This window comes from Labrus mixtus, chromosome 8 (genome assembly GCF_963584025.1).
Source record: "Labrus mixtus chromosome 8, fLabMix1.1, whole genome shotgun sequence".
Classification (NCBI taxonomy): Eukaryota; Metazoa; Chordata; class Actinopteri; order Labriformes; family Labridae; genus Labrus; species Labrus mixtus.
Window position 1 is genome coordinate 12920532 of NC_083619.1, and position 64353 is coordinate 12984884.

The following is a 64353-nucleotide window of genomic DNA, read 5'->3' on the forward strand; positions in this document are numbered from 1 at the left end:
AAGTGTCCTAACTTTCTGGAGCTGATCTCACATGTCCCTACTCATTGATGTCAGCACAGATAACTGGCTTGATGATGTCACATGGTAGGCCTTATTCCTGCCAGGCTGAGTAACACACTGTCACAGTCTGGCTCCTCTCATGTGTGTTTGTATATGTATAGATGTAGAGTGCATCTGTGGAAGTCACCCTTGTTTCTGGTTGATTTATTATGTCAGACATGCCATAGGCCAGAGCTGTATATCCCTGTGTGTGTGTGTGTGTTTGTGTGTGTGTGTGTGTGTGTGTGTGTGTGTGTGTGTGTGTGTGTGTGTGTGTGCTTGTGTGTGTAGTGCATGTAGAGCTTTATATAGCCACCGTTATCCAGGAAGAAGGAATGCCCTGCATGCCAGTGACCATATTTGAACAGTGTGTCTGCACACACTGACATTAAATCGTAACTAACACACCACACCACACTACAACACTCAACTCCCCTTCATCTTCACCTTGTGTGTATGTGTGTGTGTGTGTGTGTGTGTGGGTGTGTGTGTGTGTGTGTGTGTGTGTATTGGGTTGTAGTTACACTTGATCACCACTATCAGGCAATATAATACCTCCTCTACTAATGACGGGGGGCCTCAACTTTTTTTGTCTGACGCACAGGGAGTCAGACTTGTTCTCTCTCTCTCTCTCTCTCTCTCTCTCTCTCTCTCTCTCTCTCTCTCTCTCTCTCTTTCCAGCACTTTCTGGTTTCTTCTCTCTGACAACAATCTGTTCTGCTGACTGACAACATCCACTTCGACCGGGTTGAGGAAAACTCCTCTGCCCCTGATTATTTCTTCTCTTTCTTTCGCTCTGAGTGGATCTGTATAACTTTTTTTTTGTGGGAAGAGTCGGTGGGTTAAGCCAGCAACCTTTTGGGCTGCTGTAAGAGTCTTTGCGTGCGTGTGTGTGTGTGTGTGTGTGTGAATGTGCACGTTAGTCAGTATGCCATGTCGTCTCCTGGCTCGTCGTTTGTGCAGATAAAGCATGAGGACCTACTCTTCTATGAGAACTGTGGAGGAGGAAGCTTTGGGAGCGTCTACAGAGCCCTGTGGATTTCCCAAGACAAGGAGGTGGCTGTGAAGAAGCTTCTCAAGATTGACAAGGAGGTAAGGAGGACATACACACAAGCACACAATGACACACACACACACACACACACACACACACACACACACACACAGCAATCATAGATGTCTTCAGCAGAGACTCATTGTTTTAATATTCAAAGTACTGTATGTAGAGGTCAGGGCCTTTTCTGTACTACCCTAAACTTCAACATGAATCAGTTTCCTCTCATTTTCTCAATTCTCTTCGGACTCAGTCCCCAACTCCCTCCCTGCCTCCCCCTCCTCCCCTGTTGTCTGCTGTTGAACATGTGTTTATATTAAACATACCTCTCCTTGTCCCCCTCCTCCTCCCTCTCTTTGTGGATGGAGCAGATATATTTATGCCAGCACTCCCCTGTTCCTCCCATTGTGCTTCAGGGCGAGGTGTGTGGTCATTCAGGGCTTTAAGGACTTCAGATCAGGGCATGATACTAATACTGAGCAGGCAGGAAACAGTTTGAAGTTAAGGTGACCTGTCGGTGAGACGAATGTCATTGTTGTGGAAAAAGAGTTAAAAAATCTAATAGGGAGTGAGAACAGTATTTCTCTTACTGTCCCAATCACACACATGCAGGGTGGGCAGACATACATTAAAGAGTGTGTGTGCAGTTTATATGTAAATGCAAATTGATCATTGGCTATGAAAGAATTGCAGCTAAAATATTAACATTATATAAACTCAACTCAAAACTTTGCACACACAACATTCAGAAATAGAGGAAGACTTAATTTACTGAAGTTAAAATAGGAACACCAAACTATGAAAACTAAAGTTAATCTCGAACTTAACCTCAAAATGTGATCAATTAGTAAGTGCCCGTGCATAATTGCCTGATAGTGTTTTTTAGTACTGTAAAATGTACAGCATGTTATTACCTGTGTTTACAAAGAAAGTGACTTATGTTTCCCTATTATGGCTTCAACAATATGTGTAATATTTGTGATCTTCAAACAGTCAAATGTATCACTTGCAGAAATGTTTTGCTGTGGAAAAATGAAACTAAAGACTGTCTCTGCAGTGTGCTTTAAATCACTTTGTCTGACACGTTACCCACGGCAACACTTTCAGATTTATAAAATAACTCAAGCTGAGAGTCTGTTGTGGTTTTGTAGGTCATATAGAGGCATTTAGTATTAATGTGTCTGCTTTAGAACCAGCTTAAATCTTCTCATAGGAGCTCTAAATAACAGTATTTCATACCTGTGTAAATGCACGTCTTTTATAAATGTGTCTTTCAACCAAACTATGTGCCAATGTGCTCACTTAAAACTGATGTCTGTACACTCTGATAACTTTAACTAAATGAAGAGACGTAGCGTTGGAATCAATAGTATAAATTGCTATGATTATCTTATCTTCTTTTTTTGTAGAAATACTTCATTGTCAAATTGCACTTTTTCTTGTGTGATTTCATATTACGGATGGTCAGTTGTTTTTGTTGCCTGGCAACACTAACATTTTCCACACATAGAGAGGGTATGACCTGTATGTCAGCTCTGATTAATGGCATGTTTGTCACTGCGGTGTAGAAGTCTTTATTCTGAAAGTCAACCTGAGGTATGAAAGAGGGTCAGACTGTAGTTCAGTGAAAAACCGTCAAAATTTAAAAAAAAGTGGATAACAAGTCAAAGCTCCACATTTTGAAGTTTACATTTGATTAGTAACAATTGACACTACATTTTATACAAAGTTTTGTTTTCTTGCTGATATTGTATATCTGAAAAACAAAAGAGGATGCTAATACATTTTTCTGTTTCACTTTTTCTCTCCTCTTCATGTGCAGGCCGAGATTCTTAGTGTCCTGAGTCATAAGAACATCATTCAGTTTTATGGAGCCATGCTGGAATCTCCCAACTATGGCATTGTCACAGGTCAGACACCAGGAGTGTGTGTGTGTGTGTGTGTGTGTGTGTGTGTGTGAGCGGGCGAGTGCTTGTGTGTGAGATTCAAGTATCCTTTCAGAAGTCCTCCCATGAACATAAATCCTGGACATGTGGTTCATATCTGATCCCTTACTTCTAGAGTTATATTTTCAATGTCCTCTACAAATTCAGATGTTTATCGCTGTCTTTTTAGCTGCAGCCTCATAACTGCATTAGGTGAAGGTCGGGTGAAGGTTAAAGGTGAGGTATGCAAGATCGGCGCAGATTGTTCTCATAACACAGTGTGTATATTTGTTTTATTAGTGTGTATTTGATCCTGGATGTGCCACTTAAGGACGTGTTAGCACATGCTCAGGTGTTTGTGTGTTTTGAAGGATTGGTGTACACTCTGAGAGCTGGTTCTTGCTGTGTTTCCTGGCAGGACATTTGAAACTGAGACCAGTATGTTTGTATGTGGTTGTAATCCTGGATGGGATCATATGGTTAGGATAAAGTACGACACACCACGCTAGACTTGTCCGGCAACCATTACTGCTGCACTTTGGTCCGATGATAACTAAAAATAAAAAGTACAGTAGGAAAAATAAGTGTTTTAGGGTATGAATGTCTGTCAAAGTTAAACAACTTTTCATCCATTTAAAGGGTCAGATTTGTTAGTTTTGTACCCACCAGACACACAAAGGAGTCCTTTGTTTGGATATAATCCTCTGTGTCTTTCTTGTCTCTTGGAAATGTCAGTTTTAGCAGGGAAAAATGAAAAGTTCAAAGGTCAGGGATAATCTGGATTAGTCGGTCAGTGTGTGTGTGTGAAGGTTGTTGGTGTTTCCGCTGTGTGCAGGTCTGTGTGATAGGAGGGGCTAAACTGTTGAACTGAGAGGTCTCTGTCTTATATTTATGTTTATAATATATGTGAAGGAAGTGTGCTTTAGCTGCACCAAAAATGGATATTAGCTCTTCAACATCCTTTGTTTAAGGGTGGTCAATCCCAAAATATGTTTCCAGTGTGATAGATTTAATGTAACCAAATGACCAAACTGTATGGACGTTTTCATCAACAATTCTGTTCAAACTGACTTTTCTGCCTCACTGACGATTACTTCTTTGTATGTTTGTGTGTTGTTACAGAATATGCTAGTGGGGGGTCTCTGTATGAGTACCTCTCAAGTGAGCAGAGTGAGGAGATGGACATGGAGCAGATCATGATGTGGGCCATACAGATAGCTAAAGGTAAAGCTGACAAAATAATGACGGTAAAAATGATCTCAGAGGATTCACTAATCTGCAGGCGATGTGCATCATCTGTATGGTACGTTAATGTTATTAGTTAGAGGAGAGAGGAGCTGAGTCAGAAATAGTAAATAAATACTATTCATTTGGGTGTTACCAAACATATACTTCATTCCACCATCAGTGTCCCTGCTGGGCCTTCCCTAGTCAAAGCAGTCTGAGTGAACACGCCTCTGCTGAGTCGTTCCCCACTCTCCTCATCTTTTACCAGAATTAAGTGTTTACACAGCAATTTTCATCATCCTTTACCTAACGCCAACATGATATTACCATATTACCATTTTTAAGGTCAATGTTACAGTTAACACTTATTACCAATGAACTAATAGTCAACTATTTTCAACATGAGGAATGGAAATTGCAAGTTTCATCACAATTGGAAAACTATAATGATTGTTTGGACAAAAATGCAGTATTAACTTCTAGCACAAAGACTGCTAGGAAGCCATTTCTATTCAAGAATTTGTGATCAGTTTGAGAGGATTACGGGAAAGAAGGCTCATTTAATCTATTTTATAATATTAAAAAAGAACTTAAATTTGATGTGATTTTTTTTTTTATCAAACTCCTCAAGACAGAAATCTTTTTAGGGGTTAGCCAGGTTTGTTTTGTTTACTGAATATTTTCTCTTACAACAGCATAGCGTACATTCGGCCATAAACTGTGTGTGATGATCAATCTTTATTTTGAAATCCAAAATTTGAATGGATTTAAGACAGGGTAGTTAAATAGCCTCTTTCTCAGCAGCCTGCATATTTCTACATGCTGCAAGAGGTGTATCTTAGAAATAATGATATTGATGAATTAACTATTAATATAAATTATAATATTCATTTGACCTGTAGAAACATTGGTTCAGTGGGTTCTAGTTGCACCTGTATCCTGTGGCTTTCGTTTTACCTCAAACAGATTTTTACTTAAACTATAGTGCACTAAAATCTCACAAATCCTGAATGGAAATATCAACCAAACCAATTAGAATAAAATCATTTGTTTTTACCAGTTATAAATGCCTCTCTTCATCTCCCCACAGGGATGCATTACCTCCATGCAGAAGCTCCAGTCAAAGTAATTCATAGAGACCTCAAGTCACGGAACGGTAACACACCAAATACATTTTGATTTGTTCATCAAGTGTCCATCTTCTAGCCAACATTATATTGTATCACTGTCTTATCTTACATCTGTTAATCTGCTCTTTCGCACTCTTGCAGTGGTGATGACAGCAGACAAAGTGCTGAAGGTTTGTGGCTTTTCTTCAGGCACGGAGATTCACATACAAGCATTTTTTTTTTAATTCAGTTCAATCAGTTTGGTAATTATGTGCTGTCTTCTTGGTTCGCCCTGTTGGAATTTCAGATTTGTGACTTTGGGGCGTCAAAGTTCCTGTCGCACACGACCCATATGACAGTGGTTGGCACTTTTCCCTGGATGGCTCCTGAGGTTATTCAGAGTCTACCTGTCTCGGAGACCTGTGACACCTACTCCTATGGCGTGGTGAGCTGGCACTGCCTGACATACAGTATATCTGCAATGAAACACACATATAGGAATAAGTACTAAAAATGGTCAGGTACTGATAGCTGGAATTAAATGTTGCTCAGATTTGTATTTTTCTTTGTCTTGGTCTTTTAATCTATATAAGACAATTTTTAAATTAAAAAAACAAGATATCAGTAAAGTACTGTTTAGTAAAAGTATCTGCAAATGTATCAACAGTATACATTGAACTATGGACTACACTACTGTGTGTGATGTTTAGATGTGACTTATTATGTGATATAAAGTGTGCGCAGTGACTACCAAATTATCAAACAACATCTGTTCTGTTGGTAGGTGCTGTGGGAGATGCTGACTCAGGAGGTTCCTTTCAAAGGATTTGAAGGGCTGCAGGTTGCATGGCTGGTGGTAGAAAAACAAGAGGTAACCCCATCCTCTAACACACCCACACACACACACACACACACACGCACACACCTTTGTGAACACCACTGTCAGCATGTAGATGTACTAGAGGGCTGCAGGTTGCATGGCTGTCGGTGGAAAAACAAGAGGTAACCCCCTCCTCAAACATACGCACACACACCTTTGTGAACACCACCGTCAGCATGTAGACGTACCAGAGTCTGAGACGGCTGGAGGAACAATGTGATGCTCTCATGGTTTCCACTGCGAGCTGGTGAGGCTGAGGCTGGGTATTTTTAGGCCTGATGTCAGTTCTCTGCTCTTGTAAGGCCTGGATCCACTGCAGTGGAGCTCGGCCAGACCCCCCCCCCCCCCCCGGCTAAAGCCTTTACGAGAGAAAGAGAGAGAGAGAGAGAGAGAGAGCGATGAGAAAAAAGAAAAGATTAAAAGGGACAGTTGATTCAGGAGGTTTATGGGAGTTGGGGGGAGTGACTGTTGGACTGTATGTGTTTCAGTTATTGACGTGTTTGAATCCCCTGCAGCAGCCTCACATAAAAGCACACAGGCACATACAAGGACCAACAAACAATTCTGGGAATATGATTCCTGCGTAGCTCTTGGCTTATTTCCAAATACTCTCCCTAAATAACTCCCTCTCTCTCTCTTTCCCAGTCTCCCTCTGATTTTCCCCTCCATTGCTATACCTTGCTTCCTGACCCTCTTCCTTGCCCTCCCTCAACTCAGAGTTGGTGATATTTTAGGATTAATCCCCAGAGAACACTGTTTCCATGTGGTGCACTGCACTATGTGGGGGTATCTGGGCTCATTCAGACCTTTGAAGATGCCAGGGGATCTATAATGCAGGGACATTGTCTTGGTGGATTTACATTAACTGCAGTTTAATTGTTGAAGAAAAAAAGTGGCCTCACATATTGTAGCTTTCTTTGTTTTAAAGACCCTGATTTTTTTTTTCTGTTAAAGACTTCTCTTATCTTCACTGTGCCTTTGTTTTTATCTTCTTGGTAATGAGTCGTAGTCAGCGAGGCGACAGCCATGGGGCCGCTTGCTTGTCCTTCAAGGCTTGTCAAACCGAACTAATGAAGCCTCAACAGTCCTAATGAAGCACAGTCACTCAAGCAGCTTTTGAAGAAGATGAACTTTTGCCATGCAATTAGTTTCCATTATGGTGAATAGAAATAACTTGAGTGATTCCTTAACTTTCTCTTTTGATCCATAAATACAAGTAATATGCTACTTTGATTGAAGAACAAACACATTTGAGTGTATTTAGCCTATTAGCAGTAGCAGACAAACAAGCTAAACTAAGATGTTGCAAACGGTCAACAGTGTACGTGCTAAACATCAGCATTAAAGCACTGTTGTTGTGTTCAAAATCTTGATTGTAACCGTAAACATTTGTTTTTACCACAGTACACAGTGCAGCCTCCATCACAACGTGTTCAATTTGCATGCAGCATGCAAAAACATTGGGACATAATGAAAGTCACAACATTAGGCCATCAACTTTTTCCCTCCTGTTCTTACAGTACATCACAGCCAGCAGCACAAGGTGTACATATTGTTGAAGAAATAGTTGCCTTGGATACGATATTAAAAAGCTCTGCAGTTGATGTGACTTACGTTTCTTTTTGCTGAAAAAATGCAAACTCTCTTGAGTACTGTTAAATGTTAAAGGTTGTTGTTGTGCATCTTGTTTGCATACTCGATTGACATGCACCTGGACTTCAATCTTTATCTGGTGTTCTAAATAGTTTTGTCTAGTTTATAATTTGATTGCTTTGGTCTTACTGTATCTATACATTTCCAAGATTGTTTGGAGGACATGTTTTTCAAAATTGTATCAGAAGATGTTTCTAATGAGATTAAAGGCTTCTGCTTCTTTTGTTTGCATGTGTTTGTGTGTGTGTGTGTGTGTGTGTGTGTGTGTGTGTGTGTGGTTATCTAGAGGCTGACCATCCCCACTAGCTGTCCAGCAAGTTTTGCAGAGCTGATGAGGAGATGCTGGCAAGCAGACCCAAAGGTAAGCTTAACGAAAAACAGATGCAGTTGTTAATGTCCTCAAAAAATGGTCTCTTGTACTTTCAAAGACTTAACAATAAGTGTGTGCTGGTTGTTCTTCCCTGTGTGCATGCGTACACATACAGGAGCGTCCACAGTTCAAACAGGTGCTGGTAACCCTGGAGACTATGGCCAACGACAGCCGTCTACCGGACCAGTGTAACTCTTTCCTACATAACAAGGACCAGTGGAGGTACACACACACACACACACACACAAACACACACAAACACACACAGACACATACACGCAATGTTTTATTTTTTTTGACAAATGCATTCAGTGGCTTACAGCACTACAAATAAAACTCAGTATGCATGTACAAAATTCAACATAGCTATGCACGTGCCAGCATGCACACACACATGCATACAAACACAGCTCTGTGGAGTCTAAAGCTCGGGAGAGAAGTTGAATGTGTGACCCTGTGCTCTACTTCAGTCTATAATAAGCTCTCTGGAAACAGTCCATGGAAGAGATTCCTGCACTCCTCCTCTTTGCCCTCGCCCCACAGCAGGGAGGCGACAGAGGGGATGGGGGAAGAGTGGAAGAGAGAAAGAGGAGAAAACCAGCTTGAGCTGAAGACGAAAAGTTCAGGGATGACCAGAATTGTATTGAACGAATATGAAATCTAAAGCACCGAAAAATGAGAGAACAAAAAGGTTTGTGGGAAGCCAAAGCGGACAGATGATGCGAGAGAGGGAAAGAGAGAGCAGAGGAGAGAAGGTGTGACATTCTGTGCATATTTAACATGAGTACGAGGCAATCAATTCAGAGTTTTTGGTATGGGTGGAAAACTTGGGCAAGGGGAGGTGGTGTGTGTGTGTGTGTTGAAGGAACACAGATGGAGGTATAGCTGTGCGTCAAATCTGTCTATATTTAGTTGCCTTGAGTGTTGATTGTGTTGTGAAACCAGGTTCTTAGGTAGTCACTTACTCTAACAGTGCCCTCTTGTGGTAACAAACAGTTCTTCAGCTCAATATTTACATCTTTGAAAATCTTCTGCAGGAACAGCTTAGTATCTAAACATTTGATGTCATGTTTTTATAAAAACACTTATTAAAAATGTGCATTTTAATTTGCCAATGTAATCAGAACTGCAGACTTTTAGAAGAAGTCAAAAAATTGAAGTTACAATTAAAAACATTGATCCACTTCCAGTTTGTTGTAAATCTAACCATGATTTGTGTTTGTGTGTATTCCATGAAGGTGTTATGATTATGTGAACTCAAAAGCAGAATACTGACATATGTGAACATGTTCTTAAGGCAGTTATTTTCTCACTGTGCGATGTCGGAAACATCAAAAATAATTCTTGTCACTGAATCTATAAAAGAAAAAATATTGAACAGCATTGAAGAGTGGTTGACTTACCTGCAAGAACACATGCTTTGCTTCTTTCCTGTTATACAAAATATATTTCATGTGTTATTTGATTATATATAATTCAGGTAAAACTTGCACGTTTGTTGCAGCTGCAGAGCTTTGATGGCAAAAAAAAAACTGCCAGCCCAAACTGATAAAGACATCAAACTTCAGTAATAAGTCAAATGTATCCTTCAGTGCACACTGGAGCAAAAGCAAGATGGTGTTAGTCGTGATACTGGACCGTCTATTTAACTAGTAAAGTAACCTTGAAACTATGCACCAACTTCATGCACAGTTAAACAGATATTCTGTCTGTGTCTGCACATCCAAGGTGTGAAATTGAGTCGACTCTGGAGCGCCTTCGAAAGCTGGAGAGGGAACTTTACTCCAAAGAGAAGGAGCTGGAGGAGAGGGAGAGGAGGCTCAGACTGTGGGAGGAGAGGCTGATGGAGAGGTCCAACATGAGTCCCAGTCCAACATCCCTACTCATGGAGCGCTCAAACATCTCACCAGTAAGTTGCATGGGAGTAAAGGTTAATCTGTTTCGGCCTCTTTGTGATCCCCTCTCATTCCCCTCTCCCTCCTGTCTCGAACATTTTCAGTTCTTCACACCGATGTCTATCGGTTCTTCCGGCTCGTTCTTCCGCTCACACTCTCAGGACTCCAACAGCGCCGGGCTCAGCAGCGCCGGGCTCAGCAGTGCTGGCGTCAGCTGTCTCCTCCGCACCCTCAGCAACGGAGACACGGAAAGAGGGAGCAGCGCAGCGCTGGAGAAGGGGATGGGCTCACTCGACAGCGGGAGGCTGCACGCCATGATCCGAGGTTTGCAGGGCAGGTTCGGAGATGAGGATGAGGAGGAGGAGGAGGAGGAAGAGGAAGGGACCCTGGAGGAGAAAAGATGGGGGCAGAGGGAAAGGGATGACAGTGGAGGAAGGGTGCAGGTAACACTCAGGAGCTTCCCAGGCGGTGTAGTGGAGAGGGAGGAAAGGACGTGGGGGGACGGGGACAGGGAGAGAGGAGGGATGCAGAGGAGCAGGGTGACCACCATAGTCCGAGGATACTCAGGTGGGTTTGGAGAGGGGGAGGGGGAGAGGGAGAAAGAGGGAGGGTGGGAGATAGAAAAACTTGGGGATAGGCTGGAGGAGAGAGGGATTGAGGGAGGAATAGAAGGAGGGAGGCTCCCAACTATGTTCAAGGGTCTCCACGGGAGTTTGGGGGGCTTGGGGGACATGCTGTCCTTAGATATGAATGACATGGGGGACATGGAGAGGATAGGTGACATAGACATGGACATGGGTGACCTGGGAGTCATGAAGGTAGTGGGTCAAGGTGTCAGGAGTGAGGCTGGGGTCAGGGGTCGCAGGACTGACATGGGAGTCATGGTCCAGGGAGTAAGAGGTGACCTCAGCGAGGCCGTCAGCCAAAAGATTAGAGGTGAGGTGGGAGTCCTCGGGCACTCAGGGGTGCAGGTGAGCATGCGAGCTTCGTCCAATCAGAACTCTGTGAAGAGCTGCAGCGTGCGGCACGGAACCAAGATCAACATGTCCTCTGCAGCCAGGGACATGATGGAGCTCGACTGGTCTGATAGTGACTAGAAAACAAAAAAGAGAAATGCACACAGAAAAACACACAGAGGCCAAACTAGACAGATTTTGTTTCAGTTTGTTAACACATACAGTATCTGAGCTGCAGTATGTGCATTAGAATCTTTGAGAGAGTTGAAAAAGAGCTGGTATACACACTTTTTTTGGTATTTTTTTTATTGAATGGATGAATATTATACCCATGTGTACTGTGAAGTAGGAAGGAGAACGATACGAAATTTGCCTTGTCATTTTGTCAGAATGACTTCACCTGTGTAATTTAACGTGCTGTTAAAACTGCTGCATAACACACTGTACAAGTGATACAAAAATAACACACTTGAATGCCGCTCTAATGAGGCAGCACGGTCTGATATTTTTTTCCCTGCTTATAAAGTATCTCTTAGTTTATAGCTTTGATTTGTTCAGAACAAGCTCAGTTCTAACTGTGATCTAGTGTGTGAATGTTTGGCATTTCTTTCTGTATATTTTATCATTTTTCAATAAAAAGATTAGAAATTTTCTTTTCATTCCTGCTCTTCTTCTCTGCTAGAGTTAGCCCTATCATCCAGGACATTTATGTATACATTTGAGTCTATGTTAACTTTTATAAATCAAACATGGACGACAAGTTTTAACACAGTGTACAAACCTACTTTGTCTCATAAAAACCTAATTCCTGCTAATTATCAAATCATAACCTCACATTCCTAAAGTCCCCATCAAACACTGAGCAGCAGGGCGACTCCTGCCAGCACCCACTTGGCTGGCCTCTCCCTGGTTTTGAGGCTAAAAGTCCATACATATGTAGGTCCTCTGATCTTAGTCTTGTAGAGGGGACACTCGTAGATATTCCTGGTCTCCTGGCGGTCATTGGGCACAGCTCGGACTGAGATGACAGGCATGGCCGGGGTCAGTTCCTTCAGACGGGCCTCAGTAATCACACCAGACTGAGTGTCCCACCGTGCACCTGCAGCAAACAGAAATGTAGAGAAGAGGAAAACATGGTATATCTTTTTTTTTTTTTTAAAAGAAAAGACATTTACCATTAAAAAAAATATGTATGACACCATTTCATTCACAGAGGGAGAAGTTAGCTATTACTCAAAATTCCTAAAGATTAGTTGCAGAAAATGTTCTTTCAACCTTCCATGTAAAGTCCATAAACGTATGCCCCTTCCCTGGCAGGCTGGTTGAACTCTTCCTTAAACTTCTTGGAAACATCCACGGTCAGGTTCACCTTATCAAGGGGCCACTCGTTCTTCCGTGCCAGAGACTGCATCACTGCTGGAAGGCCAAGACAAACAAACAAACAAATAAGACACAGAGGACAAATGAGATAAAAACAACAGATGGCACACGTGCAAAAAAGATGAGAAGATTTTTTTTATTTTTTTTTTAATGATGCCTGGGTTTGACGCTTGTATGTGAGAGAGTAAAGAACGTTTGATACCTGTGAGGAAGGACTGAGGGTTGAAAAGTCCGGACAGCCAGACGACACTGGGCAGAGAGAGGTCCTGAGTCCAGCTGTCCAGCTCTTTACAACGCTGCAGCACATCATTATACCTGACACAAACACACATACGTGTACTTAGATCATGTTTTGGACATTATATAGATTTGAATTCATTTCCTGGAGAATCCATCCCCTACCCTCAACCAATCACTCCAAATATTTAGTTTCTCAACTGGGGACTTGGATTTTGTCCCCTATTGGACAAAAAATCCCTAAAAAAACAATTCTTAAGTCTGAAATGTGTACCACAAATTAGGCTTAGTCACACCAACAAAGAGAGGAGAAGATCTGAAGATAATGTCAGAGTTCTGTCTGCACACTGTAACAATGGCACATGTATTTCTGAGAGCTTCACTAATAAGCAGTATAACATATAGTGTCATAAAAAGATTTAAATCTATAGTTGATAAAACAAAGCAAACGGCAAACATAATAACTAAAATTGTCCTTTTTCTTTTCAAAAACTCAATACCTGTTTACATTTAGACGCACTAACAAACATGTCACACACACAAACACACCATATTGACAGGCTGTAGGTGGAGGGGTAGGCCAGTTTGGTCCAGGTATCAGGGACGTTGTCAAAGAACAAAGCAGTCTGCAGCTTCTCCATCTCAGAGGAGATGGCCAGTTCACCCTGTGACGGACATATTAAACTCTTACTTCACAATGACTACAAACAGCTATGGTGCTTTATCTGGCAAATTAACATCAAAGAATTATTTGTACATTTGAGAGTCTAGTATAACTACTTTTAAAAACAGCTGCTCTACACTTTTTAAACTGCAGCATATGCCACCTGATCAGATAAAATAAATCTGCAGGATGGATTAATGTGGTGCTTCAAAAGACTCCCGTGTGGCAAAACAGGAAGAGGGCTTTTTATTCTTTAAGTGCACACATAGCTAATGGTAAGGATAATGGGAGTACTGGGAGATGTCTTTATTTGATTAGCACTAATACTAACACCACCACTGCTTTGGGACAAAAAAAGCAAATAATCCCTTCAACTCTGGCCTCACACTTTAGTCAGCAGTGAGACCAGGGTATAAGAACGATTTAGATGTTGTTGAAATGTATAGGGTTGCACAAACACGAACAAATTGGTTCTACCTTGAGTCCTAGGTCCAGCTCTTTGAGTGAGCGGCGTATCTCGGAGATGAGCATGTTCATGCGTTCACACTCCTGAAAGCAGACCAGGATGTACGGCGAGCGTTCAGCTGTCTTGGAGGTGATGTCAGACATGTTGTACTCTTCTGGAAGCTTCTCAATCACCTCATCTAAAATAGTTTTCACCTGAAGGAGTGCATATCATTAAAAAGTAGGTATGAAGAAGAACATTTCCTATAGTTCCCATATTTAGTTTTGTAGTTCTCTAAATGTTGTATCTCAAGAGATTGAATTCAGAGATGAAACTTTTAAAGACCCCTCTGTCAAAAATGGTCACATGTTGTGTCTCTACAACATGACAACCCTGATTCCATAAAAAAACAAACAAAAAAAACCAAACATCCTGTTGTGTAGCTACCTTCTCCTCCAGGGTCTGTGAGGCTCCCTCCCCCATCACAGCATCTGGAGACTGCAACTCCAGCAGAGTGTGGAAAAGGCTATCCGACGTTACTGTCAAGAACTCAATTTCTGCATTGGGGTGTAACCCATAATGCACTGGGCTCTCATGGGGCAGCATCTCATCTATGAAATCATGGTAACCCTGGAGACGTAGGGAGAGAAAATGATGACTGTTCCATCCATTAATTCCTGTCATCTTCTCATTAGACTTGCATTTAAATTCATAAATCTCTTGAAGGTTTCAAAGCCACACGTAAATGATATGGACTACCCTGATTATTAAGAATTCAACATCAGCAAGGTAAGACATTGAATGTTACAAATTCACACAATATCTATCTCTCTTGTTACCTGGTAGTCCAGGTTGGAGGGGACGAAAAATCCTGGAGTCAAAGCAAGCTTTCGGTCAAACTGGGCAACAAAACAACATAAAGGAGAAGTTTTAGCTCTCTTATACAGAACAAAAACATGAAATTACTCCAACTCAAGCAGCCAACATTTCAAACTCTTTAATTTTTATTTGCAATCTTTGGCCCATTACAAGCCACTCTGCTGCTAACTAGAACCGATTCTCATCCCCAAGTGTCCAAAGTCTACTCCAAAACCCCCCCCCACCAAAAGCTTACTGACACTGCCAAAGTGTTTGTGCCAAGATTAAACTTTATTAGGGATCCCTTCATAGCTACACTAAATTACCTCCAAATGTATTCCCTCTCTCGTTCTTGGATAAATAAACAAACCTGGTTTGGCTGCATGTATTCCTCCAGATAAGTTCTGCAGAGCCGCCTGTCCCAGTCATCAGTGATGTGTCCTCCATACATGATCTCACCAAACAGATACCTCAGGTCCTCCCATGGCACCTTCATCAACATAATCAAAATCACTGCAAGTACAATCATCATAATCATCCCCTTCATGAATCACCCTGTGGCAAACACACACATGCTCCTCCCTCCCAGTCCCCAATGCAGCATGTCATTCAAACACAACATCAACAACACACACTCCACCTGTGCGTTGGCCTCCAGGTAGTTGTAGAGGACATTAACTGATATAGTCAGGTCTCCAGTGTTGAAGGGATACTTTCTGTTCCAGCCCTGCGGTCCAAACTTCCTCCGCTCAGCTACACAGGCGTGAAAGTAACACAGAGAGAAGAGGATGGTCTTAAACTCCTGCTCACGGCTGCACTGGTCCAGGATGTCCTGCAAAGATACAAATGAATTAATAAAAGAAAAAAAAACACACCATTTACACAAAGCAGACATTAGACACCCACCTGGTCAAAGTTATCCAGAGCTGCATGCAAATTAGCATGCATGCCTGTAGGAGGTTCATTGGTGATCTTGATTGCGTTTTCCAGAATGCCCTGAGGGAAATCACCACATCAGTAATGTAATACTGTATGAGTGCAGGAAAGATACCCAGGAGGCTTTGTTGTCTATAATTGATGCCTTAAGATGCCCTGACTGCATGTGCGTGTACCTGTGGGATAATGTGTTCCTGGGGTGTTGGTGCTGGCTCAGCGCTCATAAACACTCTGTAGTCGGGATGGCTGCCTTCAGAGCAGCGCTCGAGCAGCTTCTCAAGTGAACCCAGCCAGCGAGCAACCAGGTGGATGTTCTACAGGGACGGGAATGAAAACAAGCAATACAAATATAGTTTAGCATAGAAGGTGACAGTGGGAACTCTCAAGTATTGCAAGTAGAGAATTATCAAAATTTCCAAGAACACTTGAAATCATATTTGTTTTCTATAAACTAAATAAATAAAAAACACCTACATTTAAATCAAATTTGAAGTACTCTTAACTGTATTTGAGCAAAATGAGACAGGTAATCATTCAGTGTAATATTTATAATCTTTGATACATTTCTTCTACTTCTATTAACCCCAATATTCAGAGAAAACACCATCTTCTTATCAGACCTGCAGTATAACCCAGTGACCCTCCTTGGAAGCCTTTTCCATGGCAACCTCAGCCACAGCCTCCTGGCCCTGGCCCAAGGACACGTTGTGAAGCTTCCCAAGGTCGATGGTGAATCCCAGCTTCCTTCCTGAGAACATGAAGATTTAATTAGAAGTCATACTCCCACTGAAGTGTGTCATTAATTGACCAATTAATATGGTTAGAAGGAAGTTTTCGTATTTTTAAACCCTTTTCTTTGTATTATCTACAACGTGATCATTCTATTGTCATAACACGACAAAGAATGTGAAGTAATGACACTTTTTTCTAACAGCCCAAATGGGACACTTCTTCACAAAAAAGGAATGATGGCATAAACAATTCAAACCTATAAATATCTAGTAAATATACAAGCAGTAAAAAGCTTTGAGTGTGTATCTGTCTGTGTTTAATTACCCAGTGATTCCACATCCTTCAGAGGGTCCACTCCAGGGGAGAGGATGAAGAACACAGGAGAGGCTGGCCCACTTTCTCTAAAGGACTTCGCAAATTCAGTCTTTCGACCCTCTGTGTACTTCACCCCGAGCTTCTCCTCCACAAAGTTCCTACATTGATAATAACTTTCTTTGACAACGAGGCAAAACAAATCTTGCAAAACACACAAAAACAAGCAAGTCAAGAAACTCAGTGTGCCCAAAAGGGATCCACACAACATGGCCGGACACAAGACAGAGGGGACAAAATATGTAAGAAATGTCGAAACACAGGAAAGATGAAACAGGTTTGAAAATTAAGGTCAAATAAATAAATAAAGAAACCGGAAAAAGCATAATAGCAAAAAAAACAATAAAATAAATAAAGAGAAAGCTAAATACAGTAATAAAAGTAAGTAAAACGCTACAGTATGCCATAAAAAGTGTCTAAAGCCCCGTTTTCACCAAGCGGCCGGGTTCAGTTTGGTACGGTACCCATTTATTGTTTTGATCAAAATAAGGGATCCGTACCGTCCTACTTTTTTGGTACCCTTCTGTTGTGGTGCCAAGGATACAGATCCAACCCTAAAGGGTCCCCCTGTGTTTACTGTGTCCCTTTCTTCTTCTTCTTCTTCTTCGTTGAACTTAATTAATAGCGGGCTTCACTGTGTTGGGCTGCTATGATGTCACATAATTACATAACTGACAGCCTGACGCAGCTGGCTTACACTCCGCTTACCAAATAAGGGCACGGTTGGCTGTGGAAACGCTAGCAAGATCAGGGTTTACTGTCTCGAACTGAACCAAACTCTACTGAACCAAACCGGACCGCTTGGTGGAAACGGGGCTTAAGAAAATGATAGAAAATGAGACCGTCCAAATATTTTTAAGAGAGAAGGAGGAAAACAGGATCATCTCATATCTGTATATAAAAACACAAGAGGTAACTCCTAACCTGAGAGCATAGGTCATGCGGTCTGGTCTTAGGGCTCTCATCATGATTAGTTTCTGTAGGGAGCTTTTCCCTTTCCACTCCTGAGGAAACTTCTCCTTCTCTGGACACTCTGACTCCACCATCTTCTTCCAGCGTTTAGGAGAGCCTTCAATGTCCCGATCCAGACCTCGAAACTCATCAGTGAAACTCATCACCTGAGCTCAGCCAATGGTGTTTGACAATATAATTAATTGTGGTTGGCCAATAAAAGCAAATATTTTATGGATTTTTGTGTGAGAAATCACCTTGATGGCACTCCATGCCGTGCTTGAAAGAAAGTCGAGCTGGCTGACGTAGGTGTGGTCGATGTTGAAACGTAACAGGAAGTCCAGCTCTCTCACATCTATCTCCTTACTCAACAGGAGTAACTGAAAGAGGAAGAGCACAGTCAGAGAAGAAATGCTGCGTCTCTTTAACACTCACACAGACTCATACACACCTGGAAGGCCAGCTGTGCGGTGAAGGTGAGCTTGTCTCTCTCAAACAGTCCCCTGCTGATGTAGTTAAAGGTGGAGTAGGTAACGCAGTCTATGAGTGTGTTGACTCTGCTCTTGACATCCTCACAGGCCTCTGCCATCGCCACTGCCTTGTGGAAAACCACGTTAAAGGCCTGACAACAAGAGCGAGATGTTAGGCTAACACAGAAAACATGATGATACACAAAGTGAAAGCACATTGTTTTTCTTTTTTTTTTTTTATAGCTCTTTTCATATTTAGAGAAACTTTAAAACAGAGACACTTTTTTCTATTTCACCTTGAGGCTGAACTGGTACATGGGGTTGATCTTGTTGAGATCGTTCATGATAAAGTAAAGCAAAGAAGCTCTGACAGCAACAGGACGATAGTGCTCTCTGGCTTCGTTTATCTTCACCTCGTTAACTTTAGCTTCCAGGACCTGTGAGGGAGGGATGAAGGAAGAAGACAGACGACGGAAAAATGTAAAGGTCAGGGCAAAGGAGGAAGTACAGGGTTGTTTTTAAATCAGGCTTCAAAGACAATGTGAACACATTTGTAACCTTCATCTCAATCTCAGCAGCTGTGTGTTTGGTGGTCTCAAGCTTCTCCACCAGCACGTTGTCACCCAGGAAGTTACTCTCTGCAGCAGACAGCCTGGTCAGCAGCTCGTCCTCCAGAAGTTTCAGCTCAATCTTGAACATGTTCTGCTGTGTGGTCAGTTCACTCTGCAGGGAGAGAATACAAAGAGTGTGTATCAATTACAATATGATACGACACACATTAAGCTGCTTTTTGGGAATGACTCTCTTCACAGCTGTGATTCTTTATATTTACCTGAAATCTTATTTAATGAAGAAATCGTTTTTGCACCTATCATCAACAGTTTCTTGGTACAGCATGTTTAATATAGGGATGTATTCAGGTGTATAAGTGCAGAAGCATTCGTTTTTAAGACAAGTGGCCCACCACAAATTTGCCATACTTGCACTTATTTCAGCCCACCTTGAGGTGTTCGAGGTCAGGTCGCTCCTGATTCACCACCTGGGCCAGCAGCTGGTCCTCCAGACCATCCCTGGTCACAGTGAAATTGATGAGGGTGGTCTGTGCTTGAATCTCTGGCTTGTAGTGAGGGTTGGCCAATTTAGTGTGGAGAATCAGTCTAAAGCCTGGGTGGAAGAAACACTCCTTGTCCCCGACCTTTATACAACTGTGAGAGAGCGGTGCAGAGGGAGGAAGGTCAAAGGAATAGGAACAAAAGGTTGTTTAGTATGTACACAAATGTGTGTCTGTTGTGTTACCTGCCCTTCTTGATGGTGTATCGTCCCAGCAGAGGATCGATAACAGGGTCAATGGTCTCCTCAAGATTCTCTATGAGGACAGTGTCCCCTGCCACTACGGCCTGTTCTATCACGTCTACATACCTGGAACAACACTGAATATTAATTAATGAAATACAAATCATGAAAGTTTAATAAAATACATACAATTGCCAGTTCTCCCAAATAGTGAACATGTAACACTGTTAAAGAAATGAGAGTAGAAGCGTGTGGTAGCATGTGTGTGCTATGTAATATAAATGCTACTTAAAATCTTCACAGTAAAACCGTAAAATCTTCCCGACAACGGGATCAAATATGTATGTTTTCGGTTGGTACATTCACACAGACTGAATCAGATTCATTATTTAAGGTGCAGAGCAGTCTGAGGATTAGAAACTGGCACTGGGAAACACTCACCCTTTCTGCTCAAGACTGACGACCTTGAGGCTGCTGCCACAGCGACTCTTGATCCACTTGATCCCTTGTAGCTGTGGGTCAATGAGAAGAGGCCAGCGCTCACCTGTTGTTAATCACACAGGAAACAGGAGCAGATTCGAGAAACAAAACTGGCAGTGCACTATTTGAATGCCTGTAGAAAAGGGCCAATCATCTCTTCAATGATGAGATGGAGTATATGTAACAACAATACACACAGTTGATGAGGATGGTCGCGTTCTGAGTCGACATTTTGTCTCCTGGTAAACCTTCATTGTTCCACTGGGCCACCATGGCATCATCAGTCAGCATCGACACTGGATCTAAACCTTCTGTCATGGGAATGGAAACCTGATATGAAGGAGAGATTATGTTACTGAAATGAACAATTACGACAAAATGTTATCATGCAAAGAGAACAAAATCTGCTGTTTTAAAGACAGGCAGCTGTGGAAAAGATAAGTGGTTCATGTGGAGAATGATTCACACTTTCACATAAAATATAAAGATAGCCTAATATATAAGAAGATATATTTTCATGTTCATTCAATTAAATTCTGCAGAAACTATTAAAAAGTGAATAAGACTGAAGACCTTCTGGCTGCGCAGGAAGGGCATCCAGAGGTTTTCCAGCAGCTCTCTCCTGTATTTCTTGGAGAAGGAGCCAGAGTAGGAGATGAAAGCTGCTGTTAAGAGGACGTCCCCACTGAGAGTCTCCTCATGTTCATGGTACTGAGCCACTGAGTGGGCCCAGCGCACATTCTCACTCTGAAACATTCACATTTATACAAACAGTGAGACCCTGGAGTGGAATCAATACTGTACAGTAGGTTATTTATAAAGAGTTGACATACTGCTCTAATACAACATCTCTGGAAACAGAGTAAGGAAAACTTATTTCCCATTGACCACTGCTGCACCCACCTCCAGTCCTTTGACCAGCCGATTGGCAAGTTCTATAGTCTTGTTGGTGCGGTTGACCTCTTCCTGAAAGCGTAGTTTCTCTGATGTGGCCGTCTCAAACGCTGATGTCAAAGTTTCCAGGCTACTGTCCAACTCCTGAAAGAAACCGGGGGGGGGGGGGGGGTCTCAAAATATGATGACTTAGAAAATATCTATATTTTAACTTTATGTCAAAGCCATTAATGATCAGAGCCTAAACGTAATAAAACAAAAATAGTGAGGTGACACCACTTATTAAACTCCACTTAAAGAAGGCCTTCTTTATGGGCTTAACTTAACTTTTTGTTTGTAAAGGGACCATGTACAATATTAAACATAAATGTTGCCATTTGATGCATTGCACCAGAGTTAGCCTTGGGCTTATTTACATCTGTAGTCCCTCGGCAGGTCACAATTAAAACATATAACATAGTAATACAAACATAAACTATAAAAAACATAGCAGATTATCCCAGAGCAGAACATCGCACGCACACACACACACGCACACACACACAATTAGAGACTTCAAGGAGCAATTTGAATGACGAGAATGTTCTGCAGGAGAAGAGGTAGTGGATTATCAGCCGACCTTTAAATGTACTCATCATGATGATAAAGAGAAAGTGAAACAGTCACCTTCCCTTGGTAACGAGCAAAGTGTTATGATGAAGTCTTGTTTTTTCCATAAACATATTTACATTTAAAGCAAGATTCAAATAAAAAAAAGGAGAAAAATGAATCCAAACAAACTCACAGTAAGTTTCTTCCTGATGGCCTCTAGTTTCTCAGCAGCCTCAGCCAGATCAGCGTTGGCTTGAGACAGACACATCCGCTTCATCTCTACTTCACAGAAGACCTGTAGAAGAAACACACAAATGCATGCAAGCACACACACACAGCAGTTTGACCCAAAGATATGCTAACAAAAAGAAGAAATGCACAGACTGTCTTTTTAAAATAAAAAGAAGAAAATAACATGGTACTTACAAAAATCTATCCAGGGCAGCACAAATGTTGTGGAAACAGAGAATAACCTATCAAACGATACAGCCACAGTGTAGTACACTGAAAAACATCAAAGCTGTTTAAAATCAGTGATATTTAATTAGTATGACAGCTTATGTACGAGTGCGTACCTCATGGAAGCGGATGATGTTGATTACCCAGGAACAGAGCCCGGCAGCAGCAGAGGATTTCTGTCGTACAAACTCAGGGTTGAACTCTGGGTCACTGAGGTACTCGTCCCTCACACACTTCACTGTGGCCTCGGGGATGTGTTCTTTGTCAAAGTTCACCAGAGCCTGGAGGAAGTCATCCACCTGGATGTGCAGAAGTGTGTGTAGATCAAATCAAAAGATGTCACTGGTTGATCTCCATTGTAATATATTTGCAAACCTTTTGGGTTCTAAATCACACATTAGGTGGGAATTGAGGTTCGAAATAAATTACACGAAGCTGTAAACTAAACTGGAAACTCTCTGATGGAACACAGTGTTTGCCAAAGTCTCTATTTCAGTTTAAGATATACAGTATCATTTATTTGACTGTGAGAAAGCCTATGGCTTAGATAACAAATGATCTAAAACAAGAAGCAAAGATAAGAACACTGAACAAAAAACTAAAAAGTAATGACACAGGCTTATTGTACTAAAGGATATTATAAAGAGTGTCAACACACTGTTACCGTTTTTGGCAGTTTTGGAAGCCCAGATAACGCACAATAATAAATTGTCAATATGTCATTGTGAGTGTGACAAATTGTTATTTCTCCACATAAGGGGATTTATGGGTAATGGACTTTCTGGCTTTGTGGTCGACAGCTATTAATCCACGGAACAGTACAACACGTCATTGTAATTTAGCACCTTGCTCATAACCATCTTGGAAGCCTTCCAGCTGCGATCTTTGGGGATTCTTCCTTGGGGAGACAGTAGCACCAGAACAGCTGCTGAGACGTTGGTGACGATAGCTGTAGGGTTGGGGAACGTCCTGAGTTCTGTCAGGTTTAACTGGATGAACACACACACACAGATACAAACACACACACACACACACACACACACACACACACACACACACACACAGCATATTTATTTGGGGGGCTGGGATGAAGCAAATCTTGTAAGACAGTTGTGTTGAATATTTGCAGTGCTAGCACATATAAAACAAATTGAAAAATTACATTTAATGATGTTAATGGGATTTATGTCTCTATTTATGTGTACTATGTTTTTACTCTGTTGAGTGTGTTGAGGGCTGTATTTGCTGCCTGCAGAGCAGGTTCAGCCTTGGCAAGGTCTTCCTCTGTTTCCCGCTGCTGTTTGGTCACTTCAGCTTGGATTGCTGCCACCTGAAGAAACAAACAAGAACAAAAACAATGTATGCATTCTATTTAGTGCGTTGAATAGATGCTGCAAGTCTTTCTCGTTGAAAAAATCAAAAAAGACACGCACATCCCTCAGTGGGTGCTGGATCCAAAAAACACAAATAGACAAGGAAAGCAAAAACAAGACCCGCACAGCAAGAAGATCCCGTTTGAAGGATTCATTATGTGACGTTTCGAACCAACATGCTCTTCCTCAGACTACTTGCGAGTCTTTCTCGTGCCATCACTCCATCATAAACACATTGTGTGCTTGTGCAGGTCCTCTTATGCAGCAGTCTTACCTTTTGCTCCTCTGCATCTGCCACAGCTCTCTCTTGGTTAAGCTTGTCCGTCTGTTGTCCAATTTTTGCTAAGAGAGCCTCTATGTCTGTGTTCCTCTGCCACAACTCCACCTCCTGCACAGCTAGCTTAGCTTTCAAATCTTCTACCTGAGTAAGACAGAAGTAACTAGCTGAGCTACATAATCAGTCACACAAGATACATTGTTAACGTTCCTAAGCATTTAGTGTTTCTTGTCTGACCTGCGAGGCGGTTGACTTAAGTTTCAGCAGGCCGTTCTCTAACCGTTCCATCTTCTGAGTCAGCTCTGTGCGTTTTTTCCCCAGCAGGTTGCCATACAGCTTCATGAACTCCAGGAAACTCTTCGGTGTGGTGTAGTTAAAGTGTTTCTCATTCTGTTGATACTTGACACTCACCTGCACAGTGATTATGAACAGAAACACGAGATGGGATGTCAGAGAGGGTATCAAGTTTTTTTTTTTATAACGGTGCTCTTTGATAACTCACCTCATTGACACTGGTGTGGGCGTATGAGATGAACTCACTGATGGATGCTCGCACTTTTGGCTGCATAGGGTAAACATGAACAGGGATTTAGAGAATTCTTTAGTTGGAATTTTATTTCTGCAATGCAACTATGAATGTTTGTTTTTTCATTCTGATGGTATCATTGGCATACTACTTTCATATGCAGTTTCTATATTTTAAACTCACAGAGTGCATAGTTAATATGTGATAAAGTGAATATAAATGGTATTTGAACATGCTGTCACCTCCAGTCCAGGTATCTTCTCTATGAAAGTACAGCTGACAGACTTCAGGGCGAGCTGAGGCCAGGGGTGGAACCAGTCTATGGCCGTACAATTCACCAGCGCCGGAAATTTCCTAGCTCGTGTCCTCAATGTGAATCCGACTGGAGAGAAACACAGGACGACCTGGAGGACAAATAGGGAGGTGGCAGACATATTTTGAAATCAGTGGTATAGAGAAGGGTTTTGATAATGTAGGTATTATGCTTTGCTATAAAATGGTATCATACATGGCTTAAAATTCCATTCTAAATGGTTCAGACCTTGAGCTGTCGTCTTATCCTCTCAATAAAGAAGCTCCAGCAGTTGTCTCTGCTATCTATGAGTCCTAAACCTCTCAGCTCCATCCGGATAGATGTCACAATCATATCCACTTCTTCATCACTAAACAGGTCCGGAATATCCCCTGATTGATTTTTAAAAAAAGAAGATGTGCTCAAAAACCACACCTCGGATTTCATATAGAAATATTCACTCTGGAGGCTGTTTTTCGGAATGCACTAAAAGCCTTTGACCATTAATTCATGCACAAAGATCTTTGGTATTCCCTGGAAGAAAATATGCTTATATTGTACATTTGATAACTGTAGCTTTTAAAACAGACATCTCCACTCATCAAAAGAAAAGACACTCATGCTTTGTCTGCGTAGCCAAACCTGAAGCCAACATGTCATTGATGAGCACCAGAAATCGTTCATCAGGAATCTGAGCGTCTGTATGAAGAAACACCGTTCCAATGTTCTTCACCCCAACCTTGATATACAGCGCTGCTATATCACTCTGGATATGAGGAGATGCAGAAAAGGGTCAAAGAATACATACAGTAAATATGGCGAGGTAATTCTGCTTCATCTGGTAGGAATCTGCATCAAACGGTGTCATGACATTTTTTTTATCTGTTCTGCATTTGCTGTTAAAGCATTTTTACCTTGAGGTCATTGATGCCATAGCCTTTACGCAGAGTGATCTGGAAAACTTCCAGCATGCTGAGGAAGGCAGCCAGCCGGCACAGACTCTGCTTCCCGCTGCCACCCACTCCCACCAGCAAGGCATTACCATAGGGGGCCTCTAGGATACGACTGATACGACACCTGAAACCGAATACCAGAATGAACAATGTGCGTTTGGTCCGAGGCTACATATGTGCTCATCTGTGTAAATCTCTGCTTGTGCATGTTAGCAGATGGTTGACGTTACACTGCATGTGTCTCTGTTTGTGTTTCTTACACATGCTGGATAGCTTCTTCAAACAAGACCAGGTCCATGACAGCATGCAGCTCATTATAATGCTCCAGAGCATCTGCCAGCGTCTTCTGGAGTTTCTCCCAGTCTGACGCCTGACAAGACGGAAATATAATAAACTTTTAGTCTCTTTCACAGTATGATTATGACCATTATTGTTCAATAACAACGGGGTAACCAACCAGATATGTAATAGAATTAAGTTCTGATCAAAGCCTGAGGCCATTAACTTTCACTTCAAACCTCATATACAACTAAAAAGTCATTAGTCGAACTAATGACAGTTCATCCATCCTCATTTATTTGCTGACAGATTAGACATGACAGCTGAGTTTGTGCCATAAGGTCTTTGAATATAGGATATACAGATAATCCACATAATAAATTGGTTTAAGTCAAAAACAATTAAATTCATTATTTTTTATTATCAAATTTAATAAAGAATAAATGGATTCTTGAAAGGAGCAACACTGAGCTCAGATCAGAATAGCTCTGACCATAATGTGTGTATACAAATGACTCAAACCTGGTGATAGCGAGGCTCTCCAACTCCCTGGGCAAAGTGACAGTACACCAAAGGCTGGTGGATGAAGATGGACTCGTCTATTCCCTGAAGGAAATTGGCAGAAACACAGATATGAAAAGCTGGAAAATACTAAACATGCCACAGTTAAGATGAAAGGTTATGGCTAGAAATAGGCCAGTTATAACTTATTTCAGTAATACAGTATGATTAATAGCCTGCAAAAATTGCCCCCCATTTGCCACAAGGGGATGCTGTGCTGGTTGAAGTAGGATGTGTGGCGGAAAACAGTCACATTACTAAGGTTTTAAAGACAAACATATTACCTTATATCTGTTCTTTCTCACCTCAAAATATCTCTTTCCAGTATCCAGAAGGATTTTGTTGAAGAGCTCCACGTCTTTTTCCTCCATCAGTTTGTCCGAGTAAACCCTGGAGCTCTCATGCAGCCACAGGTGGACCAGGTCCACGGGGTATCGGATACTCTCTGGCAGGGTGAACAAAATACCCTACACACCAAAATATGCAGAATAACAACACCATGACTTAGTTGCACAGCCTTTGTATGGAAATACTTTTCTTTGGCTACATGTCCATAGGTGGGTGGGTGAGTTGATAGATTAGCTTTGTTTAGACTGCATAGAAATGCAATGCAAGGCTGCAGAGCTGCAATCAGTGTCATTGAAGAATTATTTTTTTATCCCTCTGGAAATTTTGTATGATGGACCCATACCTGTGAATTTCATTTAAGGAAACATCTTTCATCATACAACATGAATGTGTGTCCGTTACCTGGAAAATGTTAGAGAGGTCTCGCAAGTTGAAGATGTAGTGGAAGCGTATCGCCGTAGGGAGGAAGTTCTGACTGATTTTTTTGTGCAAACAGATAGCTGCCTGGATAAGCAGAACAAAAAGATGAATAGCTGAAATTGTTTCATGGAGACTGGATCAAACAGGTGGGCAATATTAATGTTAGACCGGCTACCAAATAAAAAGACTAATATTGTTTAGAACAAACCGTATAAAAAAAAGCTGCTTTAATACTGTGGGTGTACCTGTATCAGAGTTCCTACTGAGCGGGAAACCCCGTAGCTGAATCCTCCCTGAAGGAAGTGGGCTGACAGGATGCTGGAAAAGATGGTGGCCAGTGCATCTGCACTAGGGAAGTGTACTGAAAACACTGAGAAATGCCTCTGAAAAAAGTGAAGAAGGATGTGAGAATACATTTGTATTAAGTATCTGTGGAATTAGTGCTGGCAAAAAAATGCTCTCTAAATGTTACTACTAATACATTGTTTGAACATCCTATTTGGTTTTATCTTCTTCTGAAAGTCTCACTTCAAAAAAGCAATCGCTTCTAATATTCATGTTTTAACAGCTGATTCAATCATTTTTGTGTTAATTTAGACCTTGATAATTATTTTGTAAAAATGCTAAAACATTAATTAACTAATTAATTGAAGAATCAAGAGGAATGGTTATACTAGTTATATATGTGTGTGTGTGTGTGTGTGTGTGTGTGTGTGTGTGTGTGTGTGTGTTCACTTAAGTCAATACCTGCAGTCTGGGGTTGATAGAGAAGCTCCCAGCTGTTGGGTTCATACAGGTGATGTATTGGCAGTTGTGTATTTCCTTCAGCACCAGTCGTTGTCTGTCATACCTACAAATACATACAGGTGTTGTGTAGCTGTATCATGCATGTATGCAACATTGAACAAGTGTGTTTATAGCGTCTCACTCTTACCAATGGTTGTAGTCGAGGTGCTGTCGTATGAGTGTGTGCGGCTGGACGGTCCCATAAACGTCTACCTCAGGCATGTTGAGGTCATCTATGAAGTAAATGAGTCTCTTAGCTGTAGGAGGAGCAAATTTACGACCAGCTTTCTTCTCCAGGGGTTTCTCCAGGACACCTGAGGGCCGCACATTGCATATTAAGACAGCTATTGTAAATGACAGGAAAAAATGTGCCCACAGCAAATGACTTTTAATTCAATCCATGTATAAATAACTTAAGAATGGCTGTCAGCTATCAGTTACAAAATGTATTCCAAGAGAAGATGTGGGAATTACAAAAATCACATGAATGAGTGTCAAAGTAAAAGCGCTGTCATATAAATTCAATGTATTTAAGCAATATTAGAGGAAAAATAAAACTTGGTAATATAATTTGATGTCTGTCTGACAGTCATCTTATTTGTACTTATTTCTCTATTCACACAATGTATTCAGCAATATATGAAGAGATTTGACAAAGCAAGGGCATCTGAAGAAAGGGGAACAGTCTCTCACATTAAACACACCAGTATTTTCAGACATAATTAACATACTGTATATGTGTACCAGGAGATGAAGTTAAATCAACTTGGTAAATATTTATATGTAGATTTACACAAAATGTTCATCTTATTAGCCAAGATTAAAAAATGGGAAGTTTTGCAATCGTGAACATTTTATCTTGATACAAGATTTTACATTTCATCCCAATTTGGATTTATTTTTCCTATTGGTTATGAATAATGTTGACACTGTCCTATAACTTTCAGAATCTGATGTGTTGGTTTTGTAACCTCAGCATGGTTAACAAAAACAACGACTGAGAAATACAGTTAAAGTCCACCCTGGAAGATCCTCAGCATCCTCTGCATGCAGACTTTAGACTTCTGCCAACAGGGAGGAGGTTCACTTCTCGTGTTAGGAGGGCCAAATCAAACAGATATGTGAGGTCCAATCAGAAGTTGGGATCTAAATAAGCTGTAGGCACTGTTGCCAGTAAATTTATACTATGGACTGTTTGTCTTTGTGTCTCTTATCTCACTCATGTCCATCATGATGATATCCATGGTAGTTATGTTTTATACGTATGTATTTATGTCTTTGTGCCGTTTTTATGATGTATACTGTCTGTATGGACCTGTGTTGCAAACCAAATTGCCCCTCAAGGACAACAAAGATTTTCCAATCCAATCCAAAACAACTGTCAACCATTGCTTCTTTAACCTGAAAACCCCTCACTTTACAAGGAAAGTGAGTTGAATTGATTTTTATTGAAGTTAAGCATTTACAATTCCTGTGGTTCTTACGCTGCAGCATGGCTGATGTGGTGTAGTAGTTGAAAGGGACTTTAGCCACCATGTAGTCCTCCTTCAGCTTAGCTACTTTATCTGACACCAGGATGGTCTTGCCCACTCCCGCGTTGCCCACTAACATGATTGGCTTGCCTCTCTGGAGCAGCAGGTCGATAAAGTAGGTCAGACAAATGGTTTCTGGAGTGTGAACCAACACAGTCTGAAACACACATGACATGACCAGACTGAAAGGGGCATGTCCAAAATGTAGTCAATAATGACCGTTAACATATACTGCAGCTAGTCTGTTCTCAGCACGCACATATCAATTGTACACACTTGTAATGGCACATCAGGCTCCAGCTCAAATGGCACCATTTTCTCGCTCCAGGGAGTAAACTTTTTTGTTTCAGAGTCAATGAAATAATCAAAGACAGTGCCCTGGGAAGGAAACTTCACCGCTCTCATCTCCTTCGACCACCAGCGGCTGAATTCAGCACGGTAATCATTTAGCTGCGAAAAACAGAAATGTAATTATGTGAACTTATAATCTGCCTTGTGTGAGTATCTACAATGTGAAACACTGAAAACAAGAAGATAGCTCATTGAGCAAACGTTGAGCCACCACACACATGATCCTGAAAGAGAGCTCCTCCGAACGCCCAAACACAGGCGAAGACAAAGTAGATCTCATAAAGTTCTCTGGGAGAGTCAGGGGGAGTGTTTTCCTCAGTCAGCAGGCAGTCCAACAAGGAACACAGTGTCTGATTGGCCAAATGACATAAATGTAACATGTGATTGGACAGTACATATTAACCTATTCTACTGTTTGACAATTTGCACATCAGAGATTTTCACAATCTGGTTAAAAACACTTTAAAGAGAGTATGTAAAGGTTTGTCACTCATTGCTGTGTGTTCTCACCTGCACCATACTGTTTTCTGGTATGGGGGTGATGGTCTTCAGGTTGCAGCGGACTTGTTCCAGGCAGTAGGGCACATACTTATCAAACAGAATGGTGAGGTTGGCTCGCTCCGATTGGGCCTGTCGAGTGTCTATCCAGCTCGTCACATACCTGGAAAATACAGTCAAGACAAAAGTTCTTACTTAAATACAATATGAATTCTTTAATGTTATATGTTCAACTGTGCGTGTCATACGAGCTCCAGCCAAGGTCCTGAGGGTTGACATAGAGTATGCCTGCTCTGGATACTGTAGCTGGAGTTGCAGCCTTCAGGTGAGAGATTTCAAAGAGCAGACGCATGGAGGAGGACAAGCTGATCCTCTCATTACTGGCAAGAGTCAGAACCTGCACAGGGAAAAAGGAAAAATTGCATCGAGTTGTATCAAATGAATTCCAGAATCGAAAAAATGGAAACACAGAACAATAATAAGAGAACAGAGATTTCCTCTGACCTTATTGTCATCCATAACTGTGTTGAGTGACTCAATCCACATAGGGTCAATATCCCCATCTAGAACAATCCATTTGGGTCCATCATGGCCAACTGAAGTCAGCTCTCTCATGGTAGAGGAGAAGAGTCCTAAGTAAAGTGTAAAACAGAGACTGGTTGATAATATTTTTTTATATCGATAGTCCTGTCCATCCCTGAAAACTTTCCACTTACTGCTGCCTAATGTTCTCATTTTAGAAACTCATTAAATGGAACCAAAATCAGTTTTATTTTAACGTCAAAACTCCTTAAGTCAAGAGCTTATTCCTAGCTAAAAAAAGTACTTTGACAAATTAGAATTAATTCGGAGAAGAGGCTCTGGAATTTGTCGTTATCTTGAAACCAAAATAATTCAGTTTGACAGTGAGTGGAAATCAGTAAAAAATGCTTGTTCCCTTGACTCTCATTTAAAGCTTATTCAATTTCTCGTACAATTCTCCATCCCCTCACCGTCTTTCCACTCTCTGGTCGCAGGGTGCAGGTATCCAAACAGTTCATCTGTTGTAACAGCTTTAGGGTTGATATCATTCCATACAGGCTTCATCTTCATGTTGGCATAGGTTCTGTGGAGAGTCTTCAAGATCTGATGATTAAACAATACAAATATATGACACTTTGTGCACCTACACATTTAATAAAAATCCATTATTAAAGTGTCAACCCAGGATTGTTTGTTTTATTGGAAAGCTTAAGATTCATGTCAAAGACAAACAACAATAGATTTGCAAAAGATTTTAAAAATATGTGTTTCTGTTATTTTTATGGGGTACATCATAGGATTAAAGTAGTGGATTTTAACCTGACTCTTTCCAGTTCCTGGTCCACCTACTACAAACACAGAGTGCCTGACAGCCAGCAGCTCCTCCAGCTGCGTCACCTGTAGACACACGGTACCTTCATTACACTCTGTTTCTAATTCTTATATTCTCTTACAATGTCACATATTTCTAAGAGATCACAGAACTAGTACATTCATGTATTCTTTCATTTTCCTAAGGAGAGAACATACTCTGCATACCCCTTTCAAACCACAGCAATTAAGAATTATTATCTTCAAGTATAAAAAAAACCTTTAAACCCATTTTATCTTGTTTGGAAAAAAAAAGGAAGAGCACTTTCATTTAAAAAATATTGTTACACGAGGAACCTTTAGAATGAAGTTCTCCTCAGGCTGCAGCCGCAGTTCACTGACTGACTGTCGAACAGCGCTTTCCAGCTCAGGGTCTCTCTTCCTGGGCACATCCAGCTGAGGAAACAGGTCACTGATCAGCCCGAGGAATATTGGCACGTCACTCGTGACTATCTTTGGCAGATTGAAGTCCCTCAGGGCCCGCATCAGCACCTGGGCAGGAAATTACAGTGGGAAGTTGTAATGCTCATGCAGTAATAAAGTCAGGCTTGTGGAAACAACAGATTGAACATATTTTCCACATATTTATTAAAACCGTATCTGCCAATGACATGATTGATGCGTACCTGTTCCTCAGGTCTGCTCCGTTCCTCTCTCTTCAGGGATCCAGCCACAACAAGGACTGATTTAATAGCCCTTAACCCCCAATCATAATGATCCTGACAGATAAAAGGGATTTACAAACAGAGACATAAACAAAGAATATGACACATTTTTCATAGTTCTGTCAATACAGAAGAGAACAGTGAAATAGCAGCTAAACAGTATGTTAATAGTTCAATCACAATGTTCAGTAATGAAGGAAACATGTTACTGCAAGAAGGATGTATTCTGCATGTTTTTTGTTTTTTTTATAAGGTTTTTTTGTTGTTAACTATGTGCAACCAATGTAATCCTGAAATGAAAGGGGAGAGGTGACTCGTTTCTTTTTCATAAATCAGCCATAAGGCCAGCATGTGATGATTGAGTAAGTCACCTGTCAAAGTACTGGACCAACATGCAATATTTTGCATTTGCATTTGCGAATGCAAGTGTTTATAACTATGGGTGTTGCATTGTTAAAAACACAGTATTTATATGACTGTTAGGAGGTTTGCAGACAGATCTTGCCTTCATTAATTTTACATTTATATTAAGCTTTCTTACATTACATGTTCAACCATAGACAACACAAGGAGTAGTAACAGTCCTGTTGATTCATTTACCTGTTTGGACAGCAGCTCCTTACAAAGAGTGTAGAGGCTAATGAACTTGCGCGCCAGCAGACGAGCATCTATGAAACCTTCTGCCACCAACATGATCTCACAGATTAGCTCAAAGTCTGGAATCACCATGGCACAGGGCCTGAAGAGTTAAGACACCAAGATATTTATGAATCACCCTTCATATTTTTAAAAGCTTGCACTTAAGAGTCTCCTCTCGCTTTCCTTGTCTTTATCGAACCTGAATAGAGCTTTGAGGTTCTCTGGGAGCTCGGCCCTGCCAGCATAGCCTGGGTTCAGAGTGATGAAGATCCCAACTGTTTGCTTCAGCTCGATCTCCTCTCCCAGGAAATGGAACCTACATGCACACAATTACAGAAAACTAAAAATAAGTCCATAGAAAAATGTCAGACCATATTAGCAGACTAATTAATAGATAATATGGGTAGTTTATTGTGTGTGTCATTATTATTTATTATTTCAACATGAACCTTTGCTTCTTGTTGCGCACAGCATCCTGAATAGTCTTGACCTGTACAGCTACAACAGACAGCACTTCCACTGAGATCCTGTTGAACTCGTCGAAGCAGCCCCACACCCCAGTCTGAGCCAGACCCTTATAGATGTTTCCTATAGACTGTAGACACAGAGAGCAATTGAATGGTAGAGTGAATATAAATAAGATTATCGATGCTCTTGATGGGACATATGTGTCCTCCGTTCTACCTTGTAGTCCATCTGTTCTGAGCAGTTGAACACATACACCATGATGCCCAGGGAGCGGCCAAGGTCTTTGGTGGTCTCTGTTTTACCCGTGCCAGCTGGACCCGAGGGGGCTCCACTCATAGTCAGATGGAGAGACTGGGTCAGGGTGATGTAGCACCTAACTCAAGAAGAATTGATATGTATGAGATATTGTACATGTTTACTTATACATCACAAAACAATCTCTCTTCTAAAAAAACAAAAAAAGTCAAAAACAATAGTATGAACTGTGTAGCATATTGCGCTACATGAATGTGTACCTGTCTGTGAGTGGCGTGATGACCAGTCTGTTAGTGTTGCCCAGGTATTCATAGCTGAACTGGAACTGGGCGTCACAGATGTTGACATAGCAGTGGCTGGTTTCGTCGTCCCAGCGATGGCGTAGCTGGGACAGCCACGCAAACGCCTGGCCTGTTGTCACCTAAGAGACGCATACAGTGACATCAACAGGAGGCTCTTCTGGCTTGTTAAATGCCTCATTAGACGAACGTATGTATCACCTCAGCATTACCTTCTGACTTATGAGATTAGCGACCACATCCCGAGCATGGACATCGATGGTGCAGATGGTCATAATTTTCTGTCTGTCTCCAGGAGTTAAATCTCCAAGCAGCATGTGGATGAGTGAATTCAGCTGTGTGATCTAGAGAAGAAGAATATAGCAAAAGATAAGTGAAGAAATCTAGCAGAGTGTTCATCCACATCCAAACCCTAATCTTTTCCTGGTATAGAAGCACTACCTGCTTTTTGTTGTAGTCTTTGAGGGCTGTCTCAAATCCCTCCTCCACTCTCTCAAAAGCAATGCCCACATCTGTGGCCCACCACACCTGACTACCAGTCAGCCCAACCTATGAATGAAAAGAAAGCAGATTATGTGTGTACTTATTAAATTTAAGCAGTACATTTACAGACTGTGCACCTTCAGACCTGTGCAGGATAGTCAAACAGCCACTGGTCTCTCGGTTTGTCCTCATAAGCAGCTACTGCCTCCTGGATCTCTTTTTGAACTGTGCAGCGCATGGTGCTCTCCAAAGCACTCAACCAACACTCTGCCTGAAAAAAAAGAGTCAAAATTAAAAGAGTCAATTAATTTAAAGAAAATAATCTTATAATATATAATATTTGGGACTTATTTAGATGATAACATGTGGCAGTTGTATACACAAACAAGTATATACATCTGGTAGGCTTTAAAAAAATCTGAGAATGTAATTTGAAAAATTATGCAATTAAAGAATACAGCTTTCAAGTCTCATTTAACTTATATTTGCTAACACAGAAATCCAAATTGGGTTTTCATATCACCTGTCCTTCACAGACGCATGGCTCAGAGAATGGAACATATTCCCCCTCTCTGCTGTACATCCCTATAGCGATCGTCTCCCCATCCTCCTCCCCTCCTCCATCTCTGTCCGAGTCCCTGAAGCGAAGATCTGCTATGTTGTCAAACAGCTTCAGCAGGTGTCTGGTCACCTGGGAATCACAGGTTAACAGATGTGTGTTCAATTTCTATTTTAAAGGTTGTATTGAAAAGAATCAATGTGATGTCTCTCATCCTTATTTTTAATGTAATTGTTCTGCTCTGTAACACTAAGACAGGTTTTGAAGACAATATTGAAACAATACCTTTTTCATATATTCCCTCTAGGAAAATGTAATTACATTTTTTTTTTTATCCGTCACCTGTTTGGGCTGTGTTCCCTTGGAGACAATCTCCAGCAGGTCTGACGCAGAGACAAAGTAGAATCTGGGGAATGTGAGTCTCTTCGTCTCCAGGTATTCTGCCAAAGCCTTCTCGCACACAGACAGCCTCTTCTGCAAGGTCTCCAGGTTCTCCAGGAAACCAGGCTGGTTGGTCACCTCTACCACATTATTGTTCTGCACCACCTGAGTCATCAAGCTCTGGGTGAGAGAAGAAAAAAACATATTATGAAAATATTAGTAAACACAACATAAATACAGGGTGAGATGGATGAACTGTATGCAGGCTTGTGCTCTTGTGTATTGTATATTACCTGGAAGTCAGTGTGTATTCCCTGGAAGCGCTCAGCATCGTTGGCCAGCTGGCAGCGGATGTCCTGACTGTTTGTGAAGATGCTGTTGAGGTGAGCCCAGGTCCTCTGTACAGACATCCAGGAGGAGATGACCAGATCAGCCACCATCAGCTTCCTCTGCCAGCCGCTCACCTCCGCCTGGAAATACTCGACGTACTTACTCATGAGGATGTTCTGCAGCTGAAGCTGAGGGAGGATGGATAAATTAAAGAAAGAGCTTAGCATGATTGACAGATGATATTTTAGAAACCTTTTTAATTCAGGTTGACTGATATATTTAATACCTTTTATGTTCCTGTGCAATATTTTTGGGCAATTACTTTTTTGATGCCAGCACTAAACATAGGCAGACTAAATAAATGAAAATCTAAACTCAATCCTGATGTTATACACCATCATTGCACTTCCAAAAATGACACATAGAAACCAGATATCTCGTCTTTATAGAACTATCAGTGCATTTGTCACTCTTACTTGGTTGTCCTCAAGTGTTTCTATCAGGTTCTCATCTGCTTTGAGGAGCGGGGTCCCTGTACTTGTGTGAGTCTCATATGACAAAGACATTACACTCCATGTCTGGGTTATTTCTGCCAAAACCTGTGACAGTGGAGCAAATATTGAATTGAGGAGGAGGAAAAATATAAAGATTGAGCAGCAGGATGACTAAAAAACTTCAAATGATTTAACTAAGAATAGTATGTATGTTATTTCTGCAGTTTAATTATCGTATATTATTGCTAATGTATTTTTTTAAAGAAGTTCAAATGACAGAATAAAGAAATTGTCAGGGAAAAAGGTGGGGATATTTTCTACTCAAAAAAGATACTTTTCTCATTTCAAAACATCATATGTTTATAATCCTTAGGTGCAGATAACCATGAGATAAACTATTACTGGCAGGTCTATGATTCTCACTTTCTCTATGGCCATTTCTTTCACAGCTTTGTCCACAATGTTTTTGACCTCCTCCTCGACACGGTGAAGCTGTAATTCCAGCAGGTCCCCCAGGGTGGTGCCTTCTCCCATCACAAACCTGACCTGAGGACCAAAAGGAATAAACCAGAACCATGAGTCTGATCAGATTTCAGATCAGGATGATTGGGTTCAGTGAACTGTGCTGGTCATTTCAGGCCTGGACATGAGCTGGCAGGATTGTTGCGTGAAGGCAGAGCACATGAAGACAGGATTAAAGAACTAAACTTAATATAGAGGCTCAAATCAAATACAGTGCAGAACATGATGACTGATGAAACATTATTAACCCAGACAGAATGAGACAATGTGAAGTAGAGGCTGAGATAATCTCATACCCGGGTGGTGTTCATAAGCTGTTGCCAGTGTCTCTCTCTGACAGCAGAGTTCTGCAGCTCGTTGACAGCTCTCAGAGAGGTCAACAGGTTCTTCACAGTGGACTCCAGGCCCGTGTAGACATCCCACACCCTCACCTCCTTATCCAGCATCTTCATCTCCTTTAACACGCAACAAAGACAGTCATACATAATGAGATAAATTAAGTCAAGAAAAAAAAAATAGTATTTGAACATGTAAGCTTGTCATACTTTGGCAAATCGTCTGAGCTCCATGTCCATCTGCTCAACATTGATCTCTTTCCAAGGAGTCTTGGTCCAATCCTCAATACTGGTCTGGCAAAAGAAGAGAATATAAACTTTTAATTTGTGATTCTATAATTAATGACTGTTTTCTACTACTATATAAATCTTTAATTTTAGGTGAAAAATACATAGTAACATGGTTGCCTGCAGTATGTATGCAGGTCCTTCTGCCCAGAGCTAATGGTTTATTAAGGAGGCTCAAACATAGCTGATAATTGAAAATGCCCGTGTTTGTTTTCTGCACAGCTACATAAAGAATAAAAGGGTTATGTATCTTCAATGGTCTTATAGTTTGATTAACGATTCTATTCTGTATCCCCATGCATCACGATGGGTTGCATCCTCAATTTTCTATTTTGCTACACATGGCTACTACATCAATGAAGACAAGCAGTCATTTAAGAATGAACCACCTTTTAATTATTTAGAAAGTGCTAATAAATCAATGTCAACGTAAATGTCTTTACATAGTAAACAGTACTCAATAATCTATTATGTTCTGTCACTGCATCGATGCAGAATCGTCCGCCTCGCGTTTCATTTCTACACCTCCAGAGCATACCTTCACAAAGATGACCATGTCCCAGACTGCTTTGACCAGTATGATGTCAGAGCGACACTGGCGCAGTTGCTTGTACTCCGGGAAGCTGACCTCGAACAGATCAGCTGTGTCCTGCAGTTTTTTCATTTCTGCCTCCATCACTGCTACTGCTCGATTAGTCTGGAGACAGAAACATTTTGAAGTGGCTTAAAATTAAAATTTTTGTTTTATAGATACTATTTTATCAAATACTGGAGGGTAGCACTCTTCAACAAATGAAAGTACTTTTGTCTCCCACTGCACACCTTATCAGTCAGCTTATACGGCTCCTCCACATTGATCTTAAAGATTGGTTCAGTGCGAAAATGTTCTCTGAACTCGTGCTGCTTCACCTAAAAATGTAAATAAACAAACACATTTAGGATACCATGAAGCGACAGTTATAATGCATGTCTGCCTGTTGTCAACTGAACACACTGTGGTGTCAGTCATAAATAATGCAGGAACGAAACAGAGAAGGTTTATCAGTCACATATTGAGCTCTTTGTATGGGGTCCCCTCACTGACATCCAACCCTGCTCACACACAGCCTCACCTCAAAGCGAACACATTTTCTGCGTATAACTGAAACTTCATTTGATTGCAGTGGAGCCACTTCATGTTTTACTGTGAAAGCAATTTTCTTCAGACTCTTCCACTTCTCGGGCAGCTCCTGTGTGTCACAAAGTGGTCAAAAAGTGAAGAAGATAATGATAAATGTTCATATCTGCCTGCACTATTCGTATTTGTGCATCGGTACACACTTCTAGCTGGTCGTAGACGCTCTCTGGCAGCTGCTGTTCGTAGGTCTTGAGGAGTTCAGCGGTAGACTTAAGAGGTTTGAAGTGCTGTTCGTTGCTGATCTGTCTGTCTCGTATGGCCATGAGGTGGCCCATGATGTTCACAAGGCCTGCGTAGTCACCGTCAGTAACTTTGTCAGACAGGCCGTGAGCCGTATCCTGGAGAAACGAGGACAATTCTCTCACGCTGCGGGATAGAAATGAAGGACAGCGATGAGATGTTTTAAAATGCAGAGGATGGATACATTTGATTAAATTAAATGAAAAGAACCTCTAGTAGCATTATAACACTCCCTAAGCTGAACATATAAAACTAAGGAATTATTTCAATTACTTTTTAGACCTAAGACAACAATAAGTATAGTTACTTTACCTATAGAATTACAATAAGATAAGATATCGAATTGTCAAAAAAACGTATCGTTCAGGTTATTTATTTATTTTTTTTGTTGCTCGTCATATCAAAGTGGATAACAAGTATGGCTTCGTTAATATTTGCCTGTGCTTGTTCATGTGTGTTTGTGTGTGAGACTAACCTCAGGTTCACGTGGTTTAGCAGGTGCTCCTTAAACATCCAGCTCCACCTCTTGATCACATTCATGAGTGTGTGCTTAAAGGGTCTGATGTCGAGCTGCAGCCAGCCACAGAACACCCTCTTGTCATCCATCTTGCTCACTCGTACATACAGAGACTCAAACAGATTGATCTGCAATAGTGAATATATCAATATGAAAATACATATTACACTTTGGTCAAATTATTAAGGGTAGCGGCTGTTCTAAGTATAAATGTAAAAGCAGACCTGTTCTTTAAAGTTGTCCAGTGTGGGTGGGTTCTTTTTCAGCTCATAGTCAGCATACAGCTCAGCTTCCTCTGTGCTTAAAACGTGGCCATATAGCAGGAACTGCCTCATAAATTCAGACCTGTGAAAGTTGAGGAAAAGAAGACTAGCTTTATGCTATCCTTGTTTATTACAATTACAAAGTTATTTATCATTTGGTTATGAAATTAAATAAACAGGATCACTTGTTCTTACAACATGTTGCGGGGCTCTAATTCAAAATGGGCTTATTATGAATAAAAACAATGAAAGTTATCAGTTTCAATATTTGACATGTTGTCTTTGGGCTAATTTCAATCAAATGAAAACAGGGTTGTATATGTCAACAAGAAATCAGACATATTCATTCATCAAAATCATTTCCTGACCTGTCATCAGTCCAGAGGTAGCGGTAGCTCGCAAATGACCCCTGATATTCTCTGGCCTAAAAGAAAAAACAACGGTCATCCTAAATCCTCATAAGTGATCACCTAGTGTTGTTAGCCAACAAACACTTACAGTACCTTAGAGATAGATGCCCGTGCACGTGAGCGGATTACATGACACATTTCCGATAAATCCTCAAATTCATTTATGTCGGTCTACCAGATGAAAAAGAAAAAAGGTAGCTAGTTTATGACACCAGTTTTGTGAAAATATTTGATTCTAAACAGATGCACAGTGTAATTAATCTATATCATACTCTGTACAGCACCTGATAGTTGTCCAGCTGTTTATGCTTTGCCACCCTGGGAATGAAGGATGCCAAGTTGGTGATGTTTGCCACCATCTTATCCACAATATCATAGAAGTTACCCCCTTGGCTGAAGTCCAGTGGAGGTTCAAAAGTCATTTCATTGCCGTTGAGTACCAGCTGGACTTCAAACAGCGGTGTTATGCGCTGAGCTACATCTGTGTTGTCCATGAGGTACTGCAGGGAGCAGCGTACTGCACTGGTGAAACCTGCCAGGATCATGCGGTCCACATAGTCGGTGTAGGCCTGCCACTCAGTGCTATACAGGTCTGTAACGCCCAGCAGAGACTGGTTCTCCTGTAGCAAAGGGGGACATTGATGTTTTAGAGAGAGGTAAGAAGGGAGAAAATAACATAGAAGAAATGAACGTGAGTGAGCTGTGCACATTTTTCAGAGTAATATTGTTAGTAAACCTGGAGCAATTTGTGTATTTGCTCCCCTGTACTGGAGATAAGAGAGTGCTGTTTGGAAACACTCTCTTCAATGTCAGAGAAGACGAGGAGAGTAGAGCCTCGGTTCTTTCTGGTGATGAAGGCACGGTGGCTAAATTTCCCCATGAGGTCCTGGATGGCCTCCACATTAGCTTTACTCTTCTGGACACGACTAGAGATGCTCTGTTGATAGAAACAGGGGAATCTATTACAACCAGCCACACACACAGTTACTTCCAAACTTTGATAAAAAAAAAACATTTCATGTGCAATCTTTTCCCTTTCATATAAATCTAATCCTCTCGCATTTCTGATGCCGCTCAGAAGCATTTTCTTTTCAGTCGTTTCATTACGTCACTGACAAGAAGCTTCCTCAACACGCGTCTTGCATGCTGTGAAAACTGATTCATGAAAGGGAAGCAACTTCATGAATGAACTCTTAATGATGTGTAAAATTAAAATGTGGACGCTGCATATAAGCAACTAGAAACAAGGCTAAGCAGTAAATCTAGCAGTAGTGCAATCCTTCTCACATTATCGATATATATATATGTGATTAATTGTTTTAAATTAATTACAAACCCTCTAATTAATTAGATTTGTTTAATCAATTGAGAACACCAATTCCAACACAAAAACAGTCGAGACAGTTTATTTAGTTATATGATTTGAATATGCTGAGATTCTCACAAGTCCGCACAAGATGATTACCTTAACCAGGTCTCTTGTGCTCTTAATGTAGTCCCATAAGTCGTCCTGAGCCCAGGTCAGGTCCCGGAGCGCTGGATCCAGCTGTCGTCTCGTCCCATCCATCTCATCTTTCACCAATCCCAGCTCTACAGCAAGGATGGTGCTGTGGAGCTGGTTGTACCACTGGGTCACCAAAGCCATAGTCTGTGAATACTAAAAGCAACAATGCATCATTAATACTTAAACACTGGATGTTTTTATCCTACTGTATGTAGAGCCATGTAGACTAGACTTAAACTGTAATGTCCCCAAGGGGAAATTCTTCTTCACAGCACTGTACAGGTTTGACAGCAAGTACAGAGTGTGATGTCCCAGCAGAACTATGTTGTAGTTCATGAATATGCTCCTCACACCATATCCAGTGCATCACTAGGAGCTTTGTTACCCACCATGTAGAGTTGGTCCCGTTTGGAGTAGAGATGGAGGGCTGCTTCAGGAATGTTTGTGCTCTTCAGCATACCCAGATACTTCACCTCTCTGAGCACTGATGTCAGCTGGAGAGGGAGTGGAAGGGGAGAAAGTGTTAAAAACTTGATGAATCCAAAGTTGAGGTTTGCTGTTTTTACTCTAATTTATACATGTTAATAGCTGAGAGACAGATAAAAGAAGGTCTGTTAAATATGGTGACTGTATCCCTTAGTGAAAGTAGCCTCTTTGTACATACTGCAGGACTGAAGTTGACCTGGAACAGGCCTGTGTCAGTGTCCAGTGTAAGCAGCGGTTCCTTAAGGTGAGTGTGACAGATCTCCTCCAGGCCCTCAGTCCACTCCGAGAACATCTCCTCGTCATGCTGATGCAGAACCTCCAGAACACGCTCACACTTCTGCAGGACATCGTCTGCTTCGACACAACCAAGAGGCCTGGGAGGAAGAGAGAGCAAAGACAAATAACAAGATTATAGTGGGATATACTTTAAAAATAAACTGCAGTATGGGACACTATCTCAAATGATGCCAGTTACTTTGCAATTATCCTCTGAGCCCTTTAGGAAAAGACTGCAACAAATATAAAGCTTTTCAAGGGTAAAAATGCTGTTTAATAACTCTCTTAGAATCATCAGACTTGATCGACAAAACACATTTTAATTTGCAAAACACAGGACTTACTGGACACTGCTCCAACACAATAACACAATCAAACTATCCGGTTGAGACATTCCAAACCAAAATGACACTTGAATTGTCTTCTCATTAATGCACAAGTCAACATGAGATCTTCTGAATTATAGCTGTTACGTTAGATAACTCAGTGTGTGTGTGTGTGTTAAGTACGGGTTGTACATACATATGGGCAAGTTGGCAGAGGTTGCTCCTGTTGATGAGGATGCGAGTCCGAAGCTCCTGGGACCATTTGAGGTTGCCTGCTACAGACGGCATGTTCTTCCCCAAGACAGTACAGCCTGACAGCAGCTGAAAAACAAAAATCATTTTGTTCCGCATGTTTAGCTTTGTGAATGAATTAGAATACCATATGTGTCACTTGCACCAATATTCAATAACTTATTCCCTGTGATACTTCTTTCCGTTCAGCCTTTCTTACCCCGTCTCTGTGTTGGTCAAGTATTAATTGACAGTGGTCTACTTCTTGGCTGAACATGGCCAACAACACGTTGTAATTTGGAGAAAAAAGCTGGTGGATTCTGGGTCTCTCAAGCAGGGTGCTGAAAATCCTTAATAACTGAAAGGGCATTAACGGACAAGAACATGCATATGAAGATCAAGTAAGTAGCTTTTTTCCTAGAAAATAAAATCTAGACTAATACAAAAGTAATGCCGCTCATTCATCACTTATGGGCCTCCATAAATGTGTGGTGGTGACTGTGTCTGCAGAGAGTTCTGTCTGTATTTTAATGTTTTAGTTGACTCGGGATGTTTCTGCGCAGGGTTTGGATGTGTTTCCAATGAGCCCAGGAGGTGGGATCCAGTTTGAATTTTTTGTTTACAAGCAGCAACAAACATTGCTACTACCTTTCACCGTTCAGGTAGAGTGATGTCCAAAAATAAAATTGTAATTTACTTTGGAGATTTGTTGGTTTTAGTCTAAACCACCAATGATTTGAAATACACTTATGACAAAACATGTTAAAATTTTACACATGTCGAAGTGCAACTGTCCATCTTGTCCCTGCATGATCCAACTATATATGACCTAATCCAGTTATAGGATTGTTGAAAGGGTACAGGTGTAACAGACAAACCTTAAAGGCTGACTTCAGATTTTTGGAGTGCTGGAAGGCCAGGTTGAGGACAGTACCCAGCCTCTGGTCAAAGTCTCTGTTCTGATCCATGAAACGCCAGTAGTAATGCACAAAGTCCTGCAAACAAGATAGCATAAGACAGAACATATGGCTATCGTAGGTCCCTTCATGATAAAAAAGATTTAAGCTTACTTGTATAATGAGGTACATTTTATCATATTACATTTTAATTCAATACTTACAGTTCTCTTAGCTGAGTTGAAGAGTATTTGTCAAATTTGACATATTTCTGATTTAGTTCCAGTTTTTATTAACAGAGTTGCACATAAAACTGTCATTAAATATCAGTAAATAATCTAGTGAATGAAATACTGATGCACTGACTTATAATGAATACTCACACAGATGATTTATGTTGCTTAGCAACAACCCTGCTTTTTCAATAACCATAGTGCTGGGCTGAGAAAGGACATCTAATTGTTATTTTCATTCGTCTGGCATGCATGTCTATGCCACTTGTAAATCTCTGTGAATACCAGCCTGTTGGGTATCAAATAATTAAATAGTAGTGTAATAACTGCAGTCATCCCACTTGGCCTCACATTGGTAGTGTAGTCGAGAGGGTCATATTTGCTTTCTCTGAGGGTCCGCCAGCGGTCATGAAACTCCTCACTCATGCTGAAGACCATCTCACTGAGGACTTTCCCTCTGGATCCACCCAGTTCAACCTTCTCCAGTTTCAGAAAGTCCAGTGCTGTTGCAAAAATGTCCTACAGTATAGATGAGGGGAGAAAAGCCACAACGAATTATTTCATGCTTTTGAAGAGTTTTTACCAAACAAACACATTTCTAATCTCCCTTTAAAAAAAAAAGAAGAAAAGAAACAAAGAGCAGTTTTTTAATCTCATGCACCTCAATCATATGCAGTCTTTCAATTATGCGATCTGAGTGCTCGAACACAAGTGTAGCAGGAAAATCCCACAGTTTGATGGTCTGATTGTGACTGTAGTACTTGTGGATCTGCTGGCGGTGAGTATGGAACAATTGCTTGAAGGTGCGCAGTACTGAGATTGTTATCTGGACTCTCTCCACCCCTTCCTCCAGTTCCATCTTAAACAGTTCTTCAGGGATAAGGTAGGCAATAGCCTTGATACAGACACACACAAATGAAGCGGATCAGTTGTTTAAGAGACTCATTTCTGTTATTCTGTGTCCTCCTTTTTTACATAGAGTTGAATCACTGTACCTTTTCAATGATCAGGTTGCAGAATTCCTGCATTATGACCACCATGCGTTTAGGAGAGCAATAGTATTTGGAGCGGCTCCAGATGAGACAGAGTGTGTGGAAAAGAGGTGGAAACACAGAGTCCATCTGTGGGAAGCTTTTCTCTTCTAAGCTGCTGATCAGTCTCCTCAGAGGTCGGAGGTACAGATCTATGTCAGAAGCTTCCAGCACCGCTGTAATAAACACAAAAAATGTATGGATGAATTGTTCCTGATTGGAGTTAATTTAACAGAATCAAAATTATTCAGCAGCTGAACAATGTGATAACTGAGTTACCTACGAATAAAAAATTAGCATGATGGCACGCAAAAAGGCAAGGAAAGCTACAAGTAATTGTAGAGTAAAAGTAATTGAAAAGGTTGTGAGAGATTAGATGATAGAATGAGGACATTCATTCATTACCACTGACAAACGGAGAGTAGTTCAGACCTACCCTCATCAACTTGGAGGCAGACATCCTTGAAGGAGGAGTAGTAACTGCTCTTGACTCTTCTCAGGATCTCCATGACGTTCTTTACTTTGGAGCTCCGTATCTGATAACAAGGACTTCATTTTATGATGTGCAATCATTGACAACATGCTTAAGTACACCTGCATCATCTAGTTAACTTCAATACAACATCAATTCTAGATTTATGAATCAGTCGAAAATGGATTTACATTTTTCAGAGGTGGGCTAATAAGGTAAGGGGTGTTTGAGACCTGACAATATTATGTTTTTAGGTGTTTTCAATGTTTACACAAATATCCATGAGGATGAGAGACTATTAAAACACCTTAGTAAAATATAGTCAAGTACAAGACCGCCACTGACTATGCTGATAAATACAACTGACAAACAGAAACAAAAAAATAAGAGCAATACAAAAAGGCTTTGACATTTTAGCTCCATTGATATTTCCAAATGTAGACATTTCATGTGGGATAAAATGTGCTTTTAAAAGATAAGAAACAAAGTCCAAGAATTAAAAAAAACACCTCTTTTGCTGGTACTTTAGGAACAACAACTTTAGTTTAACAGTTGAAAAAAGTTTGCCTCTGACAACTCCTACAGAACCACTGTCATACTTGAGACTGGATGCCCAGCAGGTTTTCCCTCTGAGTGGTCCAAAACTGGAGCTCCACGTTGGGGCCTGGGTGATCTCCCCGGAGCAGCACCGTACCAGAGTCTTTTTTCAGGACATTCCATATCTGCCCAGACCATTGAACTATCAGAGTTTCTATAGAGTATAACAAGCCATGGTCCAGTGGCCAGCCAGCAGGGCTAAAGGAGACACAGAGTGAGGAAACCAGCATGAGGGGAAGTGGCAATAAAGGCCTAACAAGGTTAAAGTGAAGTTCACAAACTTCATTTGGTATAATCATGTTATTCTAGATCACATTTCATTACATCGGATTAAATCTCGTAAACGGATTTGACAAAACCAAACCATAAACCATGCATGTCTTATTTGTGCAAAACGTTAACAACATACCCTTTAATGACTTCATACAAACAGGACATACGTTTGTACAGTCTATTACATGCTAACATTATTCTCTAAGAAATGCAATAGCCCATGAAATGTGCCCAGCTTATGCTTTAACACAAAGTAGCATGTTGTTTCTATAAAATTTTAGTGAGAGATGCTCTTTTCAAAAGCATTGGTGATATTCATACCTGTTTAGCAAGCCTCTGTCAAAAACCACAGTTAAATAGAAAATACTTTACTGCTGTGGCGTTATATCCCCATTTTTCTGAAGCGTCCTGCATTAACTTACTTTCATTAAATTTATTTTATCTGCTGTATCAGTAAGAAGTGTAATTAGTTCCCTCTTTGTTTATTAATTTGAAACTTTGTGACTGACTGTTTAAAGTAAACAGAGATGGCCCAGATACATATTTCCTCTTTTGCTTACTAAATCCTTGCTTGTATTGTTGTCCTTACACTTTATTGATCATCAAGGCCGATTAACGCGTACAAGTTAAAATGATAAAACCTTAAAATTCGGATGTTTATATTTGTTATTTGTTTGTTTATATTTATTTATATTTGTTCCATATTTTATATCGCGACTGCGTCACGCGGGACAAATACGCAAGACGTCATTTCCGGAGAATGTTTAAACTGAACAGTTGAAAAATTTTACGCGGATTAAAATTGTTTCACTACTCAGCCCAGTTATTAATGTTTACATTCAGTCGAATATTACAAAGTTTCGCTGCAACGTGGTGCTTACGTTAACGTAAGTAACTGTTATTTAAATATCTCTGTTATTTGGATAGCTCTGTTATTTGGATAGCTCATAAGTTCCACACAATGTAATAAATATCTGAAGGAAAAATGCCTGTTAGCTTGGCAGTGCAAACTAGTGTGTACACACTGACCTCAGTATAATATCTTGAGGTCGTGCTCTTTCCACACTTAGTGGTAGTGGGAGCAATGTCCGTCCTTCAGCGTGGCCTCTCAGGGTCACCACCCTGTTCCTCAGCTTCTCCAGGTGCCTGTGGATGTCAGTAGACACCACCCGCGGCCAGTCCTCATGATTCAGACCGTAGGACAGCACACACACAAGCACCTACGCAGTACAGTACACACATTGTTTCAAGTGGACACAAACTGTATAGCAACAACAACAACAACAACAACACACACCTCCTTTTTCATGTGCTATCTTCTGTGGTCGGAAATACACAAACACACACACTAGCCCACCTCAGATATCACCACAGGTAGGTGCTCCATGGGGTATCCAGGCACTTCGCCCAGTCGAAATTGGTGTCTGAATCCTTGGCGGGCGATCCGCTTTACACCTCTCTTTAGCACACACAACAGTTTGGTCCTCCATGGTGGGGATGTCTTTAAAGATGCAAAAACCGTAGGAATGCTTTCAACAACATTGAAAGCACCAGAAATAAGTAGTGACTTATTTCAAAGAATGCTGATGTTAGATAGAGTGTAGAGATATAAATGTGTTTATGATGTGTGTCTGCTTGTTTTTCTGTTAAATGACTAAAATCCCCATTGAGCGTGTAACTGCAAGATGGTACAACATTTATTTATTTGCCAGAAGTGAAGAATTTAGCTATTTTTTTAAACAGACTGTGTCATCCTCACCACAGTATCATAACCAAAGTGATAGTATACAACATTTCAAAGCTACAATATTATGAAAACAAGTGAAGATTGACCACAGCATGTACTCTACACTATAAACATAATTGAATTTCCTCACAAAATTAAATTTAGCCAAGATGGGAAACTTAAAAATGGATTGGTGCCTTAATAAAAGAAGCTTTATATGTATCAATGTATGTCTGTGTGTATTTATTACCGACCAATGTGTATTTCTTACCTGAGCATCCCCTGCATGCAATGTCCCTCCAGGCCCAGTGAAGAACAGCAGTCTATTGGTCCAGATGTGGTCCAAGAAATCCAGTATAATCTTCTGGTTCTCTTCTGCTCCAATGAACCGGTTCCATTTATCCGTCTTTACTCGCAGCACACAGAAGGCCTGCTCCCGTAGGAAGTCCACCCTCTCGTCTGACAACACAACCCCAACTTTGAGAGAGGGCTCCTGCGGGACACGCACTTCTCCACTGCCTAAACCTCCACGGTTACTGTTGGTGCTGATGGCCTCAGCCATGAAGATTCGGCTGCCGAGAAGAAGAATAAGAACAAATGCCTAATTCAGTATAAAGTTGGATGTGAGGCAGGAAAAGTGGAGTGAGGTAAATTGTACAAATTTGCTTCAGTCCTTCTTGCCAAGATAAGAAGCTCTTGCTGTTTCCCTGATCATAAATAACAATGATGCACTCTTTTCTCTGCCCCAGCCTTGTGTCTTCTGTTCTTCAGCTCTGAAGGCTATAAGCTGGAAAAATGATACACACCTTGATGGATAGGTTGACTTGTCACTGTGACAACACTGGAGGCTGTTTGTGTTGCCTGAAAGGCCTGCAACCCAATCCTGTAACCTGAGCGTTCAGAGGAGGCGCGTCGACAGGGACATCTACAGGACAGGTAAGGACTTTAAACCAATTGTTTTTTTATGTTAATTTAAAAAAACAAAACAAAAAAAAACTAAAACTATATCTCACATATAAATGAGGTCTTGTTTGTACTCTCCCATACTTAACTATGCAGTGTACATTCTCACCACATGAGGGCAGTATGGTGCAGAGTTTCTGAGTCTATCTTGCAACTGTAATCCAAAGTGACCCTCTCCATGACATCCTATTACATATGTTTTGCCATTTATATGAAAACATAGAAAATTGGACATTTCACTAACTGTGTTACTTGAAATACCACAGCAATGATTACCCTTTTAAAGATCCGGAAGTTTCTGAGTTTATCCCTAATTCATGGATGTAATTTAACATGGGCTGACTGGAGAAGACAAAGCTTTTCTGGGATGTCTGACATTTGAGTGCATTTTAAACCTCATGACCACATATTTTATTTGTTATTCTTAAGGATTATGTAATACCTTACAGTACAAACAGACGGTATAAACAACTCTTTTAATAGAGGTCTTGTAAAAAATGACTGCAACTCCTCATCTCCAGTGTTCCAACATAGTCCATAAATACATTTTAACCATTCCCCATGAAATTTTACAAGATTTCATTGTTCATACAACCACTTCATAATCTCTCCTTTTTGGCAAACTGTTAGCTTTTAAACATTTTAAACAGTAGAAGGGAGGAAGTGAATTTTTCCTTTCTGACATATTACTACTTACCGGTAATTGTATGAGCTTTGGCAGTTTGTGTCTTTATTTTTAACATTTGTGTTCAGCATTGATCAGCAATAAATGTTTTCCATTGTTCAAACCACGAGCTACACGAGCCAGTAATCCATGGCTGTTCTCCATGGGAATTTGTTCTTCCGAAATCTGCAGTTCCATGCCTTACTCAGCGTGCATATGTGAAGGCGTTTTGTTTATGATTCCTGAGTGTATTTACAGGATTCATCTTTATACATATTCATTTTCACTTTTTGTGTCATTTAACTTGAATAATTTTCCATCACATAATAGGTGAGGGAGCAGGGTTTTTTTTTTTGGATAGATGACCGTTTGTGTTTGTACGATTATATTCTTACAAAAGTGTGTGATTGAATGTGCGGGGCTTTTGTGTGCATGACTGTCCAGAGCCCAAGGCAAGTGAGTGTGTCCCTTGGGTGTCTCCACAGACACACTGTATCTAAGCCCATTTGAGCCTGCTGACAGCAGGAGCATGACTGCCCATCTCTCTGACCTCATGCCCAATGTCAGCTCTGCTCTGCAGGGATAGAGGGATGAAGGCCAGAAAAAGAGATCTTTGGACAACGGGGGATAAGAGGAGCAGGAGAGGGAGTCAACGGAGAGAGAGAGAAAGAAGGAGAAAAAAAAAAGACAGGGTGTATGCTGGGGTGGAGAATGAGGAGGGGCAGCGAGCTTACAGAATACAAATGAGGCAGACAACAGGGTGATGAAGGAGCAGAAAAGCAACAGCAGAATAGAGATGTTACACTTGGCCAGCTTTTGGTGATAAATATCCAAGAGTAGTTCTGAACAGTCATTGCTGAGTAATGTAAACAGGAATGGAAAAACGTATCCTCGGGCAATATTTAAACTCCATCTCTTGACTGTAGCTGAAATATCACCTGTAAGTGGCTGTAATATTCTGCTCCAGTGTAGCATAGCCAAACAAAAGCGGAACTCTTTCTTTTATGATATACTAGCAATGTAGTTTTAACCTGAAGCATCTTTCCCATCTTATTTTTTCCCCCTTGTTTCTCCACCTCTCCTCCTCACTCTTTCTATTTGCCGTTGCCATGACTACATGTTGCTTGACGATCAGTCTGCCGCTCTTGAGTCCGAAGCTTCAGCCTGGCTCTCTCACTGTCTCCCCTTAACCGCTCCTCTCCTCCTCTCCTCCTCTCCTCCTCTCCTCATCACCCTTTCCCTGTCCTCAGTCAGGGAAGGAAATTACATGTAGATGAGTTTGAGGTCTCAGCTGCACACTTACACACAAATGTACATACACACACACACACACACCATGACGACCGTCATTTCTTCAGGCACTGAATGTTTCGAACAATTCCCCACTTTGGTACCACACGCCACAGCCTTTTTTTTTTCGTTTTGTCTTGGGGTCTCTGGGGAAAACGACCATATTTCTGAGGCAGTTGGACTCAGGGGAGGCAGAGAAAAGGATGAAAAAGACAAAGGAGGAAAAAAGCTCGAAGAGAAAGCAGAAAGAAAATGTCACCAGGGAAAATAAAGAAATTGAGACAGTAACAAAGATGGCACATATACAGTCTCTCACAGGCACACACACACACACACACACACACACACACACACACACACACACACACACACACACACACACACACACACACACACCACACACACACACACACAGACACACACACATATGTAATGATCATTTCAAAGCTTCCCTCCTGTTGCTGGCTGACTACCCAGGAGATCCTACTATGGCTTGTGATTGCCATGTATGTGCCTGTGTGCATGTGTCCAGATGGCATTGACCAGCCGTCCCTCCCAGGGTAGATGAAGTAAATGGAGCGATTACAGTAATGACAGACACACACATCTGTTTCATACCTCTGCACGGCTGCCAGCTCTTTAGGAAACACACCGGCAGAAACAAACACGTACACATGGACACATGGGGAAAAAAAACTCTTGGCTGCAGTGCTTGGAATTTGTTACAGCAAACAAGCCACATAATACACTGTGTGTTTTTACTGATGCTAATGTTATTTGCAATTTGCTGTTTAAGTGTGGGAAGTAAAAAATGGGAAAATATGAGAAGCTAGTTGACTACCAGACACTTTACCAAAAATGTCAGGTTTGATCGAATGTGACCCCTCTTGTCAAGGTTGCTCTGCTTAATCCCTTTTACTTTCTCATTCAAAACCCCCTGATACGGTTTCTCTGCAGTGCCCCTTCTTTTCTTGTCTTTTACAGTCCTCTCTGCAACTTTTTCTCTTCTCCCTTTCATCACTCCTATCTGACCGACTTAAAAATTGCCCCCTTCTTTTCCCTCTATGTCCTTGGTATTTTTGTCCAACCAGAAATGAGTGAAGAGAGGGGGACAATTCGGGCGAGACACAGGGGGCAGAGGTTCTCTCTGTAGTTTGGAGAAAAGGCAGAGTGTCACCAGAAAGCTCTTTCCTTATCAGACCTCTCCTTTGTACTGGAAAGGTCTTTCTCCTCTGAGGCAGGTCCATGTACACAGGGAGAGGTTAGAGATCATGGACAATCTCCCAGCATGTGTGTGTGTGTGTGTGTGTGTGTGTGTGTGTGTGTGTGTGTGTGTGTGTGTGTGTGTGTGTGTGTGTGTGTGTGTGTGTTTGTGTATTGAAGCCTGAGCCTGCTCTCCTCTGTGTATATCAAGTGTTTGCATGATTGTGCTGTCCGTGTCCGGTTGAGGGAACCTCATCAAATTTTGCTCCGAAAAAAGTTGAGTCCATGCTGACCACTTCCCGGATGTTGTTCACTTTGTCCTCACTCTGTGTAAGAGAACACTCTCGTTTCACTGGCAAAATACTGCAGTGTCCCTTCCAGGATCTGCAGATGCAGTATTTTTGGTTTAAAAAAAAACAAAAAACAAAAAACAGACAGCATTGTTTTGTGCTGTGGTAGACGCAGGTAGTTTTTTTCTTACAGCAAGTTCACCTGGGCGGGAGGCTCTCTAGAGGCTCATTAAGCTTTGCTGAGACAAAGAGATACGCTGGAATTTAAAGTAAAGTACAAAAACCTTTCCCTGTATTTCTTTGGTCTCCAGTCGCACTTTAATCCTGTAGATGGGGCTGTTTCTCTATCAGGTTCTAGAGACTGTCCTCTAGATGGTCTAATTCAAAAATTCTCCCATGCCTCATCCTCTTGTTGCTTATGAATAGCCATATAACTCTGGGGAGGCATGTATTATGTGTGCTTCTTGTCAATAGCTGAATTGGATTAGGCATAACTCCACTGTGTGCATATAGTAAACATATTGCTATAGGTCTTCACTTGGAAATTGCTACACATAAACCAGTAACAATGTGTTTGCAGAGTCAGGCTCAGACACACACACACACACACACACTGAACATCTCTTGGTCTTTGACAAAGAGAACGTATTGTTTCTATTGATTTATCATCATTTGCCCACCTCAGAGATATTAAGACCATAAAACAATAAAGGAGGAGTGAAATACTCCTGGGTAACCGCTGAACAAATATGAATTACACATTTCTGGTCATGTCTGTTGGTGGAGAGCGTTTTAAGAGCAATAGAGCTGAAGAGAATGAAAATATCTGTATTTAACACATTTCTGTAGCTCAAGTGATTCTCTTGTGCAGAGCTGCCTAACCTCTGAGACACTGAACTTGCTGTTGAAGCCTCCTCATGAGCTTTCACATTCTGTTGTTAAGTTAAATGCGGTTAAAGTAGCTTAAATTTCCATCTTCCCTTTAAAATATGTTTGAGAATAAGACACACTTATTACCTGTAACACCATCCTCCTTTCAAAGACTATTCTGCTTTTGTCTGATCAGCTCGACAGTGCTTGGCCATCACAAATTTGAGGATTTTAATGACGGTAGACAGAGGGGAAATAATAGACTGAGGTCACCGCTGATTGAGATTGTTAGGCACAGAGTCTGAAATGTCTGCTTTTTGGTTCTATTCATTCACACTTACTGATGTGGTAATCAATTAGTTTAATGTTGCATATAGGTTAAATGGGGTGCTGCCCAATGTCCTTATTAGCAAATAGCTACTTGTTCCTCTAGTGTTTTTGTAAGGAAGGCAGACAGTTTTTCTCTCTAATTCTTTTGGAAACTCTCAGTAATTGTTAGGTCTGTGTAGAGTTTAAGCCACAGGCAGGGTTGGCTGATCAGTAGAACTGGACTTTAAGTTTCCCTCTACACAGTTTGTGCAGTCTGCTGCAGGGATCACTTGGATATTACTATCTTTTTTATGCTTGACTGCCGAACAGGGAATTTTCTCCCCAATACTGCAAAATCATGGGTAGGGATTAATGGTCCTGCGTAAGGAAATTACAGCAGCATCCTTCTCAGAAATCTCACTAGAAAAACACTCATAAAACATGTAGCATGCTGGCTTGCAGAATAACTCTGACAATTGCAATCATCTGGGGTTTGATCGTTTGGTCCAAATCTTTGGCCCAGACTTTCATGATCCCCAGAAGATGAATCCTTAGACTCTTGACTTTCTTGTAGAATCACTGGAAACTCAAAAATGATACTCTGTCCATTAAAATACACAAGTAACGAACTGGAACAGATTAACTTTTCATGGTTTCCATAGGGTGAATTTGTTTGACTTAAGTTGAAATCTGAATTACCATTGGCTTTGAATATAAGGTTTGCAAGAATGCTGGATAAATTGCCATGAAATCCGGTACAGACATTAATGGCCTCATGATGAATTCATTCAAGTTATCATGAAGTACAGTCATCACATCAAACTGTTAATTTGTCTATTTATTTGTTTTATGACATAAAATACTCCCACAAGCTTTAAATGTACTCTAAAAGGTTGGTGCTTATCATTAAACTGTTAGCCATGCTTAAGTTCTAACATAAGCTGTAGAAACTGTTCCTGGTAGACCATGGCATGTTAACTGTCAATTGTGAGCATGTTAGCATGCAAATGTTAGCATTTAGCTTGACAAAGCTGCTGTGCCTCGTGAAGCTCCTAGCAAGGCGTTTGACTCTTAGTCTTCTCTGAGCTTTGTAATGAAGATGGAGCCCAGCTATAAAACAATTTAAAAGTCTAAGAATCTAAGTGTAGCTTTTAAAAAAATATGGAAATTGAGATGATGCATGAAAACACTCGCATGCACACACAAACAAAACTGAATAACATCGATCTGTGTTAAGCTTTGATCTGTGTGTGAGAGCATGCCATGGTCGATCGATAACTTTAATTCAGCCTCCAGTGTGTGTTTGCACGATTCTGTCTCCCATGCCTTTCACTCCTTTACACTTTTCAACCATACGCGCGAACACACACACACACAAAAACATATTCTCCCCTTTGTCAACCACTCACAGACAGAATTAAACACACACACATACACAGCAACGTGATTAGGTGAACCGCAGGGGTTAGGCCTAATGACAAACAAACTCAGCGTGTGCACAAACACCTCTGCTTCTCAGATGAAATATAGATTTTCCTCTGTTCCAAAAGCTGATGGGTATTAGGTGAAGGCATGTATGTGTGTGTGTGAGATGTGTTGGTGTGTTTGTGCGAGCGTAATCCTGTTCTCCAGATTGTTTCTACGGAAAGAGGAGGCACCAGGGAGAAGCATGTAAGTGAATGGACATTGCTTTGTTACTGTTAAAGACCCTCTCCAGGGAAACTGTGTGTTAAATAACTATGTGCTTTCTACTTGTGTGTGTGTCTGCGGTAATATGTGTTTCACAAACTTTAAAGGGCTACCATCTTATTCCAAGGGAAATGCATTGGTTTTGGTACCCATGGGAAGTTCTTCAAACTGAATCAAAATGTTCCCAAAACTGTGTGTGTGTTCAAATGTGTGATTAATTACATTCTTTGTTATACTTTGTTATATAACATATAGTCTAAAGCCAAAGCCCAGTTTGCCATAAAAAGGGCTCGAATCCAGCAGTAAATAAAGAAAAAGCCATTTGGCCTGATGCATAGGTGATATGAAAAGTATTCTTGTAATGTTCAAGGCACTCTGCTTCAATACATTCACAAGTTAGAGCTGCACAAAGCAATATGTTAGTAATAAAAGTGGATGGCAATTTATGTAATGTAGAAGGTTATACTTGAGGTGTCGAACTCGCAGAGAATTACCAAATGTTAAAGTTCCCCTAAGCTCTACTGAGAGTTTAAGCATTGTCAAGTCATTGTGTCCTCGTTTTCACAGCTTGCATTCTGACTTTAGTGAGTCTCAACTTATCTTATCAATTCAATCTTATCAAAAGGTAATCTGTTTTGAGTAAAGAGGTAAACCTGGTAAACCAGTGTACTATCTTGCATCAAACTTGGTAAGCAAGGTTAGCAGTGGAACATTAAGCAGCCATAGAGGTTTTCTCTCCGCAGCAGGTGGAGACAAATTAGTGACTATGAATCAATGTGTACAATAAACACCCATTTATTTAAACAGATTCAACATGCTTACTTTGAGGGTATTATAATTCTAAAAGCCTTAATTTGTTGTGCTGTATAGAGTGATTAAAACAGTTTGTATCATACTAACACCAACGTATCTATCTCAATTCAGTGGGCAGTTTTTACTGAAGGAATTAAATATAACATTAATGTGGAGCTGACGTTTGTAATACTTTGGCTAAACTGTCTTTTATTTAATATTTCTAAAATACTTAAAATATTAAGTTATAGTTTGATTTCTTTATCAAATCAAATGTATAAATCTGATGTCTTTATTGCTGTTTCATCTCCAAACTTTGCTTTTTAAAATTCATCACTTTACATTTCACCCACCTAATGATTTTATCATCAAAACCATGATTATTTTGCAAGCAAAGGGATTAAGATAAGTTAAAACTTTTATTATAATCCATAATCAGCTTTACTTTCATGCCAGCAATCACTTTGTAGCAGTCAATTTCAGCTCTCCCTAATGTGGGGGATCTTATTTTGGAATTAACTCTTAAACTGTTCCAAACCATCCAATATCAGTGTTGGGATGTGGGTCATTCTGCGTAATTGCGTGCTTGTGTTTTAACATGATCAGATAACTGTAGGTTAAGCAAAGTGGCTGTCTGGCACAGGCATTCTTGATTATCTTTATTTATCCCTCCCTCACTGCCTCCCACTGTTTTGATTCCCACTAACACACACACACACACATACACACACACACAAACACACACACACACACACACACTTACACACAACCCTCCTGCTAAAAAGCTAATCTTTTCGTGCTAATGAAAGGTATTGGGTTTCCTAACAGGCTTTTAAAGGAAGGTGATGGATTGAGGGATGGATGGATGGTGGGTGGGGAGAAGGGACACAGGGAGTGGAAGAAGTGAGAGGGAGGTGAGGTGTCAATAAGCACATCAACCTGATCCCTGGGAGGTGTGCATATGCCGCTAATGTATGCATTCACGCTCACACACGCGCGCGCGCACACACACACGCACGCACGCACACACACACACACACACACACACACACACACACACACACACACACACACGCGCGCCTTTAGTTGCTCATAAATCTCTGGGCAAAGCATAAAAGCAGGTCTTTTGGTGCCAATAAGCTGAGAGATAGATGGTGTTTGATGTCTCCACCTTGACCAGTGCTGTGATAAATGTCTGCGGGCTGGTATGCATGCACTTCAATGTATTACATCAGTTGGGAGCTGTCGCTGTGTGCAGATTGGTGCAGAACTACTGCTATTAAATGCATTTAATGTTGCAGAGAGGAATTCCTAATGTGATTCTTCTAATTATTTAGCACAAGTCCTTTGGAACAAACTGTACATACTAAATAGTGAAAACATGGTAATTAAGGATGACCGGTTGATGAGCTAGATTCTAAGATGAGTGAGAATAATGTTAGTCACACAAATGATAAATAACTGAATAATTGTAAGACCTTGGCTGGTATCCAAAGTCTTTAATTAATTTGAATGTTCAGACCTTGGATGGTGTCCAAAGCTGAAAATGATTTCTGTTCCTCACATGTTTCTAAACTTTTCCCTCTCCACTCTGTTCAGACCTCCAGGTGAAACAGTAAGAGGGGGGTGGGGTGGTCCTGGGATCCTGAGATCCTGAGCCCTGGTCCTCTCCTGCCCTTTCCCCCTTCCTAATCAGGCTGATAATCATTAGTTTCCCAGTCATATTAGCATGCCAGTAATGAGAGGGGTAAGTCAACCATTAGAATATGATCCATAATTCATTGTTGACTCCCGTTCATTACCCCAAACTCACTCGCATGAATAAGTTAAGTGTGTGTGTGTGTGTGTGTGTGTGTGTGTGTGTGTGTGTGTGTGTGTGTGTGTGTGTGTGTGTTTTTTGGCTCTGCATCTCTGTTTATCGTCTGGGGCACAGAGCAGTGTCAGGCTGCGATGGATTGTTTTTGCTGATGGAAATTTACATGACGGACTGTGTAATCTTCCCTTTTCTTTTTTTTTGTTTTGCTTATGCATTACGTAACTTCTGAATGACGCAAGCAACAACTTTAATTGGAAATATATGCAAGGGTGCATTACTGTGCATATGTTGAGGTGTGTTTGAGAGAGTGCGTCTCTGTTTCTCAATCCCTGTCTCTCTCCCTCATGAGTGAAGCAGACAGCTGTTATCAGTCGTTGACAGAATCCTCCCATCACCCCCCTCCTTCTGCTGTCAATCACATCACATTGTCACAGAGTCACTATTTAAATAGCCCCTTTTTCCCTCTGTTTACTCAGGAAATTTGTGCCTGCGCGTGATTGGGTGTACAAGAGTGTAATGTAAAAAAAACCCTGCCCTTGCTCCTCTCCCTGCTCTCCACACACTGCAGGTTGATTACTAAAGAAAAAAAAAACACCTTCATCAGATTCCTCACACTGTAAAATGACTCCCTCAATAAATAAATAGTTGTTAAAACCAGCTGGAACATCATTAATGTCCAGCTCCCAGCCGAAGGAAAGTTGCTTCAAGTGATTGTTTGTGTGTCTGCGTGTGTCTTTTGGCAACCTTCTAATGAGATGCCTGTGTTTCCCTCCATTAGTAGTTTATTAGATAGCCTGGGTCGCTGAGGTTTGTAAAATACTGTAGCTTAATTTAGCACATTTGGCACTGCGGGGGCAGAGGAGACTTAAGGCAGTATCAAGGGCATGGACATCTGTGTAGCTCGGAATATAAATTAGAGACGCTAGCAATAACAGGTGAGCCGTTGAGGAAAGCCGCCAGGCCCTTCAACAAAGTATTTACTTATTAAACTGTCTTAGAGGTGCTGATGACTCTGGATCTAATGATATCACTGTAATTTGAACCATCTGATAAATGCAACTTAATTTAATAGTTTGGCATTTTTAACTCTGCTGTGGACCAGAGATTACCAAAAGGTGACCTGAACAAATGTTCAGCAGCACAAAAACATTCTCGGCATCCTTCAGAAGCTATGGACGAGAAAGTATATGAAGTGATTTTTACAGGGAACAATTTATTGTTAATATTCTGTGGATGGAAGAAAGGTACACCTTGTTTTCTTTGTTCGTTTGACCTCAAACAGGCACATACACACAGTCTCACAACATCATTTATAGCTTGCTGGTAAGTGACGGATAGACCCATTTTCTCCATCGTTCATGTAACCTTTTCTGTCTGGGGCTATCAAAGGTCACTCCGTCAGGCCTGATTTACTGTAGGAGCAAAGTGCGCTCTCTCTCTGTGACTGCCCCTTCCCTTTACATTAGTCTGTCCTTCTATCTTAAGCCTCTATTAGACATGCACGGTATGTAATTCATAAATTCTCTGTCAATTTGTCATGATTGTGTCAAGTTTAGAAAGGACCCAGGGTCATTATTATATGAAAGTTACTTTGGCAGTCTGTCACTTAGGATACAGTTCTGTAACATTTTATACTTGGCTTAAGTGAGAGATAAGAGGTCACATTGCGCTTAAAGGTATGACCCAGATTACACTGTTCTCATGACAGACTGTACATGTGACGTTTGTAGCCTCGCTAACAGCATGGCTCAAGAGCAATGTCCATATTTAACATCAGTCACACACTCGATGCTTGTTCCAGACTGAAATATCTCAACAGCTGTTAACAGGTACATTCATGGTTCCCAGGGTATATCCTAATAACTTTGGTGATCCCCTCTGGCACCACAATTGTTGACAAATGTAGTTTGGTCTCAATAAACCACTCTCAATCTTAACCACTGTTGGGCTGGTGGATAGGTTTACAAGACTGCTATTATCAGGTCAAAATGTGTATTGGTCAGAAACTTTGGTTTATCTCAACATACGAACCTGCAAAACAATCCCAGCAGCCACAACTGTTTTTTATTGCTGATTGTAAAAAAACAAAAATGAATTACATAAAGCAATGTAAAAGTTTTTTTTAAAACCACCGGATCCAGGACAAAAGACAAAAATCAACATTTAAAGAACAGAAAATAAGGGTAGAATATGTGCAGAGAAGTTGAATTAGAGAACGTTTTAAAATAAATTACTTTTGCACGATATTGATTAATTTTCTTCCTTTCCATAGTAAAGTCTTGACTTCTTTTCAGAATCAAACGTTATGTTCCTGGACCAATGGTCACAGTGGTGGGGCCAGTGATCTTGTTGCTTTATGTATTGCTTCTTTAATTTGTTATCTTGTAAATTATAAATGAATTTCTACATTACATAGACACACTTTGATTTCCTTTTTCCTATCCGCTATTCTTTCATACTTTTCTCCTTTTTTCCCACATTACACTTTTCTGCACGTTTTTGTCTTTTCAGCTAATCCCCCTTAATCTTTCTTTCTAACTTTTGTCTCTTCTTTTCTACGTCGAGAACTTGTTGGGGTTTTATTTGGCAGAAAAAGCGGGAAGTGTGTACTCATCACTTTATCTGTCAGGAAGAATGATGGGTACAGTGCTGAACAGCATGAGGACCAGAGGGGAAACAGCTGAGGCAGAGAGAGGCAGAATCTAAAACCAAAACCCTTTCATCACTGTAATAGTTCCGTTTGTGAAGTGTGAGCTGGTTTGATGAATTCTACCGCGACACAATAACACAACTTTAGCGTCATTGTGTGGTTAAAGAGAAGAATAATGCTTGAGCTAAACTTTTCCAAAGCTCATTCATGCACAAAGCTGTACCATGCATTCTACCACACATGATGTCTGGGTATGTGGTGGGGGGGAGTAGTGTGTCCTTCCTGCTTTTGAGTTTTGTTACAGTCTTCCCTCATGTTGTGTTATTCTTGTTGGACTGATGGAAAGGCAAACATTTTAAAAAAAAGAAAGAAAAAAAATCTCACTGTCAAAGACCCTGGAGCTAAAATAATAAGTTTGATATTATATAACTGAAAAGAAAACCATCTGAGTGAAATAACTAGGTATGTGTGTGTGTGTTACAAAAAAAAAAGATAAAATTAGTTGTGGTTTTGTTTGATCTAAATACCTTTTGTTATTGACAAAACCATAACAGTATATCTGTTTTAAGTGACACAGGGAAATGCAAAAATCTCATCTCGTGTTGATGGAGAGCTGTTTGCACTCTGCGAGAATGGAGTGAAGTTAGATGGAGTCGATGGAGGAGAGGAATAAATTTGGCATTACTCATCCTTTGATGCCTCCGTCTCTCCATCTCTGGGTTGCATCGCCTCTTCTGATGTCATGCTTCTTTGCATCTCATCTGCATCCATTCATGTCTCATTTGTCTCTTTCGACTCCCCTCTCCGGTTTGAAGGCATATGTGTCCTTGGATTTTCTTCTTTATTACCTCATTGCATCATATTTCCTCTTAAGCTCTTTTTCGCTTTTCTTCATATTGCTCATCCGTCATTACTCACAGGGTGTGGCCAAGGCCTTTGGAGCTCTATATTGCTTTCTTTATTTTTGACGTGTCACATAAAAACCCTTTATTTGCAGGCCCCAGCTTACTGATCATATTGACATAATAGTCGGATCTTTACACATCGGTTTTGTGTCTTTTGTTTGTAGTTTATTCTATAATACAGGCAGATTTCTCTGTGGCTTTTTGTCGGGCATCATTAGTCGACAGTATGTGTGGGCAGAATGCGGAAGTGTGACTGTGCAGGGGCTAAGTGCTTTAAAGTTCATCATGCATGTGGGGTTGGATAGTACAATAAGAGAGTATTATACTCTCTTGTTAAGCCCTTCAGGGAGCAAACAAAAGCAACAATAGAGTACTTGTTAAGTCATTTATGTCTTCAAAGCTCTTACAGAGACTTGCATAAAATAACAGTCTCCAGCAGATTTCCTCTTTTGTTGTAAGTCGGGATAACGACAGTATGAACTGTGTAGGTTAGTGCTAACTTGTTGTGGTGATAGTTATATGTGCTCTGTGTTTAACCCCTGTTCATTAAAGGGATGCATGTGACATTATTAAAGAGCCCAGCTACTTACAAACCTCTGTACTCTCTCTCTCTCCCTCCCTATGAATTATGATCCCTCATGGGTTGAAGTAAGTCTTTGAAAAGGCAATACTGCAGAAACGCTATAATACACCATTTAGTCTTGATACATTTGCACGTAATCTATGAGACTGTTTAATGTGAGACCTGTCTCATAAATAACTATCAATACTTCTGTTCATTGGAATTATTATTGCACTGAGTGTTTCATGTCAGCATACTACCTCTGCCAAGGCAATCCACGAGGCAGAGAAGGACAATATGTCACTCCAGTCTTCTTTACAGCTCCATCTCCTGAGACTCAATGTCCTCGAATGAACATCAAAACAAGATGCACAAAAAGTGTGAACATTCATTTTATTCTCCTTGAAAGGAGGCATATTGTTACAGATGTTACAGTTTGACATTGAAATAATGCTGTGGGAAGGTTATGCTTTTCAATAAGTAAATATTAACAAGCCTTCTCTCATTCAACTTGGCAAGCAAAATATTATTCTAAACTCAAAACTCCCACTTTTAAATAGTATCTTCAAACTTTATTTTAAACTGGTTTATAGCATTTGTATTGTTGTACATGTCTTTTAATGTATCCTCATATCGTGTTATGGGGTTTTATGTAACTGAATGTTGTACATTTTAATCTGTTTGTTTACACAAAGGCCCAACTGGGGACACAAGTTGAAAATTAGCAATAGCTATATACTCTTTATGCAGCACATCAGTTTCATGCATTGTATTGAAAATAAATTGCATTGTCCCTATTAAATAAATAAATTCAAACCAAAATGTTTGGTTCCTTCTTTCAGGGGAGGTAAAATTGTGCTCCTCTTTGGGATGCAGTATGTTTCATACAACATGCTTTTTGTATCATTACCTTCTGATATTTGTTGTTTGTGTGCATTATTTCTATTGGTTTAGATTGAATATATTTACTCCAAAATGTATTTTACAGACATTGCTTAGCCAAGTTGAGCCTCTGTACAACGCAAATCACAATAATGGCAGCAGCCACAGGAGTGGGGCTTCATTACAATGGAAATAATTGATTTCAGGATTTTCTGAATCAATACTGAATTGGGAGAAAATGCATAGATGGCATTTTTTCTCAGCCCTGGCATCTAGCCTCTCAACACCTTTCCAAAATTGGAACAAGCAGGGCTGTTTCAGTTTACAGTTTTTGTAATTTACAATCTGAAAGTCATACCCACTTAATGCAGCAGTTTGCCACGTGGGTATACAATCCTAGGCAAAACTAAAACCCATCTTTTCTACAATTGCTTCAGCCAATTACTGTGTTTGAAGCGATCCATCGACATGAATGACTTTCACCAAAGCTGAGCGCCTGTGTCAACTGACGCCGTTTTTTGTGCTGGCAGCGTACTCATTGGCGCTTGCTGTTGCTAGGTTATGAAAGTTGTCCCGAGGCACTTTTGTTTCCATTTTAATCACTGTTAGGTCTGTTTGTATTTGCTCTGTATGCTTGAAATTCGATTTAATCTATGTATATTTTACAAAGACAATGAAAAATAATAGTGTCCTGGTATTAGCAGCAGTTCTAGACTTGGAAATCGTAACTTAATGAGTCTGGATGCATTACTGTAGTTGGCTGTGCGAGAAAAAAATAACATTACTTTCTCCCTGGCTATTGTTTTTTTGACAAAGTTTATATCCCACCTCTTTCTGATATTGATTGGTTGGTGAGGGAGAAGTGACAGCGATGAGCACGGCCATGTTCCAATAACTGAACTGTTTTGAACTGGAACACTGCCAGCACATCCGAAGCCTTAATTAACCTGTACTGCTGGCCAGCATAAAATAATGTATTTTGTTGAAAGAATCCCTGACAAACAAAGGATTAAGGAATGTAAAGCTGGATGTAAGCTGTGTTCTGAATGACAAATGTAGAGGTGATGGGAAGTCTTCAAAAGGAATCTTTGTCTTGGCTTAAGGTTTTTATGTTGTAGCACAAATTAAATCATCCCTTCTGTTTTCTGTCTGTGCTTCTCAAAATGGCTCACAAGCTTTATTAAGTCAATACTGTCTCAGATTTCTCCCTCAGTTACTCTTACATCACATTATGTACACATTCCGATAAGGTTTTTAGTAACGTTGGTTTGGTTCAAAGTACATTTCATTTTGACTGGGTTTTTACATTTTGTTCTTCTTTTTTTTAACCTATGGATTAGAATCTTTATACTGGAGGTTAGATACCATTGCCTGTTCAGGAAATGCAAACAGAGATATGTCCAACACAGCTTGAGGTGACTTCTCCCTCTCCATCTCACTCTCACACTGTTGCTTCAAGGTCAGTCTTTTTGTCAAGACATCTCTGTTTGTCTCTGCCTTCTATTTTCCTCTCAGGCGCTTCCCCTCTTCTCTCTTTCTCTCTGTTCCCGCCTCAGATCAATGAGCTGGATGACTAGAGTAAATCTTAATGGTCATGGTGTGTGTGACAAAGTTTAGATGTAGTGTTTGTGTGT

At 40.7% G+C, this 64353-nt stretch overlaps 2 protein-coding genes across 2 annotated transcripts; one reads left to right on the forward strand and one right to left on the reverse strand.

Moving 5' to 3' along the window:
* Positions 1-509: 509 nt before the first annotated feature.
* LOC132978995 (tyrosine-protein kinase ABL2-like) lies at positions 510-11761 on the forward strand. The gene is made up of 11 exons (XM_061044418.1): positions 510-1131; positions 2916-3003; positions 4141-4242; positions 5336-5401; positions 5517-5545; positions 5662-5799; positions 6139-6225; positions 8174-8248; positions 8373-8479; positions 9986-10166; positions 10257-11761. Exons 1-11 carry the CDS (start codon positions 973-975, stop codon positions 11247-11249), a joined length of 2025 nt encoding a protein of 674 aa, XP_060900401.1. The 5' UTR covers positions 510-972; the 3' UTR covers positions 11250-11761.
* Positions 11762-11901: 140 nt separating this feature from the next.
* dnah9l (dynein, axonemal, heavy polypeptide 9 like) lies at positions 11902-45275 on the reverse strand. Its single transcript, XM_061044415.1, has 87 exons — positions 45203-45275; positions 44731-44942; positions 44397-44630; positions 44087-44254; positions 43485-43601; positions 42827-42964; positions 42572-42696; positions 41952-42147; positions 41677-41781; positions 41249-41440; positions 40520-40720; positions 40068-40403; positions 39877-39954; positions 39742-39797; positions 39335-39455; positions 39069-39238; positions 38497-38719; positions 38289-38405; positions 37999-38085; positions 37715-37873; positions 37099-37182; positions 36850-37008; positions 36455-36577; positions 36014-36136; positions 35501-35725; positions 35169-35387; positions 34791-34958; positions 34413-34538; positions 34226-34333; positions 33997-34128; positions 33746-33906; positions 33447-33603; positions 33212-33357; positions 32962-33078; positions 32724-32862; positions 32085-32177; positions 31756-31950; positions 31408-31485; positions 31059-31191; positions 30571-30698; positions 30315-30463; positions 30079-30229; positions 29787-29918; positions 29494-29667; positions 29170-29374; positions 27834-27999; positions 27647-27749; positions 27145-27282; positions 26882-26983; positions 26437-26598; positions 26093-26176; positions 25552-25661; positions 25253-25415; positions 24981-25104; positions 24588-24730; positions 24289-24450; positions 24023-24082; positions 23758-23931; positions 23518-23664; positions 23087-23200; positions 22716-22859; positions 21987-22169; positions 21605-21706; positions 20830-20964; positions 20500-20673; positions 20124-20256; positions 19888-19990; positions 19450-19572; positions 19154-19358; positions 18712-18876; positions 18450-18590; positions 18135-18305; positions 17941-18063; positions 17657-17850; positions 16685-16833; positions 16249-16376; positions 15805-15942; positions 15599-15688; positions 15333-15524; positions 15063-15182; positions 14674-14733; positions 14282-14464; positions 13867-14049; positions 13275-13390; positions 12691-12803; positions 12384-12524; positions 11902-12207 (listed from the first exon to the last, which is right to left on the reverse strand). Exons 1-87 carry the CDS (start codon positions 45273-45275, stop codon positions 11960-11962), a joined length of 12642 nt encoding a protein of 4213 aa, XP_060900398.1. The 3' UTR covers positions 11902-11959.
* Between the last annotated feature and the right edge of the window lie 19078 nt (positions 45276-64353).

Excerpts from the sequence above, each read along its gene's own strand:
- LOC132978995 (XM_061044418.1), top strand. The coding sequence starts at position 973 with ATGTCGTCTCCTGGCTCGTCGTTTGTGCAGATAAAGCATGAGGACCTA. Across the intron at positions 3,004-4,140 it reads CAACTATGGCATTGTCACAG|AATATGCTAGTGGGGGGTCT; the intron begins GTCAGACACCAG and ends GTGTTGTTACAG. Across the intron at positions 8,480-9,985 it reads CATAACAAGGACCAGTGGAG|GTGTGAAATTGAGTCGACTC; the intron begins GTACACACACAC and ends TGCACATCCAAG.
- dnah9l (XM_061044415.1), bottom strand. The coding sequence starts at position 45,275 with ATGGAGATCCTGAGAAGAGTCAAGAGCAGTTACTACTCCTCCTTCAAG. Across the intron at positions 37,874-37,998 it reads CGTATAAGCTGACTGATAAG|ACTAATCGAGCAGTAGCAGT; the intron begins GTGTGCAGTGGG and ends TTCTGTCTCCAG. Across the intron at positions 17,851-17,940 it reads CGGCATGGAGTGCCATCAAG|GTGATGAGTTTCACTGATGA; the intron begins GTGATTTCTCAC and ends GGCTGAGCTCAG.